Genomic DNA, 72,089 nt, shown 5'->3' with positions numbered 1-72,089 from the left:
AAAGATGTTTCCCTTTCTTCCTTCTATCCTTCCTTCCTTCTCTCTGTCTTTCCTTTAAAAAAAAAAAAAAAAAAGTCTACTGGAGTGTGACTGTTCAAGGCTGGGTTCAGCTGGGCTTGGCTCCAAGCAATGCCTTTGGTCCAAATCTGCTTCAAATCTTTCCCATCATTTTAGGTCAGAGGCGACTCAAAACATGAATTTTTAGGGAAGATTTTGTAAGCCCCCAGAGGGTTGAATGGAAAAGTACAAGCACTCTAAAACTCAAGGGTTCAAATTGGCCAAGGCCAATTTTACTCACATTTCATTGGTTAGCAAAGGCAGATCACATAGCCAAGTTCCACATCAATCGAACAGGGGAATGTACTCATTCCATATATGTTGGGTGGGGGAATGCTGTGAATATTTTCTAAGCAATAATATTATCCACCATATCAAATAGAGCTATTATATTAAATTTGGCCCAAGAGAAATGTTAAATTGGATGGAATTAGAAAGTCTCAGAAATGAATTAATTTCGGACTCAAGGTATGTCACACAATGCAACAATTATTCATTCTAAGATATATAATACAGAATTTAAATCCATTTGATGTTTGTTGACAGATTTTAACTCCCACTCTCCCTTTTGTCCCTCTGCCCCATATCTGGGGAAACTAGTAAGAAAGCCAAGCTCTCCATTTTTTTTTTTGGTTCTTTGGTACTGGTGAAAAGTTCAAATCATGCAACACCAAGCCCACGTGAAGGAAGCCTCACCCCATCTCCGCCTGCTAACTGGCATAAAAACTCAAAACCAGTCTCCTTTCTCTGCGCTCTCAAGCTGTTTTCAGACCATCATAAAAAGCCAGCATTTGTTTCCTTAGAAAGCATCATTGTGTGAACAATAAACATTTTCCTATATTCTTGGTACATGTATGACATTATCTGCTTTCACAATCAAATCAAATTTTAAATGAGACCACCCTGCCTCTTGTGTGGCCTGAACAGGATAGTTTTTAAAATATAATCCAAAGACCATCTGGGAAATTTGATAAAAAATGATTCTTGATCCCCTCACCAAAACCATTCATCCCTCAATGAACCTGAACTCTGTATTTTTAGCACACTCCATCAATAATTTTAATACAAAGTAAAGTTTGAGAAATACTGCTGATATACTGCCTTGGGTACATATTATCTGTTTTCATTACTATTTTATTTTAATTTTTTGGTATGGGCAGGCTCCGGGAATTGAACCTGGGTCTCCCGCATGGCAAGGGAGAACTCTGTCACTGAGCCACTGTGGCCCACCCTGTTGTCCTTACTATTTTAATTTTTTTTTCTTGTTTGTTTTATCAGATAAGAACTGGAAGGAGGACTTTATTTTGTTGTGAATATTTCTCAGTAAAGTAAGCATAATGATGGTTTAAGGATTAATTTATTCTAAAGTCATCAGGAATCTCTGGATGTAGTGGCATTTATAAAAACTGTATTTGAATAGCTACTCATGTAACCCTTTGTTTAGTGTCAGTTGTTTTCCAGTAGATTTTATGCTTTATGACATGAGGCACCATGTTTTCCTGGTCGACACAGCATTTCTGGTACCCACTGTAGTGCCTAGAATACAATATCTCACTTAATATATACTGACTTAAAGAAAAGAAAGAAGCTTGACTAAAGAGAAGGAGGGAAGATAGGAGAGAGGGAGAGAAGAAATGAAAAAGGAGAAAAGAAGAAAGGAGGGGGATTAGCAGAGAGGGAGGGAAAACAGGGAAGGAAAATAGGAAGGAAAGAGGGAAGGAAGGATTGATTAGATTCTGTGGGATGCCATTCATTTTTAAGAATATCCTAGACATTCGTTGAGACTTCCTCAAGAAAGGCTGATGCTTTTCAGTAATTGTCTTGACAACTATATCAAGTTGTTTTATTGTTGTTGTTATTGTACGTTACCCCTTGATCTTCATTTTCCATACCCTTTCACCCTTTCAGACTAGGGTATATTCAATGTCCTTGTGTTAATGAGTCATACAAATCCCCTTGAAATTTCAGTGTAAGAGGGAGCTGACTAAAGCAGCTATCAAAGCATGCTATCATATTGCCCTATTGTATTGCCCTATATCACAATTATTAGTTTCTCATGCTTTTCTTACATACTCATGTGTTTGTTTACTTTCCATCTTGCCCCATGAACGTAGCCTTTAGGAAATCAGGGTTCACATTGTCTAAGTTATTTCTCAGCACCAAAGGAAAAAAAAAAGCTTGAAACATGGTGAGCCCTCAGTCAATACTGGCATTGATTGCACAAATGAATGAATATGCGAACACAACAGAATAAAAGGTGTTTTGCCTTTTCTTATTTCAGAGTATATTCTTGAAACCTGTTGAGAAATATAAGCTTAAAATGGCTTTATAATGACTAAACTAATTGCGTAAGTTAAGTGCTTTTGAGTTCCAAAGAGGCTAAGAAGGTAAAGGACCTCAAAATATGAAGTTGATTGAAAAACCAATGTTGAGGAGAAGAGTGTGCAGTAAACAAACTCTTTTTGGCCCATAATAAATTACAATTCAATCAATTAGAAGGGGAGAAATCTATCAAGTGGAACTTGAGCAGTGAATAAATCATTGGGGCTCTGGTTCATGGGGCTGACAGACTCCAAAGGAACCAACATCAACATCAAAGCACACCCAGCGTTTAGCCCAAAGCATACCATTAGTTGTCAGTATTAAGAGCTGAAGGGAAGTAGGATCAGTCTCTACAGACTATACAGTCCTTATTAAAAGGAATGGCTAGGGGGTGGGCCATGGTGGCTCAGCAGGCAAGAATGCTTGCCTGCCATGCCAGAGGACCTGGGTTCGATTCCCGGTGCCTGCCCATGTGAAAAAAAAAAAAAGAAATGGCTAGGAATCTAAATATCTAATCCATATAAAGATCATCCTATGTATTTACCTGGAAGGAACACCTTTCTGTGCCCCAAGATATTATTCAGCCCCATCCAAAAATCCCCATTTCAATCTCCACTCCTTCATTGACCCCAGCACAAATAAATTCCCTGATTCTGAAATTGGAGGTTGGGCACTTAAAGAAGGGTTTGTATTATGAAGTAGGACTAAATAAAACCACTTTAATATCTATCCCAAAGCTAAATAAATAGTGAAACACCAACCTCTACCCATCAAGCATATACACAATGATTCATGAAATAACAGAAATAAATCTTATCTATCATATTGAAGTTTTTCACGCACTCACTTTTAGATGCTTAACATTTAAGTATACACAAGTTCTAAGGAGTCAAACAATTGATTTTAGCTTTCTTGGCAAAAGCTAGAAGAACAAAGGAATATAAACCTGCCAAAATATAATGACTCACTTGAAATTCAGAATAATTAACAACCTCTAAGGGAAGGATATATGATTTGTAGAATCAACAAAGGAAATGGGAAAAGAGAAGGAAGAAGAAATTTTTAAAAAAGTAAACAATTACATCAACAAAAATCCAGATGAATGAAGAACAGAACAGGTCTATAATAATGTACACAAAATAAACACACTGTAAAGCAGATTTCACAAAAAGCAGTATCATATATGTTAGGAGTTATTGTAGTCTTTTCAATCTACAATTGCCAAAATTTTAAGTGGGTTGAAATTTGAAAATATTTTTTGACAGTAAGGCAGTAAGCAAATTTAAGAATTTGCTTGTCCTATATCACTGATTATACTGCTACTTAATATGATAATTTTATATTGATGAGGATAGGGCTGAATTTTTTTCAAAAGAGTAAATATTAGGCCGTTCTAATTCACTCAAAAAGAATATTGGCAAACAATTCAATATCCTACCACTACCATGATTTTGAAAGGCTGTCAATAGATCTATATGCCATGTTGAAATTGTTCTATTCATCCAACATTCTTGACATCAAAATCATTTCCAGCACAAGAATATCCAATCTTAATGACAAGACTGAGTTATCTTCTTAGAAACATGAGCAATTTTTCCAAATATTAAATTTACTGATGAAATTAAAACCTAGATGATGCATACCTTTTCATTAAGATATAAATCCAAAACTGTCTATTCAAGAGTATCTCATACATATTATGACAAGTTTGCCTGGAATATGATGGTCACAATGAAGTACTAAGGATGTTACCAATTTTATAACTTAGAATTGTTAATAGTCACCAGATCCAACCATGACTTCTAGCCTACTGAAAATCCATACACAAGAAACAGAAGAAATTATTCACAAATCTGAAAAGGTAATTCTCAACAGTCTAACTAATATATAGGGTTGGAGTATTTAACTCGATTCATGGAAATTTCAACTCACAGCACAGATCAAGTACTTCATTTTAGGCATATGTTGATTTCCCCTTGGCGGCAGTATGCCAAATAGGCAAGCTTAAGGCTTGAGTTTATTTCCTTCAGCTGCCCTTCTCTCTCTACAACAACTATGACCTATATTTCTACTCCATTTAACTGCCTTTACTATTACCAACATTCTTAGTTTCATATTTACCTTTTCAATTTACTTATTTCCTTCCTTATAACAAAAATGAGACTTCAAAAATACTTATAATAGTACTGACATGTTTCAAATGTATTAGAACAGAAATGACCACATTTCTCAAAATACAGAAATTAATTTGCATATAATTGAATTTTGCATAAGGAAATTGACCTTTGGAAAATGATTACTTTATTTAACAGAAAATTTGCCAGTGAATAAAGATTTCCAATAAAAGCTCTGAATCTAGAAAACAGCATCCTATATTCATAACATCCTATATCAACCCAGCATAATATCAATCTATCTACAACAAAGAAGAGGATTCCTAAAAAGAATGAGAATTAAGACTGGGCCAGAAAAATGAATATTTCATCAACTGTATTAAATGTTGATACAAGTTTCTTAGATATAAAAATTGAACAATTCACATAAAATCTCTAATATGGTCCTTATAGTTACTAGATGAATTTGTGCTAAACTGTTTGGAAAAATAATTCACTGCTATTATTTGTTCAATCATTTTCAACCAAATTGACTGTCATGTGTATAAAGGCCAAACTTAAAGTATAAATTATCCTCACTTTCTTCCATTATTAGAGATACAATTATGAATTGGATTTATCCTACCTAATTGATGCACTTAAGTGTTCAATATCCATTATGAGCAAACCAGATAAGCTGCACCCTAACAACAAAGATGTTTTAATAAGGTTCATATAAATCTAAGGTATTCTAACTTACAAAAGCATTTACAATAAATTGACACTTAAAAGTTGTATTAACCTATTGATTTTTTTCCTCCCAGTAGATGGTGAGATATTTTAAGCAAAAGATCGATATGAGGTGATTTTTGTGTCCTCAAGGCTTAGACTAGTACTGGTATGTAATAGCATTCTATAATATTTTTGTTGAAGGAATGAAAACATGAATTAAAATGTATATCTCCTCAACAGACACTTTTAATAGTAAGAGAGTCATAACCAAACAAGTCAAAATGTGATGCTCTGGTGAAATAAGATTATTCCTGTCTTTTCCTTTATTTTTTCTCTATTTTTAAAAATTTTACTTGGCAATTAGTTTGCTTAGGTAATGCTTGAATTGATTGCAATTAAAATGGAAAAATAATAGTTTCAAATATTAGAGAAATTGATTTAAAGAATTCTAGTCAGGTGAACTTCTAAAGTAATAAATTGAAATACCTCAATGGTGCAAATATAATTAAAAACTGGTAGTACATTTTGCTTATAACACACCTTAAAGAGCTCTAAGCAATAAGATGTCAAGAATAAATAAGGCCTAACATCCTTTGAGATTAAAGACTAGAAAATCAATTTTCTACAAAAAAAACACCATTAAATCTCTGAAAATTTATATGAATACTTAAAACAAACTGAAAAAATCTATGCAATTTTAAGAAGAAAATTCATATATTTTGTAAATAAATAGCTCCCTAATGTTTGAATATGCATCATCTTTATTGTTTGAATTATCTCAGCATCTGCATGGAAAAGTACTGTGTTTTCAAATCCAGAAAGCTCATTGCTAGAAAAAGATTTTAGGAGGCACAATTTTGCAATGATATTTTGTTTGACTTATTAGCTGCTACAGAATGCAGCAAAATCAATGAAATTGATTTCAGGGTCAAAAATTTATAATGGGCATGAATTTCCAGGTCATTCCTAATCACAGCATTATGTCATATATGATCTGATTTAAAAGTATGCTCAACGTATCAGCTTAAAATAAATTGTTTATATTATGTTAAAGTTATTACTATGTTAGGCATTTAATTATTTTCTAATTATGGAGAGAAATCATGTTTTAATTGCAGAGAAAAATATATTTTTAAAAATAATATGCCCTTACAACTCAATAATAAGCACTCAACCACCAAATAAAATGGACAAAAGATTTGCATAGTTAGGTGACTATTACAGCATAAGATTCTGCAGAGTGCCATTCCCCCACAGAATCCTTGAACAACCAGCAAAACCTGGTAGAACCATCTTCCTCAGAACTCCAGAACACAGTCAAAGGCTTGCAGTAACTAATTTGAGAAATGCAGCTTTAATCAATGGTAGGAAATGATCATGGTACCTTTTCTGGCCCTTCCTGAACCCTTCCCCATAATGATGTGGAGCCTCAGTCCCATTATGGGTTCATGGCCTTGTTCTGGAGAGAGCAGATGAACCCCTCTGCACACACTGTGGTGACCTAATAAAAGAAAGAGGAAGCAAATAACTAAAATGAAGTGAAAGAGGAACATTATGGTTGATTTCAGAAAAATAATTCTAAGAGCAAAAGGAACTCTTGATGCAGAGCTCCCCTCCTCAGCATTCTTGGCAGGTCCAAGGACCCAGATATGAACCAGTTGCCATACTAGCTGGTATTGTATCCTCCAGACAGTGCTGCTAATAACACCCTCCCCTGCCAGTGCCTCACCCTGCCTGTTACATGCACCTGCACATCAAAGGAGAATACCTCAGCAATCTATCATACCCTAAGTCAACAAGCCCCCATCCAATCAAGGGACAACACACACCTAGTGGGCACCCTTCCTCCTGGCATCACTTTCACTTTAAGACTCCAGAACAAAAAAACAGAGCCATTTTCTTTTTCTTCCTACTGGCTCCCACCTGCTTCCTCCCTGCTTTACTCCTCCAATAAATTTGTTCATCTTTGACTTGCTGTCTCTTGTGGAATCAGTAAGGACTCTGTTCCTAAGAATTACCATAGATAACCCAAGAATAAAAAGGTTTAAAAGAGGATACTATGAACAACTGTATGCCAACAAATTAGGCAATCTAGATGAAGTGGATAAGTCCAAGAAATACACAAACAATCCTCACAGACTCAAGAAGAAATAGAAGATTTCAACAGACTAAAAACAAATGGAGATTGAATCAGTAACAAAAACTTGCCAACTAAGCAAAGCCCAGAATCAGACGGCTTCACTGACGAAATTTACCAAACAATCCAAAACTAATTAATAGCAATTCTGCTCCAAATACCAAAACCCTTACAAAAAAATTGAAAATGAGTGAACACTCCCAAACTCATTCTGTATAAGGCCACCAACAGGCTAACAGCACATTCAGACAAAATTAGAATGAGAAAGAAAGTTAAACATGATATCCCCTATGAAAACAGATGCAAAACTACTCAACAAAATTCTAATAAACCAAATCTGAAAGCACATTAAGAGAATTATACATTATGATTCTGTGGAAATCATCCCAGTTATACAGGGGTGGTTCAAAATGAGAAAATCAATTATTATAAAACACCACACTAATAGAAAAAAAAAAAAGCAAGATCATCTCAATTTACACAGAAAGGGCATTTGACACAATACAGCACTCTTCTTCATAAAAAACACACAGAAAACTAGGAATAGAAGGAAACTTCCTCAAATGATAAACATATGAAAGTGCACCGCTAACAATATACCTAATGGTGAAAGGCTAAATGTTCTCCCTATAAGATCAGGAGCAAGATAAGAATGCCCACTGTCACTACAATTGTTCAACATTGTATTGGAATTTCTAGCTAGAGAGTTAAGCAAAAAAAATGAAATAAAAGGCATACAAATTGGAGGGAAACAAATAAGTTTCCCTATTTGAAGATAGCATGATCCTATATATATGGAAAATCTTGAAAAATCCACAGCAAAGCTACTGCAGCTAATGAAAGAGTTCAGCAAGTTGCAAGGTACAAGTACAAAACTCAAAAATCAATACTGTTTCTAAACACTAGAAAAGAACATTCTGAAGAGGACATCAAGAAAAAAATCCATTCCCAATAACAACAAAAGGAAACAAATATCTAGGCATAAGTTTAACAGAGAATGTAAAGTACTTACATGGAAAACTATAAATCATTGTCGAAAGAAGTTAAAAGAGACTAAATAAAGGAAAGGACATTCTGTGTTCATGGATTGGAAGACTTAATCGTGTTGAGATATCAAGTTTACCCAAAGCAATTTACATAGTAAATGAATTCCCAATCAAAATTCTGCAACCTTCTTTACAGAAATGGAAAGCCAGTGATCCAATTTTTTTCAAAGGTTAAGGGTTCCTGCATAGCTAAAACCATCTTAGAAGAAGAAAATTGGAAGACACACTTATTTTAGTACAATTACAAAGCTAGAATAATCAACACAGCATAGTACTACACAAGGACAGACATAAATCAATGGATTCAAATTGAGAATTCAGAAAGAAATCTTCAGATGCACAGCCAATTGGTTTTTTGACAGGGGTACTAAGTCCCATCAATGAAGAAAAAAATAGTCTCCTTAACAAAAGGTGCTAGGAAAGCTGGATATCTATATGCAAAAGAATGAAAGTATACCCCTTTCTCACTTAATATACAAAAATGAACTCAAAATGGATCAAGTACCTAAATACAAGAAACAAAATTATCAAACTCCTAGAAGCAAATATAGGGAAGCATCTTTACTAAATTGTGTTAGGAAATGTTTAGTTAGTCTTTAAACAAAAAGCATGGAGTAACAAAAGAAAAAATAGGAAAATGGAACTAAAACCATTTTTGCATAAAAAGGTTATGGCATGAAAGAAAAGACAACCTAGAGAATGGGAGAAAAATTTGGAAAATACATAGGTAATAGGGTTTAATTAGCAGAGCATATAAAGAAATCTTACACTCAACAACAAAAACACAAACAACCCAATTAAAAGTGGGCAAAGACTATTTAAAATTAGGCCTAAGAGTCACCCCCAAGAGAACCTCTTTTGTTGCTAAGATGTGGCCTTTCTCTCTCAGCCAACACGACAAGCAAACTCACTGACCTCCCCTGTCTGCATGGGACACGACTCCCAGGAGTGTGGACCTTCCTGGCAATGTGGGACAGAAATTCTAGAATGAGCTGGAACTCAGCATCAACGGATTGAGAAAATCTTCTCAACCAAAGGGGAGAATTCAAGAGGTTATCCTGGAGGTTATTCTTACGCATTATATAGATATCACCTTTTTTAGTTAAGGTGTAATGGAGAAGCTAGAGGGAATTGCCTGAAAATGTACAGCTGTGTTCCAGTAGTCATGTTTCTTGAAGATGATTGTATAATGATATAGCTTTCACAATGTGGCTGAGTGATTGTGAAAACCTTGTGTCTGATGCTCCTTTTGTCTACCTTATCGATGGACAAGTAAAACATGTGGATTAAAAATAAGTAAATAATAGGGGGAACAAATGTTAAAATAAATTTAGTAGATTGAAATGCTGATAACTAGTGAGGGGGGGAAGGGGGGATGGTATGTATGAATTCTTTTCTTTTTTCTTTTTATTTATTTTTCTGGATTGATGAAGATGTTCTGAGAGGTGATGAATTTATAACTATGTGATGATATTGTGAGTTATTGTTTATGTACCAAGAATGGAATGATCAGATGGTAAGAATGTTCATGTCTGCATGTAGTTATGCTTTAAAAAATTTAAAAATTAAAAAAAAGTGGGCAAAGACATGTATAGACATTTCTCCAAAGAAAGTACACAAATAACCAAAAAAGCCATGGAAAGATATTCAACATTATTACCCATTAGGGAGATGTAAATCAAAACCACAATGAGATTTTATTATTTCACATCCACTATTATGGATATTATTAAACAAAACAGATGAAAAACAATTTTGGGGTAGTATGTGGTGAAACGTGAACACTTGTTCATTTTTGGTGGGAATGCAAAATGGTGCAATAGCTGTAAAAATGATTTGGGTTATCCTCAGAAAGTTAAATATTAAATTGCCATATAACCCTGCAATCCCAGCTCTAGGTATAGACACAAAAAAATTGAATACAGGGACTCAGATATTTGCACATCAATGTTCATAATGGTATTATTCACAATTGCCAAAAGATGGAATATCCTAAGTGTCCATCACCCAATGAACGGATAAAAAATTGTGGTCTATGCATATGTAGGAATATTGTTCAGCCATAAAAAGGAATGAAGTTCTTATACATACAACAACATAGATGAAACTTGAAGACAGCATGATAAATGAAATAAGCCAGGTACACAAGGATAAATGCTGTATTCTCTTACGGATGTGAAATAATTAAAAGCAGAAAATTCATATTATCAGAAATTAGAATACAGTTAATGGAGTCACAGAGTGGGAAGTTAATGCTTAAATGGTAGAGAGTTTCTGTGGAGAGTGATACATAAGTTTTGGTAATGGATAGTGGTGATGGTAGCACAACATTATTGGCACAGTTTGCAGTACTGAATTATTTACTAGGATGTGGTTAGGATGGGAAATGTTTACATTAAATATATGTTCTAGGATAAAAATTGTAAAAATAGCGTAGGACTGTACAATGCAAATAGTGGCCCCTAATGTAAACTATGGGCTATAATTAAATTAGTACAATTATAACAATATTGTTTCATCAATTGTAACAAAGGTACTACCAACACAAAATATTAATAATTGTGCATGTGAGAGGGTATATAGGAACTCTCTATTTTCTACATGGTTTTTATTTAAACCTATAGCTTCTCTAATAAAAATATTTGCATAGTATCTTCTTAGAAGAAGGTATGCAAATGACTAACAAGCACATAAAAAGACACTAAACATCATTAGTTATCAGAGAAATGCAAATTAAGTCAAGATGAAAGACTGCCATAAACCGATTAGATTGGCAAATATTAAAACAACTAATAAATCTGCATGTTCGTAAGGGTTTGTTCTAGTTTGCTAGCTTCCAGAAGGCAATATACCAGAAACAGAGCAGCTTTTAAGAAGGATTCCCCTAAGGCCGAGATAATGTTCCAATTAAAACAAGTCTATAGAAATGTCCAATGTAAGGCATCCAGGGAAAGATACTTTGGTTCAAGAAGGCTGATGAAGTTCAGGGTTTCTCTCTCACGTGAGAAGGCACATGGCGAACATGGTCAGGGCTTCTCTCTCAGCTGGAAGGGTACATGGCGAACACAGCATCATCTGCTAACTTCCTCTTCAGGCTTCCTGTTTCATGAAGCTCCCCAAGAGGCATTTTCCTTCTTTATCTCCGAAGGTCACTGGCTGGTAGACTCTGCTTCTCGTGGCTATGTCATTCTGCTCTGCTCTCTCTGAATCACTCTCATTCTCCAAAATGTTTCCTCTTTTATAGGACTTCAGAAACTAATCAAGTCCCACCCAAATGGTTGGAGACACACCTCCAGCTAATCCAGTTTGACGACCACTCTTGGCTAAATCACATCTCCAGGGAGATGATCTAATTACAGTTTCAAACATACAGTACTGAATAAGGATTAGAAGAAATGGCTGCCTTTACAAAATGGGGATTAGGATTAAAACATGGCTTTTCTAGGGTACATCCATCCTCTCAAACAAGCATAGGATGTAAAGCAACTGGAACTCTCGTAAATTGCTGCTAGATATATAAAATGTCACCACCTCTTTGAAAAGCAGTATGCTAGCTTTCTGGCAGAATTGAAGGAATACCTCTAATACAGCAATAATACGAGTCCTCAGTATTTTCCCTAAATAAATGAAAATATATTCACATAAATACTCATACAAATGTTGATAGTCATTTATTCTCATTAGCCGAAAACTGGCAACAACCCCAAATTCCATCAATCTGTGAATAGTTTTACGAAATTGTGCTGTATTCATACAATGGATTGGTATTTAGCATGTGATTTGAAATATGCTATGCTGAGAGAAAGTTGCTGGTTACAGAAGAAGATATAACATATGAGCCCATTAATATGAAACCACACAAAAGGCAAAAATCAATCTGTCATGATGGAAAGCAAGCAAGAGGTTCCCTGTGTCTTTGTTGGTTATTGCCAAAGAAGAGCATTTCTTGAGATAATGGAAATGTTCTACACCTTAATTGCAGTGGTGGTTCCACTAGCACATACATTTGTCAAAACTCATTGAAATGTACTTAAAACTATGCATTTTATTATATGTAAATTATAGTTCATAAAAGTTAATAAAAATTATGTCAAAATTTGGTAAATAGTAGGTGTCACTATAACAATATTCTTTGCAAAGAATATAGCTGAATATATACATTAAGTTTAAAATGGCAATTTAAAAACAAAATAATACTAAGAATATTTTTTAAAACTTGCAGGGAAAATAATATTAGCAACATTTTTTAGTGCTTCCTATAGTAAATACTGTACATGCATTATCACTTTTAACTTTGACCAGATTAGAAACCTGAAGAATAAGAAATTTATTCTCTGAGGGATGAGGATTGTATTAACTGCCTCATGCTCACAGATATATTCGGTGCTACATAAGGATATAAAATTGGGACCCTTCTGAATTCAACGCCCAATGATCTAATCACTGCTTTGGGAAATTCTTATTTACTCAGAAGTCAAAATATCATCCACATCTATATGAATGCTCCATAAATTCAGATCCTGACATCCTGGAAAGGAATTCCTGACCTTTATGGAAACCAAATACCAGGTTTAAACTTAAGGAGAAAAATACTACAGAAAATCTGTCTTCTGCAAAATGGGGAATCTGTACCAGCAGCAAAGGTTTGGTGATGGGTGGGGGGAAGGCAGGGGGGTATTTTTAACCCCCCAAAATTCTAGCTCATAAGATATGGCAGTAGAATAAACAAAAAAATGGATCCTTCATTTTTTTCTTTTTCTTTGGTATAGCTAAACAAAATGAAATTTTAAAAGAAGCATGTCTTTAAAAATCAAGGCAGGATTTTTTTCTATATATGTTATTTTTCATAAAAAAGAAAAATTCAATTGTGAAGATAAATGCACAGCTATATGATGATATTTTGAACCACTGACTGCACACTTTGGATGATAACGTAGTATAGGAATATGCAATATAAATCAATAAAAATGATTTAAACAATCAAAGCAGAATAAAGTGCCCCTTTAAAAGGCAAATATAGCTGATAATATACAAGATAAAACCTTAAAACTGACAGAAACCCAAATGTTACATCCCCAGGAGGAAATACTTCTGAGAGAGCGCCACTGTCCTCATTTATAATTCTTGCATTTTTCTCTATCCATTTTCATTTCTCACAGCTGGGAAAATTTCAGTCGCTCAATTTTATTTTCTTAGGCAAAATGCAACTCTTTCAATTGATATGAAACTTAAGGTAATGGTACAGAATTGAGGCTACCACTGAATAAGGTCAAAAGGTTATTTCTTTAGCTTTAAACCCTGTAGAATATTTGACAATGCTGTTTAAAGCTCTTCGAAAAATTTTAAAGCTCTTGAAAACATTTAAAGTTCTTTAAATAAATAGCCAAGAGTTTCTTTAGTTCATAGAACAGAAAATCAGCTCCTTTACTACATAGTCAACCAGATATACAAGTATTTAAGTGAAGCTACTAATTTTTTAAAGACCCATTTAAAATATGGTAGCTACTCTCATAATGTCACTCCAAGCTTTTAAGCAGAACACATGTACACCAATAATTATGTTATCACGCCTGTAAGTATTGTCAACACAGTACTTCCTTTTTAACATCTGCATGTTTCCTTTATAGAAGAGCTAGTTGCTTTGTTCTCAAGTTTCATTCACTGAAAAACCATACACTGAAAAAAATTAAAGACAAATGTTTGTATGTGGAATGCAAGATCTCAAGTCTCTTTAAGACTATTTGAATGGTTTCAAAAAACATGATTTTCTGAGACATCTGGTCTTGGTTCAAGTTCAAGCTTTGCCGAGGGCCTGGAAGTGTTTCCCTTGGAAAGGCTACAGGGTTTTCAATCTCACAAACCTGTTTTTCTAAAATGGGAATTGCATATCATTTTGAGAGAGTTAAATGAGATAGCGCATCAAAGTGTCTAGCATATAGAAGGCTCTCAATAACTGTTATATTTTTCTCTTTTCCCTTATTCATTCCAGACCAACCTCCCAAATTGCTAATAGCAGAGAATCAAGTTTGCTGTGTTTGAAATTCTCTGAAATGGAACTAATAGCTTTGGGAAGTTTTTAATGTTAGAAATTGATGAACTGTGGATTAAAGCAGTTATTTTATTCCAACATTTGCTTATTCAGTTCTAGATTTCTAATTTCTAATTCCAAGGGAATTGCCATTTGTTCCTAGCAAAGGAACTAATGAAGTCCAAGGAGAATTACTTTCAACCAAATTTCTTGATTATAGCAAGGAACATATTGGGCTAATAAGTCACAATTATCTTCATAAACAGATTACTTCCTGATGTTAAATCAGCTTTCAAATATTTGCTTTGGAGATTATAAAAACAGAAATAAAGTGTTTGTGAGACGGACTCTGAAATTTTTGAACCAGAAATTGGCAGATCTGGTTTCTGATTCTGCTTGTAATTCATATTCAGCCTCATTTAACTTCTCTCTCTCTCTCTCTCAGTTCTTTCATATTTAAATTGCAGCAAAGAGAATATTGGATTTTTGAGAGAAGCAACTGAGTTTAAGGATGGAAATAGATTATAAGTGCAAAACGGTTATATGTACAATATTTGCATTTCTTAGATTATATTTTCTATTAATTAGCTCTTCATAATCCTTATTCTGTAATTTTTAACTCTATCTTAATTAAAGGATATCACTTTAAAACTTCCCCCAAATTTTCTGATTTTGTTCTCTATCCTGATTTGTTTAGGTAAAGAGGAATTAACCAGGAGGGGTATGTCCTTTTCTTTTACATTAATACTACATCAAGCATTTAGACTGTAACTCTCAGTGTGGATTGTAATACCCAAGAACCATGATGGGAAACAACAGGTTGAAAATAAGTCTTACCAAATCCTTCATAAATTTTGCTATGCTTTCATTACCACACCCTTAAACTCTCCAATGTCTTCTAAAGGAAAGCATGGGATTAGGGACCAAGGATCACAGGTCCTTCAAAATCTTTGGTAAGAATTTCCTCTTAGAATTGATGGTTACATAAATGTGTTTTTACCAGAGAAGCAGTTAGATCTTTTAAGATATTCCTATGTAGCCTGCATAAAAACGCCTGTACTGAAATGAGAGACACTTGTCTATCCAAAGGTGTCAGCTGTTTTTGCCAAGACCATGGGTCCCACTTTTGCTAGAAACTCCCCAGGAACATGAAGAAATGCAACCCACTAATCTAAATGTGTAGTCTGATGAATGTGCCACTGGATTAACTCATATTTCTGGACAAAAGCTTTAATAGTTGTTTGGATATGGCCAATGCTAAGAAAGTATGGTTCTTCCTGACATACTCTGAAATGAGTGATCCGAAGCTTACCTATTCAGACATTTAGAGTAATAAGTGGTCTATTTCTACTCTGAGGTATAATAACTGCACAGAATTCTTTTATTGCTAATGATCTAAAGTTTCCTCATTTACCTTACATCTGCATTTAAGGACATATAAATTTATCACAACAGATTTTTTACTTAAAAAGTTTTGTACAAATATTGACTAAAAGGTAATACATTTTTGGATCAATAATATAGAAGCCATGAGAAACATGAAACCAAATCTCCATAAAAGAATTCCAAAATGGTGCTTTAGAATATAGTATCAGCTCAAATTCATCTCTCTGCCATGCTTCCCTACATCCTCTCTTGAATTTTGTGTCTTGATAATTGGCAATCTGAGCTACCCAAATGCTCAAGTTGGTGATCTGAGACTTGATTTTGAGTTGTACAGCTTCACCTTCATTCACATTTCTACACTTCAAATCCAGTTTCAGGTGATTTTACTGGATTAAAATCTTGTGGATGCATCCTCTCATAATCATCCCCATTTCCACCAGGTTCTCAATTTTATTTCTCTTAAGATAATTGCAGAAGACTCCTAGCTGTTTCTTCCTCAAACTAATCCACTCTTTGTTTCCAGAGTGATCTTTCTAAATATACAAATTGGATTATGATATTCTTTTCCTTAAAATGCACTAGTAGATATTCATAAAATTTAGAATAGATACCAAACTCCCTGTATTTAACCCCTTACACTTCTCTTATCTACTAGTCTTGACACATATGTCATTAATTTACTATGAAAGATCCCCCTCTACTTTCTATGTCTGTTTAATGCCTGATCATCTTTCAAGATGCAACCAACTGTCATTTCTTAGAGAAAGTCTGTCAAGATAAAAAATATACTTTGTGGTAATAAATGACTCCAAAACATCAGTGTCTTACAGAAAAAAAGAAAGGATTTATTTCCCATCATACTACATGCTCATTGAAAGCTGCTTCCATGTCTTCTTCACCCTGGAAACCAGGCTGATGGAGGAGCCTCTGACTCTCTAACTGGACCACTAACTGTCTCCTGACAGGAAAAATAGAGCATAGTAATGTACATACTGGCTCTTAAATCCTCACCTTGAAGTGGCAGTGGATAATAGCTTATGTATTCTATCGGTCAAAGCATGTCACATGTCATTGTCAAAGCAAGCCTGGCATCAGTATGGTGGGAAAGTATAATCCTTCTCCATGGAAAAGTGGATGTTTCTGAATAAAGTTTTTCACCACACCTAACCTTCCATAACCCCATGTTGAGTTGGGCATAGATCTGTGATCAATACATTTATTGTAGCATGAGTTGGTGCACATGTGCACACACACAGTAGGCTTCATTTAGTATTTGAAATTAATAGTGTTTCTGGTTGGTTATGTGTCAAGTATTGAACTAGGCACTTCATATTAAAAAATAGCTCAATCCCCCCACAAACTTATATATTATGAGTCAGATATTGTTACCACCATAATGTGATAGGTGAAAAGAACCTTAATTTGCCCAAGATCAGAGAGCTATTAAACAGCAAGGGTGGAATTCAACCCTGGTCTGACTATTGAAACTACTTCCTCTTCTTCCTTATTTTTTTCCAAATCCATAGGACCTCATACTCCCTCAGATTCATTGTAAAGTATTGATAAACACTTGTTGAGTAAATGGGTGAAAGCATGGATTTGTTTTCCAGATAGTTGAGTTTTTACACATTCTAGCAAAATATATTTTTCAACAACTCTGACAGGAAACTTTCAAAGATAGAAAGTTATATAGAAATATAACATGTTTAAGTACTTTGGACAGTGTTGTTGTATAAATTTCCCAGGGATGCTGCAACGAAGTATCACAAACTGGGTGGCCTAAAACAGCCAAAATGTATTCTGTCACAGTTCTGAAGGTTTAAAATTAAAGTGTCAGCAGGGCCATCTCTTCCTCTGAAGTCTCTAGGGTATGATCATTCCTTGTCTCTTCCAGATCCTTGTGGCCACAGGCGTTCCTTGGTTTATGGCAGTTTAACTGTAATTTCTGCCTTTGTCTTCATATGGTCTTTTTTACCTTATATCTCTCTGTCTGAATCTCCCACTTCTTTCTTTATGAAATACCAGTCATTGGACTTAGGGTCCCATCTTAATCCAGTATGGCCTCATCTTAACATATTACATTGTGACTATGCTATTCCTAAATAAGTTCACATAAGAGGTTGCAGGTGGACTGAATTTTAGTGGCACACTATTCAACCCACTATAAGTGCCAAAGTTGTAAGTAATGCTCAAAAGCCCTTGTTTATGAACATTATGAAATACCACTTGAGACCTTAATTAACTTTGAGCATTATTCTTTATAATATATAATAGGGTAATGTTTATAGTTATTTACGTTTACTAAATGGCATATCCTTTTATATTTTGTTCTTAGATTAATTTGAACTTGGTGTATGTGTGTGTGTGTGTGTGTGTATACTTGTGTATGCTTCTTCATTGTGTGCCATGATCAGGCCAAGGGAACAATCTTGTATTCATTGCAACATTTCATCCATGATAATTTTTTATTTATGATCTATGGTGGACCTCAAAACCTATTATATGTAACATTAATATAAAACAGGATCTTAAAGCAAATTTGCAAGCTATATCTAGGAAAGAACATTAAATATAATTAATGGCACATGGAACAAAATTTAAACAAATAATAATAATAATAATTGTACTTGTTGGAAGCTATTATGTACCCCCATAAAAGGCCATGCTCTCTTAATCCATCCCTGTGTGAACAGACCTATTGTTGGGTGGGAACTTTTGGTTCAGTTGTTTCCATGGAGATGTGACCCAGCCCATTCAAGGTGGACCTAAATCACCTTGCTGGGGTCCTCTATGAGTACATAAGAGACAGATGAAACTCAGAGAGCTGACCGAAGCTAGGAGAGACAGAAATGCCTGGGAGAAACAAGGAAGGATCCAGAGAAGCTAAGAGCCAAAGAAAATGCCCTCAGAGATATTTTTGGAGAAAAGGACCATAAGAAATCACCATGTGCCTTCCCATGTGACAGAGGAACCCTGGATGCCAGGAAACTTTCCTGAGAGAAGGTACCTTTCTCTTGATGCCTTCATTTGGACATTTTCATGGCCTTAGAATTGTAAATTTATAACCTAATATACACCCATTGAAAAAGCAAAAAGCCAACCCAATTCTGGTATATTGCATTCATGCAGCTTTAGCAATCTGAAACAGGAATAATAATAACAACAATAAGAATTCTATCAATTTTATGAGAATTTTATTGCTAATACTAAAAGTTTTTACTAATCCAGATAGCAAAAACCCTTGCAACACTAATTTTGCATGATCAGTAAAATTACTTTTATGCTATACATACCCCAAGGAAGGCATGATCCACAAATCTTACTTTACTTTAAGTTTTATGAAGGAGAATGACCAATGGAATAATCTTTAGGAGATAATAAAAAAGTGTTATTGGCTCAAATATTGGAAACCACTTAAATAGGGAATTAGTTAAATGAAATCAACCATATGTTGGATGATGTACTAATATTAATCATTTTATGAAAGAAAATTTAGTATTTTGACAATATAAGGTACTGGTAAAAGGACTTAAAACAGTTTTCTATATGATACCAATTTTGTCTAAACAAAAAGTGTGGCTAGAAAAATATATGGCATAATGTTGTCACTAACTATCTCTGATTCATAGAAATGCAGCAGTTTTAATTTTTTTCATGGTCCTTATTATCTTTACTTCAATCATGTAAATTAGCCATATATTTACTTAAATGTTACACAAAATTTCAATAAATATTACACAACAAGATTTTACTGATTTCAAAAGAAAAAAATCATCATTTACATTTCAATAAATATTTGACAAGGGAATTTTAAAAGATGACATCTCTAAATTACTTAAGCATAAGATATGGTTGATAATTATACCTAATGTACAATTTTCTACTGTGTATTAAATGAGATATAATAGCTATCTGTTTTCCTTAATTCTGAGTCATTTTAAAACTATGGCACAGTGCAGTATCATAAAATCCATTAGTTAGATAACCTAGGTTGTGTTTTTGAATGGTTATCGTTGAAGACGTGGACATTATCCTATGCATTACCCAGTATCCATGGCAAAGACTTTACCATAATAAGTAGATGTTATTAACTCAGCAATTTATCTTGAACAAGATGTTGTGAGTATTTCAAACCGGGAAGGAGCATTAGTGAAAAGGAGTAAACCTTTTGGTAGTAGAACTACCAAAAACTAAAAAGTGCTTTTTTTTAAATGCTAGTCGATCTCGTATAGTCTATTATGGACATTAAAATCAAATCCCCTTTTCTGTCAGAAGAAGCAAGCCAGATTGACATTTTATTCAAACAAAATTAAACTTTGCGCAGCAGTATCTATCCCCATTAAGTATCCTTATGTGCTGCTGACACAACAAAAACTAGTTATGGATAAAGGAAAAGAAATTCTAACTGGTTTTATCATTCATGTGTATTTGCAATATAGTATATGCTATACTAGGACGACTAAGATATTTGGTTACTCTTTCCTGCACATCTATACAATGGCTAACATATGTTAGGAGCCCAGTATTTTTTCATTGTAAATGGAATAGCTAGAAAATTTTGAGGAAGATGTCATAAGGTTGGAAAAATACTTTATATCTGCCCTATCTTCAAGTCTGAATTCATAAGTTCAACTTTTGAACTACCTTATTCGGACTTTGAATAAGAAATATTGTCATATAAAACATCCATTAGTGAACTTTCAACCTTATTTGAGGAATCAAGAGGCAATTGTAATTTTATTTCTCTCTGCAGCTCTTAAAAGTAAAGCTTTGTAAAAATTGTAGCCTGTTATCAGATAAGCATATGTTATCTACTAAAAATAAAGAATATGGAGACTTTCACCAAGATTTGCAGAAATTCATTGTCATAAATACTTGAAATTATGAAGAATATTTAGTCTTAAACAACTAGGAAAACAAAACATAAAACCAGATATACTTTCATGCATAATATCAGTAATCCAGGAATAATATTAATATTTATATTTATGCAGATGAGTTAAAGGGCAATAATTAGGTAAGGCATTAATACGGTAAACTTCAGTTATTATTTTCTGCCGTAACTTTTCATAAGGTTTTTAATAGAAATTCAGTTCTTGAGCTCTATCTAGGAAATCAGGAAGCTTCAAATTTTATCTTAATCTTCATTAGGAAAGAGAGATAAAAACAAATAAGCTAGCATTGGGATATTTCTTCTGGAGATAGTGTTTCAGAATCAACATAATTATATACCATATTCTATACAACCTAAATCCATACCTAATCACATTGCTTGATAGTCATAACAGTGCTTGATGGCCTGTAACATCAAGAAAAGTTTAAGATACATATTTAAATAAGAAGCTAGGAGGCATAGAAGACATTTTGGAAATTATTCTGTCAAAGTGGAATTCTAACAGCCTGGAATATAAAGGGTTAACCATCTACTAATTTGCATTGCAGGTTGTCCTTAATGTTTGATTTGTAAAAACACATAAGTAAAATTACGGTTGCATCTTTATTGTTAGGACAATGTTGAATGTTCTGTAATGAATCTTTTCTGATATAATACAATATTTAAAATTTTGATTCTGAATACTTTGATTTATAGATACAATATAAGAATTAACATTGAAAGTTAAGGAAAATTATAATTTATTTCTCAAAAAATATATCTGCCTCCTCAAAATTTTCTTGATGTTTCAAATAGAAGAGTGTGGAGTAGAAAGAGGGCATGGAATTTGCGAATTTAACAAAATCTCCACATATAACAAATTATAACTTTTATTACCAGAAATTTTGAAAAGTTTAGTAACCAGAATTATTTATACTTCAGGAATTGTAAGTAGCAAGGTTTTATGCCTATAAGTGAATTATGATAAATCTGCATTGCTTAGGGCATCCTATATACCCTATCAGAAATGTATTTCAAGCTGTGCTATTTGTTGGGACAAAAGTCCATTTTTGTCATTGGTGATGAGAACATAGAAATTAGAAGAGAAAATATCTAATTATATATTTCTCCACATGTTAGATCTGAAATTAAAAGGTCATAACACATTTTCATTATGTTGTAAGCTATTGACTTAGAACTGAAGCGGTAACTATTGGTATCATATAGGATTGAGTTGCAAAAACCATGTTAAGTGATTTTCTAAGAAAGAAATGTATAATGCTTCGCATATCTGATAACACAGATTTTAACACACATCATTATTTTATGTACTACTAAGAAAGATAAATATACTGCCAGTTTACTGTATTTGGTATTGATAAATGCAGTATTACAGTGACTCGTGGTTTACAAATACTCCACAAAAGCTGGAAGAGCTTCCCAGGATATTGCCAAGAGTCCAGAAGATGTTGTCACTGCCAGGAAGACTGAAGCTACCCAATGGGGAAACTGGTGAATATAGTGCCACACCATTTCTGCCATGATTGGGTAAAAAGTCAACATGACTTCAAAAGCTGCTGAATCATGAGGGCCACATGTGCAGAATCATTCATTTTTCTGTCACAAGGTGAACTGGCAAATTGGATTCCTTGCCCATTTCCTCCTTTCCTAGTTTGCTGTTTTTAGTATAATTATGTATTTTAGTAACATAAATATAGCCCAAAATTCCCCCTTTTAACCAAATTCAAATAAATAATTCAGTGCTGTTAATTCCATTCACAGTGCTGTGCTATCTTCAGCACCATCCATTACCAAAACTATTCCACAAACCCAAATAAAACTGTACTATTTAAGCATGAACTCCACATTCTCTACCACCACCACCACACCTAGTGTTCTATTCTAGTTTCTGAGTCTATATTTCCTTATTTTAATTATTTTATATCACTAGGATAGTATCGTATTTGTCCTTCTGTGTCTGGCTTACCTCACTTAACATGTCTTCCAGGTTCATCCACCTTGTCATATGTATCAGGACATCATTCCATTTTATTACTGAAAAGTATTCCATTGTATGTATATAGCACATTTTAATTATCCATTCATTGGTTACTTTCATCTTTTGCAATTAGGAATAATGCCATGATGGACATCAGTGTGCAGAAATCTGTTCAAATTCCTCTTTTCAATTCTTTTAGGTATACTCTGGAATAGTGAGATTCCTGGTTTGTATGGTAATTCTATACTTATCTTTCTAGGGAACTACCAAACTGTCTTCCTCAGAAACTGTATCATTTTATATTCCCATCAGCAAGAGTGAGTGCTCTTATTTCTTCATATCCTCTCCAACATTTGAAATTTTCCAGTTTTTTTTTAATAATAGCCATTCAAGTCTATGTGAAATTACATCTCATCATTTTTACTTGCATTTCCCTAATAGTTAATGATGTTGAGCTTCTTTCCCTCTTATTTTTTTGCTCATTTGTATGTCTTTTTGGAAGAAATGTGTTTTCAAGTCTCTGGCCCATTTTTCTTAAAGTGAGTTGTTGTTCTTTGTTATTGTTCAGTTTTATGTATGTGTTATATATTCTGAATATCAAACTTTTACCAGATGTGTGCCCCAATATTTTCTCCCATTAAGTAGGCTGTCTTTTTTATTTTCATGGTAAAGTACTCTGATGTGCAAACATTTTTAATTTTGATAAGGTCCCATTTATCTATTTTTTTTTCTTTTGTTGCTTGTGCTTTGGGTACAAAGTCTAAGAAACAATTTTTATCAGACAGTTCTGAAGATTCTCCCCTATGTTTTCTTCTAGGAGTTTTATAGTTTTGGTTCTTATATTTAGTTCTTTGATATATTTTGCATTGATTTTTATATGGTGTGAGGTAGGGATCCACCTCTTTTGTATATGCACATCCACTTTATTCATGATCGTTTGTTGCAAAAAACATGCTTTCAAATGAATGGATTTGACACCCTTCTTAAACATCAGTTAGCCATAAATGTGAGGGTTGATTTCTGAACTCTCAGATCTATACCATCAGTCTATAAGTCTGTCCTTGTGAAAAACATGTTGTTTTCTACAATTATGTTTTTGTAATAAATTTTAAGATCAGGAAATGTAAATCCTCTGATTTTATTCTTCTTTCTCAAGATGGCTTTGGCTATTTAAGGTCCTTAATCTTCCATATAAATTTGATGGTTGGCTTTTCCATTTCTACAAAGAAAGCTGTTGGAATTTGGATTGGGTTTCTGTTCAATCTGTAAATCATTTTGGACAGAACTGACATCTTAATAATGTTTAGTCTTTCAAGAACATGTAATGCCCTTCCATTTATTTAAGTCTTTCTTGATTTCTTATAGCAATGTTTGTAGTTTTCTATGCAAAAGTCTTGTACTTCCTTGGTTAGATTTATACTAGATTATTTTACTTGTTATTATAAAAGGATTTTTTTTTCTTGATTTCTCCTTCACATTGTTCATTATCAGAGTTAGAAATCCTATAGACTTTTTGCCCATTGATATTGAAACCTGTCATTATGCTGAATAGTTTGTTAGTTGCAGTAAATTTGCTGTGGATATTTAAAAGACTTCAGGATTTTCTATGTATAGGCTCATTTTATGTGCAAATTGGGAATGTTTCATTTCTAACTTTCCAATTTTGATGTATTCTATTTATCCTTCTTAAATGTTCTAGCTATAACTTCCAGTACAATGTTGAATAACAGTGGTGACAGTAGGCTTTCTTGTCTTGATCTTAGTCTCAAGGGAAAAGCTATCAGTTTTTCACCATTAACTATGATATCTGTGGGTTTTTCTTATACTCCCTTTAGCATTATGGAAAGTTTCCTCCTATTCCTAGTTTTCTAACTGTTGTTATTCAGAAGTGGTCCACAATTTTGTCAAATACCATGAGGACAAAATTTAACATCCTGAACCTATAACAATCATATTTGATACTAACTTATTGTCAATGGCATATATATATAAACTATTTTTTCCTCCATATCCCCACTTTTTTAGCACTTGTTGCAAACTTGTACACTATATGTCTGAAAATATTGAATTATTATAATTTTTATGCATTTGCATTATAGCACTTGTAAGAGGCAAGAATTGGAGTTACATAACAAAAATACAATCCAATAATACAGGTATTTATAATTATCCATGTGATAGCTTTACTGGAGGGCTATTTATGCTACTCTGATCTACTGTCTAGTGTCCTTTTCTTTCAGTCTGGAGAATTACCTTTATCATTGCTTATAGGGCAGGACTAGTGGTAATGACATCCTTAATTTTTGTTTATCTTGAAGTATCTTAATCTCTTCCTCATTTTTGAAAGGAAGTCTTTCTGAATATAAAATTCTTGATTGGCAATTGTTTTCATTTAGCATTTTAAATATTTTGTACCACTGCCTTTTTGTTTCCATGGTTTTCTGAAGAGAAATCAGCATTTAATTTTATTGGGATCCCCTTGTACATAACTCAACACTTTTCTCTTGCAGCTTTCAGAACTCCCTCAATGTCTTTGATAATGGACAAGTTGATTATTATATATCTGAGCATGACTGTCTCTGTGTTTGTCCTGTTTTGGTTTCACTGGGCTTCTCAAATGTGCATGTTCATGTCTTTCTTTAAATTTGGGAAATGTTTTGCCATTATTTCTCTGAATACTCCTTCTTCCCTTTTCTTTCTTTTTTCTCCTTTTAGAAATACAATAATGCATATATTTGCATATTTGACAGTGTCCCACATGTCTCTTTGGCTCTATTTGTTTGGTTTTTTCTCTCTCTGTCTTTCAACCGGAATCATTTCATTTGACTTATTTTTCAGATCACTGATTCCTTCTTCTACCACTTCTAATCTGCTCTTGAAGCTTTCTAGGGAATTTTTTTGGGACAGGGATCATGTTCTTCACCTTCAATATTTGCTGCAGAGATTCCCATATCCTTCACTCGTTGCTTCTTTTTCATTTCCTTTAGTTATTTCTTTATGTTTTCTTTTACGTCCTTGAGCATATAGAAAATTATTTTTTCAGTTTATTTCTAGTAAGTCCAAAGCCCAATCTTCTTTGTCAATATTTTCTGCATTTCTATCTCATTCCATTTGATTGGCCTTCAATTACTGCTTTTATTGTTTTATAATCTTTTATTGCATATTGTGCATTTTAATATTGCAAAGTATTAACTCTTGGGATTTGATCCCTGACTTATCTGTTCCTTAAATTCGTATCCAGCTAATGACATGACAGAGATTTTCCTGAAAACTATAACCTAATCAAAACAAATAAACCAGGACTAAAAGCACCTTCCATTGTCTTTGCAAATGGGCCTACTTTTGTTGGTGGGACTCTTCAAAGTTTAGTCCTCCTATCAAGAGGATTATCCCAAAGCAAACGGGACTTTTGAAGTGACAATTTGGAAAAATAAAGAAGAAAACTAATTTGCCCAAATGGGCAAATGAACATTTTAGCCAACACGTGTTAATTATACAAAAGTATAAAATCGAAAACTTTTTAAAAAAAAAACAAAAACAAAAAGCATTGAACTTTAAGAACAAATCTCTTTTCTCTCCCTTACTACATATACCAGAAAGATTTTACCAAAACTTTTCAAGAAACAATTATTTATATGTATTCCTTTTTAACTTAGAGGCAATTTATTAAAATCGTTAAATTGAAAAGGTACTGGGTTAACCAAAACATGAATTAATTTTAATACACTTTTACCAGTGTCATCTTTTAATACTTTTTAAAATAGTATTCTTATGCACCTTAGAATCATTAATACCAAAGCCTTGGTACTACAAATTTAGATGAGTCAATTTATAGAAAATGCATAATACTTAACCTAATTGGCAAGCCCAATCCTCATTATACAGCAAATTAATCTAATCATATTTATTCTACTACAAAAATAAAGTCCAATTCAACTATAAATATTAAAATATGACACTTGTTTGGCACTTAACTGATTTAGGAATTGCAATTCTTAGGTAACTACATACTTAGTGAAGGCATGGAATCTTGCCATGAGTTTATTTCATGGATGAATTAATGCACCATGGTCTTCCACATTTCCTTCTGATGCTCTTTCAGTTTTCCTTTAATGGGAAAACTCAAGAGTGATTAAATTATTTGACAGTAGTAAAATGATGGAAAAGAACATGTCATTAAATGAAAGTTATCATTACTTACATGGCATTATTCTGTAATATATCTGATTTCAGAATATCTTAATATTGTTTAAATTCCACAGTCTTAATGCTTTGGTTACCCTTAAAAGAAATACATTGAATCATCTCCCTCTAAAATCTTTGGTCCTAACCACTGGACCTGTGAAAGTGATCACATCTGCAAATAAGACTGAGGATGGACTTAGTTAAAATCTAATATGACTGGTGCCCCTATAAAAAGAAGAGAAGAAACACAGACAAAGATCCGGGGGAGAACACCACATGAAGAGGGAGACAAGAAAAAAGGTCATGTGGAGACAGAGACAGAGAGGCATCCACAAGTCTATAGACATCAAGGATTGAAGGCAAATTCCAGAAGCTGAGGAGGTGAGAAATCTTTCTCCCCTACAGGTTTCACGTGCAGCATGGTCTTGATTTTAGACCTCCAGCCTCTAGAACAGAATTTAATTTCTGTTGTTGCAAGCCATCCAGTTTGTGCTATTTTGTTACAACAACACTAGGAAGCAAAGAGAAAAAATAATACATCTTGGATTCAGAATGGGTGGGAGTAACATTTTGATGACAGTTTTGTAAGAATGCCTATGGGCCATTAATTTTATAATGTAATATTATGGGATTTATATATGTGGAATTTAATTCCTGTTAAACTGTCTATGTCTGGACACCTAAGTTTGGTGTCTTCTGAAAAGAACAAAACTAAGGCAGTTGTGCACACTAATAGAGATTCAATATGTACATTATAATGATAATCATTCTACACCTTAAATATTCTTCTTCAGTGTTCTCTGGAAATAAAGCATACACTGTGGCGAGTAATTTTCGTATCAGTTTGTATTTCTATATTAATTAATTTTATATAATAATAATAATCAATGAATTTCAAATGGGTTAATTTTTCTTATAATATTGGGTATTTTAGTGAATGTTTCATCATTGACCAAGACTTTCCAGGGCAGAAATCTGAAATCCCTTTCTCTTTATCTGGTTCATACCTTCCCTAACTCAGTTAACAGCCATGCACATTAATTTGTTTCGTTTTCAGTCTAATTTGTGCAAACATGTACCTACAAACATTCCCATTGTGGCTAATAAGAATATTGGCAAAATCCAAAGAATTTTGCTCTCACACATGGATGCTATTTTACATTCACAGGAAAAAAATGCTACAGGGTGCCATAAGAAGATGTTTATCTTTCCACATCTTCATAATGTCATGGTGAAATTATTTCCATGAATAATGAGATGGTGAAATTCTCAGCTGTCTTGCTTTCTTTTAGCTTTAGCTTTATTATAAGTGACTTTTTAATGTTTTTCTTTCACTCTGTTAAGTTTCAGGTAACTTCTCTAGCAAGTTATTTTTTCATAACATTCTGTGTACACTGAGCAAACTTAGTTTGGTATATAGTTATTTCAATATATGACTCCTTTTCATTCTTTTTCTTATTCAATTAGCAGAAGCAAAATTAAATCACATCTCTTTTCAAATAATTTTCTATGCAACATTGGAATAATTTCATTTGTTTCAATTTGCAAAAATGAGCTTTGGCTTTAAACACATGTACTAAAAATAATTTTCTACTGCTGTTTATCTGTTTAATATTAAACCACATTGTAATGAGAGTCAGGAAACCTAGGTTTAGTGTCAAACCTCAACCTATGTAGCTCCTTAGGTAAATTTGGGCAAGAGGCCTCCAATATCCATAAATAAAATATATTAATTGAATTATCTTCTGATGTTTCTAGCTTCTTAATAAATATTTTTTCTAAAATATCAATTTATCTATCCTTCCTGATTACTTTATGAATTAATTCTATATTTGGAATTTATTGTACAGTCTTCCATTGCATTAAGCATAATTATCAACATCCTTGATTTATTAATGCAGAAAATATAGCACAAGACTTGAAACTTGAAAAGCAGTAATATAACTTTTCTTTTTTGAAATTCCACATATCCAGAATTTCCTAATTAAGAGTTCATAACACTGAATTCTGAAATTTGACTTCATTGCAAAATCAGAATATCTGAAATCAGCAATGTTAACCTTATATAACCCAAAGTTCCCTCTGCAGTTAAGGACTTCTTACTGAGAACAATCCACCACTTCAGGAGAAAGTCCAAAGGATTCCAGACTCACAAATTCCAGTGTGCATCATGTGAATTTTGTTTCTTCCTCACTTTCTCCCCAAAAGCCACAGCTGACTTGGGTGCCTTTGCTGATTTAGTTTGCATGAATAAACCACAAAGGTAGTGGTAAGCAACAGCAGGAGCATAAAAGCGTACAGAGAACAGGACATATTTGAACAATATAAAAATTCTTAGTGAGAAGTTTGGAGAGCAATCTGTATTTAGTTCTATTTTACTTCTCTGGTTTTGGGACTTTCTTATTCCCTTTAGATGTGAGGTCAATTTTAATGGTATTGCATGTACTGGAACTGTTAGCAGCTCATAAAACTTATTTCATCATTGTCTTCGATGAAAAGTTAGATTTTATTTTCCAGCTTCTTTGCAGTTAGGGGAGTCTTGGGCCTAAGTTCTAGCCATTTGAATGGGAGAACAGATGATATCCATTATTTCCAAACTTGGCCCAGAAAGTACTCCCGTAAGTGATGTTCTATGCTTTTCTCTTTGTTGTATTTTCCCTGCTGCTAAAATCAGTACTATACAATGGGTTGGCTCAAGAACAGAAATTTATTGCCTCATGGTTTTGAGACTAGGAGAAATCCAAAATCCAGGCATCAGCTTTCTCTTTGAAGTCTGTGGCATTCGGGACTAGCTACTGTTTATCCTCGGGTCATTGGTCTTTCTTTATATCACCAGGCAATGCATACAGAGCATCTTCTCTTTTCTCTTCCAGGTTCTGGTGATGTCCCGATTGGGTCCCGGTCATTTTCCCCTGTGGTCCTCTATAAGGCACCCAGTAATAAGATTAAGACCCATCCTATTCAGCTGGCCACATCTTAATTAAAAAATAAAATCATCAAAAGTTCCTACTTAAAATGGGTTCACATCCACAGGAATAGAATAAGATTAAGAATATATTTTTTCTCGGGTATATCACTCCAAGCTACATCTTCCTTCCTTCCTCCCTCCCTCCCTTCCTCCCTCCTTTCCTCTCTTGCTTCCTTGCTTTATTCTTTCCTTCCTTCCTTTCTCTCTTTGAAGCAAATGGGCAAAATGACCTTGTTGGAGAACCACAAGATGGAAGGATTCTAGGCCCATGAAACATCACTTGGCTTGCTATAAGCAACACTGATTTTACGACTGAGTTTAGTATAGTAAGAAATAAGTTTCTATGTTTGAGAGTTTTTTGAGACATTATTTCTTGGCTTTTTCTTGTTGGAGTAACAAGCATTAACTTTACTAATATACTGCCTGACCAATGAGAAACATTTTTTGCCCAACCACACTGACTTGCCACAAAAAGCAATAAAATAAAATATTGCTCCTTTAACGTTAATCATAGCTTACATGGCCAATATAGATTAAATGCAGTGGTTTCCACTTCAGATAACTGCCTCTCTAATGATTCTCATATCTTTCCTGGGGTTCAGATTGACCTTCTCCTCTCACCCATAAGTGAGGAACACTGCCTATAAAGGTGGATGGCTCTGAGGGCAGTGTGTTATGCCCTGAAAAATGTCCAGCAATGCTCACAAATGACAATTAATGTCTCATACCATCCAAGATATCATTAGCATTTATCAGATCCTTTCAAAATGCTAATCCAAAGGAATAAAAAAATATTGGGGGATTCCAGTCACTGATCAGACAGTGATAACGGAATGAAAAAGAGGAATGCCTTCTTTCTTAGCAGAGAGATTGGGAGAGAAGTGGGGATCTCAGCCTCTCAATCCTTTCTCAAGGAATGTGCACCAATTACAACTCTACATCTGGGCTGTATAACCTACAGCAATAAATCCAGCTTTTTTTATGTTTTCTATTCCTATTGTATGAAGGTGCCCCAAATATATCTTACTGGATTCCATATTTCATCTTAGTATCTGGCTTCACTTAATGTAGGTCTTCACGCTGTTGATTATTTAATGATTACCTTAATATTCACCCTTGTGAAGCCTTTGACATTTATGGTCTATCATGGCAAGATTTCAAGAAAAGATTTAACAACTGGACAATCAATCAATAATATAATTAAGACTCACTGCCTTAGTCTCAAAGCTGCTTAATTTAATCATATTTCTATCCATAGTATAGGCATTCCAACTGGAGCTGAGAACAAAGTTGGCAAAAATTCCATCCTCTCCCTCAGACAATAATTATAATTACATATCTGCATCCTGCCCCATGAACCTCTAAATCAATTTAGCATAGACAAAGCCTGGATAAGCTAAAAATAGTTTCACGTTAGTTAAAAGTCTGTATCTTTAGACTTGGGTGAGGCTCTGTGAAAATTTTATGCATATATTAGTATTAGTAATTAAAATATTCCTAAACTGATAGATTTACTTTAGTTTCTCTCAAAAGCATATAGTTTTGATCCCTATATGCTTAAGGCTGTTGCATTTAATATTTTTTGAGTTTTCTTGAAAATCTATATGATAATGCTTATCTACTTTGGATTGCCTTTGTTGTAAGGAATTAAATAAGAATTTTCATTGACTATTATATGCTTTAGTAATTAGAAAGGAATAGAAATTTTCATCCTAATTGAGAAATGTTCTAACCCTATGTAAATGAGGGTAAATAAGTACTTAGGGAAACTATAAGGATGTAATTAAATGGACACTACTTTTAGTAACAATTAAATGCATATTGTAATCTTGACACATTGTGAAAATGAGGTGGTAGATCAACTTGTCAAAGTGAATACTAATGGAAATAAAACATGGTTAAGAGAGTCCTTTTAAAATTGGAAAACCAGAATAGTTAAGCAATTTCTTAAATTAAATGCCTCTGCAAATACATTATGTGAATCATTAAACTCTGAGGTTTGGATGTTCACCAACCACGAGGAAAATCTGCAATGTGACCATGAAGTATGGTAGATCAAATCATGCCCCCCCATAAAGACCGGTTGTGAGTCTAAAGAGTCCTATCCTCTAGTTCTATGGGTAGGAACTCATTTGTAAATGGGATCTTCTAAGATCCTACTAAGATGCGGCCAAAATAATTTATGGTGTGCCATATTCCAATAAAATTGGAGTCCTTATGAGCAAAGGAAACTTGGACATAGATTTTGAAGCCACAGAAGTTGTCAGAAAAAGACAGATTGCACATGACAGAGGTAGCGGTTGATTGCTAGCAATCAGAATTTGAAGGAGATATGGCCTGCCAATACCTTGATTTTGGATTTCTAACCAGAAAATTCCCTTTCTAAGCCAACAAATCTGTGATATTTGTCATAGCAGCCCTGGAAAACTTTGACAATTATTGGTACTATGAAATGAGATGAGCCAACAATAAATACCTAAATATGGTGAAACACTTTTAGAATTGGGTAATGCCTTGAGGTTGGAAAAATTTTTGAAGCATTTGATAAAAAAATATCCTAAATTGCTCTGAAAAGATTGCTGGCAGAAACATGGATATTAAAGGCTTGTCTGGTGAAGGCTCAGAAAAAAAAGTGAAGCAAACTGTATAGAAAGTCTATCTCATATTATAGAGTACATATATCACCATTAACAGAATGGTGATAGAAATATGGACATTAAAAGTGCTTTCAGTGTTACCTTAGAAGGAAATGATGGACATGTTATTGGAAACTGGAAGGAAAGTGAAGTCTATTATAAAGCGGCAGAGAACTTGGCAAAATTGTGTTCTGATGTAAGTTGGAAGGCAGAATTTGTAGTGATAAACTTGTATATGTAGCTGAAAAGATTTCAAAACAAGGTGTGAAATGTGTGGCCCAGTTTCTTCTTACTGCTTATGGTAAAATACAAGAGGAAAGAAATAAATTGAAGACTGAACTAAAGTAACCAGCACTGGATAATTTAAGAAATTCTTACCCTCTTCAGATAACTTGCTCTGAGAATAGGGCCAAAAGTAGATCTAACAGGACCCTCTGTGAGTTCCCAGGACATGAGTCCCCAGAGAGTAAGGCTCATGATAAGATTGGGGTGGAAGAGGCCTTTGCTGAAGAAATTAAGTGTATGATTTATGGATCCAATTAGGCATTTCAGAGGACATCAGGATTAGAGATGCCATTACCCAAGAAAGATCTGTTAAAAATCCTTTTATCTGATGGCTTGGACCTCTTTGAATTGCACAGAAAATCAACAAAGTTTTTGAGATTTTTGTAGGAGCAGAAACTCTATAAATCTTGACTGAAAAGGACAGAGATGGGATGAAAGGAGGGAAGGATAATCCTAAGGGTGGGAGCATGGATGCAAACTCTGGGCTGAAAAGGTCTCCTTGAGCTAAGAGAGAGGAACTGCCACCCTGGCAATTGGAGTGGGTGGTGACTCTGCTCCAGTATTTGGGGAGAATTTGACCACTACTCTAGTGCTTGGAAAGCATGGAACTTCCACTCCATTAGTCCAAGAGGACAAACCATCAAGCCACAGATGACTATCAGACCTTGAAATCTAATTGAGTTTGCACCACTGGGTTTCAGATTTGCTTGGGACACTTGACCCCAATATTCCTTCCAACTTTTCCCTTCTAAATGGAATGCATATCTTATGTCTGTCCCACCACTGCATTTTGGGAGCAGATTAGTTGTTTAACAAGCTTCACAGTTTCACAGAGAGGAACTTTTCCCCAGGATAGACCACACCCATAACTAATTTTGATAATTTTTTTTTTTTTGAAATGGCTTAAGGCTTTAGGGATGTTGGGAAGGGGTGAATATATTTTGCATGTGAAAATAATATGTCTTGTTTGGGCCCAGGTGGTGGACTGTAGCACATTAACTCAAACACCTAGTTCTATTAATGCAAACTAATGTGTAAATGTGATCTTCAGAGATCTTATTAGATTTATGTCAAACAGAAACAGTTGTGGGACTCAATCCAATGTGATGGTAGTCCCTATAAGCACAGGAAATTTGGACAGGGAATTAATAGACACAGGAAAAAACAGAAAGAGACAGACCAACATGTGACAGAGTCAATGACTGATTACCAGCAAGCCACCACCAGAACCCTACAGAATTTTGAGAAGGCATAGCAACCAATATCTCGATTTTGGATGGCTAACCTCAAAACAGTGAGCTAATATATTCCTTTGGTCTAAGCCAACCAGTCTGTGATGTTTGTTATAGCAGTACTGGTAAACTAAGATACAAGGTTTAAATTGAAATGTTACCCTTCAAAATGTCATAGAAGCAATGGGTATATATTGGTTATTCTTTCAAATATGAAAGATAATTTCAAAGTATGATTTCCTTGGAGCACGCATACAAAACAATGGGATTTGGTCATGCAGCCCCTAATATTATCAAAGAGACCTAGGTCTCTACCTTACAGTGATAACTTTGCTATTTAGCAGAAAGTCTTCATAAATATGACAAAAAATGAAAGGAATAGAAACCACCTGAAATAAAAGAGATAATATAAGGAGCGGAGTTTGTGGCCCTTAGAGCAGAGATTGGTTTTCACAATTACAGAGTCAAGACCTTGCCATTTCTCTAAATTATCATGGCTCTCATGAACATACTGTGTTCTGACATTCACCATGCATCTGAGGTCTTCAGAGGAGCAAAGGCTGAATAAACCAAGTTACAATGCCTGCCATATTTCCCTCAATTCTAGAGTTCCTCAGACACCTATGAGAATGTTTTCTCGCCTCATTGACAGTAATTCTGTGCGGATTGCTGAACATTTCCCTAGGCAATTTGGGTAATATGTGCCTGGGGATAACTTGGAAGGACATTACTAGCTTCTTTAAAAGCTAATTATACTTATAATTATCACAGAGTGACAATTTCTAAGGTTTGAATGGACTTTGAATGGTTAATGAGTCCACATCCCTTATGGTTCATGAATCTCTTCAGGGACAGGGAACTTAGTATTTCTCAAGAGAGAACAACATTTCTACAGACAGCTGTGAATATAAGAAAGTCATTCCTTATTTTGAGCTCAAAGTTATTTCTCTTCATTCTCAATGCACAGATTTTCTGGTGCAACGTTTCTTACAACATGGTACTCAAAGTAAACTCACTGAACTGGTTCTGAATTAAAGAAGCATAATATTAAGTGAATTTGCTTTTTTTTAACCTGAATTTACCTTTTAAAAATTATTTACCATCCTTTATATAGATGTAAATGGAAGGTGATTAAAACAGATGGCAATCACTTAACATCATCTTTGTAAATGCCGCGATGACTATTAATGAGCAACTTAAAGAATTTTTAAGTATAATTTTTTAGACAAAAGATTTTGAACTTCTGTGCCAGTTGTTCACGCTTACTCTTTATAAGATATAAATTAACTTTATAATTCTGGATGTCATCTGACATATGCAGAGCGGAAATTAACTCCCTTTCTAAACTTTTATATTGTACTCCAAGTTAAAAATAGCTCAGTAGAAACTGCAAATCACTGCCTCATACATACCCACCGTTATGTAAAACCTGTGTATTTTTCTGCAATATGTGCTGCTATTAAAAAAGATTCTCTATATTTGCATTTCATAAAGAAATGCAATATTTTATGACTCCAATTCCATTAGATTTTATCATGTTAAATTAAATCATTACTCCAATTTGTGTCAATATTTTAGAGTTACAATATTCTCACAACTAATATTTACTGTTCTCCCATTTCATCATCCATACATACACTATGCATATCTTCTGTGTGTTTATCTATATTTATGATTTAGGAAACTAAAAAAGAGAGCCACAGGAAGAACCCTCTATCACACCACAAAATAAAATTAAGTTAAATTGTTTTGGATTTATTAATCAACATATTTAAGATATAATTATTCAAATGGAGAGCAATATAATTTCCTGTCCTTGTATTCAATCCATATTTCCCTGTCTGATACATGAAAATGACCTGAAAGAAGAACTTTAAAATACTCAGATACACTGTTGAAAGCAACATTTTGCTTTTGTGTTTAAGTGAAACAAAGAAGCAAATGAGATACTGTGAATACCTTATTATAAGTAAATGTATGTCAGCTTCCAGTCATCACTACTTTCTCATCAATGCTCAAACAACTTGTTCTAATAAGTAAAACTTAGCCTGTGATGACATCAAGATTAATTATCTATATTTTATTAAAGACTCCTGTGCTCATTCTTTTTAAAAAACAGAATATATTTTGCTCATCTTTAATTTTGGACATTGTTTCAATTATCCATCACTGTGCAACAAACACCCCCAAAACTTAGTTGCTTTAAACAACAACTCATAATTTGGTAATTGTTGCTGAGCAGGACCACTCTCCCTGAGGCAGATAAATACCCATCTCAGGAAGCACAAACTTGTCTCCCATCTCTCACTTAAAGTGGATTGCATGGAACTGCCATCCACAGACCCTCACTGGAGCAGTTTGGCCTTCCCGAGAAACTGGCCCCAATAAGATCTCATCCCCTTCTCTTTTGGATCCTTGGCACTGTGTTAAGTAATAAAATGGTCATTTGCTGAAAGTTTCTGTTGTACCTGAGCCTGTATTTCCATGATGCTCCATGTAGCAACTTGCGCCACAGTGATATCACTCAAATGTCTATCAGTTCATTGATGTTATTGGCTGGAAGCCCTTGGTTCTCCTCCACATGACCTCTCTAGTAGTATAACCCATGTCTCTTACATGGCAGTACGGTTATTTCAATTGGGCAGACCCTATCTTGCTATGACTTATCAAGTTTCCGTAGAGTTAATGTGGGAGAGGATGATGGGAGTGTGTGGTTATCAGGATGTCTAGTTCATTTGGTGTCTTTAATGGGAAAGTCTACCCAATTACATTTCCTGCTCCTCACATTTCTTCAAAATAACTGACAGCCACTTTATAATTCCATTTGTAGACTATCACAGTGCCCTGCTAAATAATTAAAATAGACAAAAGTATTGACTATTATAAATCTCATATTTTCTTACCAATCTTGGGTTTCAATATTGATTTAAAATGTATTACTGGGATGGAAATCTAAATTTAAGACCAGAGCCAAGGCTGCTGAAGAGAAGGATCTGATTCAGAAGAAAACCAGGCAATGGCTGTATCCTGCAGACCACTGAGTAGACTCAGGGGGCAGAATATATTAGCTCCAAATAAAGACCAGGCAGGTAATATCTGTGGAAACAGAAGAAGAACCCAATGGTATATAATTGAATCAGGCAGATCAATTGCAATAGATGGCTGCATCTATGAGAGGCATGCTCTAGGAACTGGAAATAGCTATACTAAGATAGGAGCTGGTTTAATCAAAGAGAAGAAACAAAGAAGCAAGAGGGAGATATGTTTTCCCCAAGGGCAGGCTGAACTTTAGAATTTTCTCTAACAAGGAAATTCCTACAGTGATTATTTTAATCTATTTCACTCTCCCTATAGGATGCTCTACAGTTACTACCCAAAGAAATTCCACTTTCCCTTACTACATTTTCTTTTTCATTTTCAATCTATTATTAGTTTTCTTGAGACAGAAGATAGAAACAGTTAGTGATTGAGAAATTCTTCAGAGTTGTGTAGAAAAACCTCCAAATCATGAATGTATATTAATATTGTTGTTCACTAGATTTTAACTTACATACATAATTTGTATAAAAATGACATTTACTGTGATATTTAACAAAGCTCTCTAAACAAATTACAAAAAAGCTGTAAAAAGCAGGCATGCACCCACATATAAAGAGATATATAGGGCTTAGGGTTTATACTCATTTTCAAGATCACCAAGAGTTCACTATTAATTAAAACATCACAGATTTATGGCAAAGTTTATGTTATTTATTTAAAATAAGACAGAAGAAATACTTAGGGACCCCACCTTCTATTGTCATAGCAGTGGAGTGAAGGGAGGCAGAGAGCAGAAGTGAGGGAAGTTTGATGCTCAGAAATATGAACTATCATTCTTATGGGATATGCCTAGAGAACAGTTTTTAGAGAATCTGAATGCCAAATGAGGCTAAAATACCAGTGGTTTATTAACTGTTCTAGACCAGGAACAAGAAAGCAAAATAGGAGTCAGAGGACTAAGTTAAATGAAGCCACTATGGCAGAATCTGGGTAGAAACAAAGAGGAATTGGAAGCTGAGAGCAGGCAATTGCACATGGAATGGACTGAGATGGAATTATACTCAATACAGATAATGGCTGCATATAAACCCAAACAAGTCTTTCTATGAATTCATGTCCATGGGATGTAACCGAATTTCATCGAAGTATATAAATAACTTCCATCTCATTCCAGTCAATTGCATAAAGGATTGCACATAAAACCTTATGACTTCGTCAGGCATTGCAGAGGCAGAAAGCATTGATTTGGCGTTTGAAATGCTCCAATTATCAGAAGAGCCGTCTTCCACTCTTCATCCTTTTTTAATAAGCTATAAGATCTCCAAAAGGTGTTTTATACCTATTTTTTCTACCTACACCTGTGGGACAGTAACACTGACCATAACTGATCACTACACTGAGTCCACTCTAAAGGCAAATCTGGAGATTTTTCTATCCTTCTTCATGAAAATGGAGAAACCTCAAAAGATATGATAAGGACAGATGGCTCTGGCTCATTCTGCACTATGAATTGGTAATTCCTAAATGAACTGGACCTTTAGTTCTGAATGAACAAAAATGTTTTAGGATCTTCATAGATTACTGCCAATCTGAAAGGCTCAAAGGAAGATGTGGGAAGGAGAAAATGATTGATATATCCAACCTTAGCCACAGCATTTAAAGCTCTTCCCTTTCATTTTTCTGGAGAACGTTTCATAGCTGCCTGGGTACACCTCTATCCGTTGGACTATTGGGACAAAGAGTGCTGAGTATTCTTTAGGACACTGTTCTTTAGTGTCCTGAAAAGATGCTTCATACAAAGGTGAATGAGATTACTGAAATTTTTTTCAAATGTGGGTGACTAAAAAAGTTCCAAAATTAGCAGAATCTTTGGAGAGTTATGCTCTAATATTACAGAAGTGAATAATTCATCTTTGATAATGCATCTTTAATAAACTCTAAAGAACTCTAGCCTAAGGGTATGATTTAATCCAGGAAAATTAAAACCTTCTTGGAAAAGAAATTTATTCTTTCATAGTTCTAGATGCCAGAAGTCCAAAATCAAGGTGTCATCAAGGCTATGCTCCCTCCAAAGCCTCTAGGAGAAAATTATTCCTTGCTACTTCCAGTTTCTGGTGGCTTCAGGTGTTCCTTGGCTTGTGATGGCACCACTGGCTGTCTGCCCTCTCTGTCTATGTCTGTGTTTCTTCTCCACTTGTTTAAGGACATCAGTGCTCTGATTTGAATCTGTTATGCACCCCAGAAAAGACTATGGTTTTTAAATCTATTCTTATGGGTACAGACCTATGTTGGGTAGGACCTTTTGATTAGGTTGTTTCAATTGAGATGTAATCTGCCCATTTCAAGAGGGTCTTAATCCTTTACTGGAGTCCTTTACAAGAGAAAACAGAGAAACACTCAGAGAGAGCTGAGAGAGAAAGAAACACCGAGAAAAGCTGAGAGAGAGAGAGCCACTGGAATCAGAAGGGGAAAGCAATGGAATCCAAGAGCAAAGGACCAGCAGAAATTGACTCTGCCTTGTTATCTGACAGAGGAACCCCGGGTGCCAGCAGCCTTTCTTCAGACAGGTATTGTCCTGTTGATGCATTAATCTGGATATTTTCATGGCCTTAGAAGTGTACATTTGTAAACTAATAAATCCCTATTGTAAAAGCCAACACGTTTCTGGTATAGTGCATTCTGGCCACTTTAGCAAACTGAAATAATCAGCTACATTGGATTAAAGTCCACCCTAATCAGTATGAACTCAAATTAATTTAACTGTATCTGTGAAGACTTTATTTTCAATTAAGGTCACATTCACAGGTTTGGGTGGTTATGACTTTATCTTTTTGGTCAGACGATTCAACCCACTACACATACCATCCCAGACATTCATGACCACTTATCCAATCTCTGGATATGACTAACCTTTTTGTTTCTCTAGGAATATATGCTTGTTCTCCACTCTTTCTGGACCCCTATTATTTATCTGGCTCCTTGCATAAAGTATCAGATCATTTTCTGAGATCTCAGCTGAAAGTTTCCTGACAGACCTTAATTAATTAAAGTTTCTTCCCCAGTCACTAGATATCACCTCTCTTTATTTATTTCCTTCACAATCTGCAATTATTCTTTGTTTTCTTGCTCATTGTGCCTCCCTCAGGTCAAGGGCATATTCGCCTCTGTATACTCAGCATTTTTCAAATGCTAGGCAACCACACACCTATTAAAAGAGCTAAAATTTAAAAATAGTGATAAATACTGACAAGAATTCAGAAACAGGGTCATTCAAACACTTTGCGGGAAATGCAAAATGAAACAGCCACTGAAAAATTGAATGGCAGTTTCTTTAAATTCTAAACAAACACTTACTATACTACACAACAATTGTAGTCTTGGGCACTTACCTCAGAGAACTGAAAATGTATGTGTAAATAAAAATCTGTGCACTGTTATCCATAGCAACAGTACTTCAATAGCTAAAAACTGGAAACTAAGAATATATTCCTCAATATGTGAATAGTTAAGTAAACTATGCTATATTCAATTATGGAATACACTGAACAATACAAAGGAGGCAACTATGAAAATGCAACAATTTGAAGGCATCTCAGGGTCATTGTACTAAGTGAAAAACAGCCAATATCAAAAGATCACATACCATATGATTTCATTTATATAACTTTTTTTAGAAATAGAAAACAGATAAACAGCTGCCAGCAGTTAAAGAATGTGTGGGGTAGGGATAATTGTGACTATAAATCACAGGGAAGATCATTGTAGTAATAGAATAACTCTGCATCATGATTATGTGGTGGCTACAAGAACCTAAACCTGTGATAAAATGACACATCAAATTCCTGGTTTTAGTGTTGAACTATAATTGTACATGATCTAAACGCTGGAAAAAACAGAGCAAGGGTATATAGGACCTCTCTGTTTCACATTTGAAACTATCTGTGAATCTTTAATGAATCCATACTAGAAACTTTAAAAAGTATTATGTGTTAAATAAAGAATAGGAATAGCTAAAATTTATATAATACTATGTGCAAATGTTTTACATATATTATCTCATATAATTCAGCCAATAACTAGATAGTATGAATACTATTAATCTCCCTACTTGATACCTACATGGCTTGCCCAAGGTTGCAAAGCTAGGATGGAAAGAAGCCACAATTACCATAGAGACAGTCTGCTTTAGAGGATATACTCTTACTTATCACAACATGGAACTTCTCAAAAATGATTTTTGAATGAATGGATGAATGAATGAACACAATACAACAGCAGATATATTCACTCAACGGAGAAAACATCACACACTCTTTTAACAAACATAGGTTGACCTTCCACAATCCTCTTCATTCAGCTTGCTCAGAGCTGACTAGAGGGGGAAAAATCAAGTTAGGGAATATATTCTACATGTATTCTCTCATTACATCCCCAGAGTTCCCTGAGTAAACTTTTCTAAAGATGGATATTTTGCACACTTTTGAAACGGTTATTTTATTTGAGTAGTTTTGTGGATACAATCATGATAATGGGAGAAAAGGGTCACATACCACTTAATAAATATCAGCACAAATACCAAAAGAATTTGGTAAAGGAAAGGGAAGATTTACATTCTTTATACCATCTAATCACCTGAGATCTATCTTCCAAAACAGCACATTCCTTAGCCTAACCCCCTGTATTAGTTAGGGTTCACTAGAGAAACAAAATCAACAGGGAACATTCGCAAATATAAAATTTATAAAAGTGTCTCACGTGACCACGGAAACGCAGAGTCCAAAATCCACAGGGCAGGCTGTGAAGCCGACGATTCCGATGGAGGGTCTGGATGAATTCCACAAGAGAGGCTCACCAGCCGAGACAGGAAGAGCCTGTCTCTTCTGAACCCTTAAAAGGCTTCCAGTGATCAGATTAAGCATTGCTCATTGCAGAAGACACTCCCCTTGGCTGATTACAAATGGAATCAGCTGTGGATATAGCTGACATGATCATGATTTAATTTTATGAAATGTCCTCATCACAACAGAGAGGCCAGCACTTGCCCAACCAGACAAACAGGTACCACCACTTGGCCAAGTTGACACATGAACCTAACCATGACACCCCCTTTCTCTTATTTTCTATAAGAACTCCTCATATTAACCAGATTAGTTTATTCACATTGTTTCCAAAATGCTTGGTCCATTACTTCCTCAATTACCTAATCTATTTCCACCTGAATTCTTCAGTAATAAACCATGTTTACAGGTAAAAACTCTCAGTTACTTCATAGAGGAACTTCACAGGCAACTGTGGTAAGGGCTGTGCATTATCTCAACAGGCATGACTTCTGCAAGCAACACATCCTGCTTTATCCCCATTCTTCATGCCCAGTCAATTATCTATAAAATGATTGCATAGAATATTTTACTCACCTTCCTCTCCACCTCTCTAAATAATATCCATTATTCAAAGGCTAGTTAAGTCCTGCCATGTTGTAAACAGAATAAGTTCCTAAAAATATTGGCTAAAAAAATAGGAGGAATACATGATCAATTTCTTCCATGGCTCAAAGTCTAGTGGAATGGACATAAACAAAAAGGGACTTCAAATATAATGTCATAAAGATTGTAGATGATTATTTCTGTCTTTTTGTGTATTTCCATTATTTATATGAACATTCAAGAGGATTATATTCATTCAATATTAAATGAATAAAGGAAAGCTTGTTAGTCCCCCCAAATTCAACATACAATAAAATTTTGTATGTTAAAGGTAAGAAAGGTAGGAGGGTTGCATAATATCTAATCTACATAGTCAATTCCAATGGAAAATTATTGAAGTAGATATAAGGGCAACCAGATAGAAATATGTAGCATTAACATTGCTTTCTTAATTAAATCATCGACGCAAGTGAATTTATTATACTCTATAAATTACATTATTTTTCAGTCTCTTCCAATTGAAATACATTCCACCTGGGAATTAAAGAAAAATTTACAGTAAAATAATAATATCATACACAAAAAATATAGCTCACATATTTAACCTTAAAACGAATGATGTTTAGGAACAGGTTATATCTCCTTTTGCAAAACAAAACCATCCAGAGTTTGTTACCTTCAAATCAAAACTAATATTAGAATTAGAAATAAAATGATCTTATTTATTCAGTAATGGATACAGAAGTAAAACTGCGTGATTTTTCTGATGACTACTTTTTAGCGTTCATCTAGGTATAACACTTCAGTGTCCCTTTCAAACTTTAAATAATATTCAGTTTGTGGATAGAAAACAAACCTTTTCCAACTCCACCTATTACTCTGGTGAAAATGCGTCTGTGTCAAAGATTACACAATATGTATCATAGATTCAAAAATTTCAATTCATAACTATCCTTAGCAAATAATGAGAACCATCTGGATGGATTGTTGCAGAGACTGAAAATAATTGATCCTGAATTGAGCTTTTATGAAACATGAAATTAAACAAGATATTAAACATTCTAAAGTTCATCAGAAAGACATATCAAAAGTGTTGCTAGCTGTTCATTTTCCTTCATATTTATATAAAAAGGCTAAACTGGCAGAATGGAACTGAAATAGGAACTAAAAGATCTAGATATCGATGTATTTATCAAAGGTCCAAAGCTGGTTTACTTGGTCACAATAAATATTTTATGTGGTTCATAACGATTTCCCTGCCAGATGCCATCTGTAAACAATTACTAATAAGATTATAATTATACATGTGCATAGATCATCCTTCAAGAAAGCAAACTATTGCATAAAGGAATTAGCAATATTTTACCTTTGAATAGAAAAATTTACTTTATTTCTGATCATTTTCTTATTATCTCCCACTTGGAAAAAAGGAGTCCTTTTCACAGCCAGTTAAATGGTGCCTGATTTTCACAGCAAAATTCATGTTAAGTTGGGTTTATTCTTCCCATTTTGAGGATAAAATGCTAAATCCCTCTAAGGTTATATCATTTGCTCAAGGTTAAGTAAGTGGTAGATTGAGCAAAGACTAAATTTGTATTTTTTTAATTTTTAGCTCACAATATTTTTCATCGTACCATACTGTCTCTTGTTCAGAAAACACTCTCAAAGACAATTACAAAGGATAAATATTGCTCGAATACAAGGTTTTATTTTTTAATATTCCATATCGTTTCCTTATTTCCACATGTAAAAAGACATTGACTCAAGACAGTTTTCCCACATGTGTATGGTATTTGGCTGCATCGCTAACCAGGAACTGTTCATATCTCATAACCAGTTATTAGTGCAACTTCATCACATCGTGGAGAAGCAGTTCTGGCTGCTCAGGCTAATCTGTGTATCTTCCATATTCACTTAGTTCACATACTACCAGCAGCCAAAATTTCAACATTTTAAAAGCATATAACAGCTGTGAGTGGAATGATTTGTGTGAAAATAAGCAACAAAGATGAACTCTAAGTTTAGTGTATTATGAAATATTTCTTTTTAATCTCTTGCTCAGTCTTCTCATCAAATAAATAGAGTGCATTTAAAGTGCCTTAAAACAATAAAAATATTAGCTTTTCTAAACACCTGGTCACAAAAATACCTCCACTTTGGCTGTCTTCCTGAAGGCACTAAAGCTGTAGAACCCCTCGTCAGGCCCGTTATGACAACAGGAAAAATTTGGAAATGTAAGGTGATCTGCGAATAGTTAGGGACACTGGCTTGGAAGCCAGAGAATACGAGCTGTAATGTTCAATAACTTTAAGACCGCGGCCAAGTTACTGCACATCTCTGAGGTTATTTTGCTTTAACATGTAAGAATTAAGTTGTCCGTAAAGAAAGTTAGAATGGAGAAAGGGGTTGTGTTCACAACCTCTAGTCTAGGTGAAAGAATTGAATGAATAATTCACAGAAAGTTCAAATAACAATGTCTGAGGCCTAGTCAGCTTTCAATAAATGTTAGCTTTATCATCATCAGTAAGAAAATTTTCTATGTTATTTTTAAAAAGTCTATTACAGTAAACAAGAGGTGGATGCTAGAATGATCCATGTGGTAATGGATTAGAGTTGGAGACATCAGTAAGAACATGTGTTTGGCTTTTTATATTACAGATGGTTGAAACTAGAAACATTTATAGGGGTGTGTGTATACATGTGTTAGCATACGCACATATTTTTCCTTTACTTTGTCAGCTGAGAGAACCTAAAAGCGCCAACACTCCAGGAACAACAAATATACCTAGTAATCAAATCTTGCTTTCTAATACTATTCTCCAATAAGAGGAGCCAGAGCTCCTAGAGAAATTGCTGACTCAAAAATTGCGGCATAAAATATACAAGATGGCTCCTGTAAGACTGAAAGGAAAAACGTGTTTAAAACAAAACAAAAAACCCACCCTATATTGCTGGGGAGTATGTCAAAGGAGCAGAGAAGCCAACTGGAAAAGTTCCCAATGGCCAAAGCTAGAACAATTTAGTAACAAAACGAGTGAAATTTTATTGGATTATAAACCCCAAGTATGAAACTAATACCAGAGTCGATACTGATATAAATAAATGCTCATATAAATTAAATGATGGGGAAAAATAGACAAATTTCTCATGCAAAGAATTCCAAATAATTTATGGCGATACTCCTCCCTCATAGAAGGGAAGCATATACCCCTTTCCTTAAGTACAGGATGCTCAAAGTTACTTCCTTCCAAAGAATAAAACATGGAGAGGGGAAAAAAAGAATAACTTTACAGTGGAAAAACCCTGATAAACCCTGTCTCAGCTAGGTGATCAAAACTGACACGAAAAATCATGAATCATGTTGATAAAATGTTCATTTCATAAAAGGTGATGAAAATGGCACCTTTCATCTATAAGGTTCTTATATAACCTCAATCAAATCATGATAAAAACATAAGGTGAATTCTACTAGAGGGCCATCCTGCAAATTACATGAATACCACTCTTCAAAACTGTCAAAATTATTGAAAGTGAGGAAATCTGAGAAACTTGTCACAACCCAGAGGATTTTAAGACATGTCAACTACAGGAAATGTAGTTTACTAAATAGTACACTGGAAAAGAAAAAAGTAGGCTAGGGAAAAACTAAAAAGAAATCCAAATAAATTGTAGACTCATTCAGTTAAGTCACACCTTAACTAAAAATTAAATCTTTAAGAAGTCCTATCTACAATGGTGTCACACCAACAGGAACATGAATTAAAATTAAGAAAATGCCTATATTGGGTAAATAATGCAATCTATCTCAATGGACGTTACAAAGAGTCAGGTACATGTGAACTGCATGAACTATCTTCTAAATTTTTCTGTAAATCTAAAATTTCTAAAAACTAAAATCTATTAAAAATGCATTACAATAATTTGGAAGATTCTCTGTAAAAAACTCGGTTGGTCATTCCAGATCATGGTAGGTTGCCCTAGAAAGTTCTTTAACATTAGACAGATTGAGTTCAATTCCAACTAAGCCACTTAGCTGATGCTTAAATCAACACAAGTTTCCTATATCTTAAATATGATGCCCTTTTATATGTACAATGAAGATAACAACCACCTCAGGAAGTTGTAGTGCGGATTAAATGAAACAAAATACGTGGGGAACCCAAAGCAGAGCCAGCCATAAAATATTTAAATAACCTGCCCAAAGATGCACAGCTAGCATATAGAGATCCAGGGCTTGGATTTGGCACAGTCAGCTGTCATTGCCCATGATCTTGCAATTAGGCCACACTGGTTGTGATTCAGAAATCAGAATTCAGCCATCAGAGTAGGAAAAAGTAGTTTTTAATCCTTCCTCTAAAGTATAATATACTTACCTCGGGAGGTGATGGCATAAAGGGTATTGGAAGTAATACACAGAGACAAAGGAAAGTGAGTGAAAAGGGACAGAGATTACTGGAATGAAAGCAAAGGATGAGCAATTATATCTACCTTGTCTCCAACTAGTTGTTGAATGTATTCCTGGATTTCTGAATATTGGGTTGCTAAGTTCAGCTAAATTTAACACCCCTTGATAAGGCTTACATCACTGCATATTTCAGGGTGAATATGGCACATTTTCCTGCCATGTAAATTTTATTCAACACCACATAATTTTAAAACATTTTTATATAACCAAGTAAACAGCTTCTGTGCTTTGTTGTGTGGAATCCAAATCCAAATGAATTTCTAAAAGAAAATGCTTAATAGGAACATTGTGATAGCAACAGATCTCTACAAATTTCATCCTAATTCTCATGGTCATGCATTCACTCAGTTCTGCCATAAAGGTTACGAGAGTGTTTGTCCAGCGTTACAGGAGGGACTGAAGGAGATGCAGGCTGAATATGGCATGACTGCTTTCCTCCAGGTGCTCAAACACAGATAGGCCAAGCAGACACACAAATGGGTAACTAGAGTGCAGCACATTTGTGCTATGGTAGAGGTTGATATGGGACTTCTGAAAATATAAAGATAAGACCCATTGGTTTAGTTCCTAACCCCGCCCCCCCCAGCCAGTTGATTAAATCTGCAAACATCATTGAATTATTGAAACCCCAAGCTCAGTGGTCTATGGCGATTGCTTTACATTAGCAACTACCAATGAGTTAAGCAAAATGTAGATGTGCCTGATGGAGAACAAAGACCAATTCAGATTTGTAATTTGGTTTAAGCTTTTGATTTTGAAATCAAAGGATGTTGTCCTAGTCGAAAAAGGAAAAAAAAATAAACTATGGACACAGTAGGCCATATAATAAAATAGTCAGGATATTTTAAAAGATGATTTCCCTAAAGTATTAGAAATTATTATTAATGTGTCTGTATATGTATTACATTGATAGATACTGGCTCATAACCTATAAACACCTGAACCATGGTCACATATATTACATTTGAAATATATAACTCTTCAGCAAGATTACGCCTGACAATGTTGCCTAATCTATACCACTTCGTGTATAATTGGCTCCAGCTGTGAGTTATGGAGTTGATCCCCCTGGATTTTATGTTTGATGGTTTGGGTTTTTTTTTTTTTTCTGGCTCTGAGCTGTATCAACTGTTTCTGAGAAGCAGAGATTGAAAAGCACTAGGGAAAAATGTGCTAAAACACATGTGTAAAATATATATTTTTAGACTTTGGCTCGTGTAGGTGTGACTGTAGGATCCCCTGCAACTACAATTCCAAAGAATTCCCTGTACTTAGTAAGCAAGGGGGAATACTTAGCATTCATTGTACATGGAATGGCAAAATTCGCCAAATAGTTGACACAGTCTTCAATGTAAGATTTTAAAATTTCATCAAGTTATGAAATAAGGTCACTGCAATGAGCAAAGAGAAGGCTAGACGGAAATTTTAAAGGAAGTCAAAAAAAGTAGTTAAGAAAAGAAGGAAAGGAAGGAGAGGAGGAAAATAGAAGGGAAGAAAAGACAGAAGAAAAGGAAGTCCTGAAACTGACAGTCAACTACATACAACCTTTCCATTAACTATGCTTGCTTTTATCTTAATAAATGTTATTTTTAGAGCAGTTTTAGTTTAATTTACAGAAATTAAAGTTCCCATATCCTCCCCCCCACCCCACACACACCTTCTCCCTGTTGTTAACGGGGTACACATGTGACAACTGAGAACCTATCATGATATATTTAGTTAACCAAATAGATTACATTAGGATTCACCATTTGTGTGTACAGTTCTATATGTTTTAACAAATGCCTAACATCATGTACCTGCCAATATGATATCATACAGCATAGTTTCCCTGAATTAAAAATGCCCTGTTTTCCACCTATTAAATCCCCACTCCCTTGCCTGAACTTATAGCAATGACTGATCTTTCTATTCTCTCCACTGTTTTCCTTTGTCCACAAAGTCATTAAATTGCAATCATATAGTGTGTAGTCATTTTGGACTGGCATCTCTAGCTTAACAATATATATTTAAGATTCCTCCATGTTGTTACATAGCCTAATAGCTCAGTTCTTTCTTATCACTGAATAACATTCCGTTGAAAGGATGTACCACAGTTTGTTTATCCATTCTACAATGAAAAGGCATCTTGGTTGCTTCTCATTTTGGGCTATTATGAATAAAGTTGCCTAAACATTCAGGTGCATGTCTTTGCCTAGTCATAAGCTTTCAGCACCACTGTGTAAATACCTAAGTGTGCAATTCCTGGATTGCATGGTAAGCCTGTGTGTAGCTTTGTAAGAAATTTCTCAAACTGTATTCCAAAGTGGCTGCACTCTTTGCATTCCCACCAGAAATGAATGGCAGGTCTGTTGCTCCACTTTCTCACCAGCATTTGGCATTTGCACCAGGTATTTCCATCTGAGATCATTTAGTTTTCACGTTTGTTTTTGTCAGTTCTCTGAACCTGTTTCCTCATCATTTAAACCTCAAAAGGTGGTTTTAAAGATTACCAATAACAGCAACAGCAAAAAAAAAAGTGGGACACGGTGGCTCAGGAGACAGAGTTCTCGCCTGCCATGCCCGAGATCCAGGTTCAATTGGCGGTGCCTGCCCATGCCAAAGGAAAAAAAAAAAAGATTACCAATAACATACACCTAAACCAATGCCTGGTATTAGTAGAGCCTCAATAAATTGTAGCAAATTGTAGCTAGTATCAAGAATCAGCTGCATCATTTCCAAAAGATCCTTCCCAGAACATTTTCTCCCTTTCACAAAAGAAAAAAAAGGTATTATTCTCCTTCAGAAAGGGAGATTGAGGTCATCAGAAATCATCTGGCTTCTGAGTGAGCTATTTCCAGGAAGTAAAAAACACGTTCTTTTAGAGGAAATGAGTACTTTAAAACCATTAGGATACTCATATATGTACAGCAAGAAATAATACATCCCAAAGAGCCAAATATGATTGAGAATAGCAGGAGACAGTCAAGCCCCAGGGCACCAGGCTGTATCATAGCAAGACCAATATAGATTTTCCCTGGGGGCTCAGCTCTGTACTGGTATTTCCATATTGCCTTTTCCATATTCAAAGTAAGACATCCATGATTCATACACAGCAAACTCAGCAAGTATGAACAAGCAATGTGTTCCTACTCCTTAAAACTACCCGGATTCATCTCACAGAATTCCCTCTAACTCCTAAATCTTACACTAAACATGATAACTCCTGCACTTAATATATCTCATGGATTCATTTCCCTTTACTAGCAAGTATTTTTTGAGTTATCAAAAACTATCTTATATGTGCCCTAAATTGTTCAAAGACTTAGACCTTGTGCTCTTTGAGAAATGCAGCAAAATCTAGTGATAACAATATCTGTAATCTTTCTTAGGTCTTATGTAGCCCAGATTTTTAACATCATATTTCTTGTACTTAAATGTATATGTGATTTCTCCTTCTAGATATGTGGTCAGATTTTTATTTTTTAAGGTCAAATTATAGCCTTGAACCCAAGCACTCTTTTTCCCTTTCTCAGTTCTGAAATACTCTCTATTGGCATTATTTTAGGTAGTATTTCTTCATATTGTACAAAAAAAATCCCCCCAGGAGTACCCAGATTATGTGGTTTGCAAGCCTCAGAATTACAGAAAGAGAAAGCCCTCTTCTTTGCAGTGTTTATATAATTTCTCAATAAAAGATATTTATTGACCTTGTTCAATTATGAGTTCACATGTGGATTAATCATTGCTGTTAGGTTACAAAGATCTTCTGATGCCCTCTCCTGACAGTGAAGAAGGAAGGACTAAGTATTTGATAATTCCATGTAGTACAGGAGAAGGAGAGGGGCAGCCATCCAAAATAAAGATACTAGGTAAACAAACATACATATTAGTACATGGCCACTCTACTTAAACTTAATTTTAGTATTCTCATGTGTAACATGCTGATAATAGACCCAATTGCACTGGCCCTTTGGAAGACTGAAAGGAAGAACACTTATAAATCTCCCGGTTCATAGTTCATAACCAATAAATATTAATTCCAACTGAAATTGCAGAACACAATAATTAGATCCAAGAACATATAATCAGGCTTAATAATCTTTGTTACGTATAAGCTTTGTTATGTTGTGTACACATGTATTTATACAGTATGCATAGTATCATGATAGTAGCAAAGATAAGTAAATAAACAGATTTCCACTTGTTTTTAGTTCAAGAGCTAAAGGAAAGTTGTCTAAATGCCTGGAAGTTATAACTCTAGTGAATCTTTCTTTTTTTAACTTGATTAACTTATTATGACTGAACTTCACTCATTATTCCCTAATATTACCCCTAATAAAAGTGAAATTGTCGTGCAACTTAACCTCATGAAGTTACCTGATGATTTCCCAATTTTTACATTACATAGGCTAATCACAAACATTGCACTCATTTCAAAAATTCTCTAATGCTAATTTTACTCTTCGTGTTATGGTGAGAATTAATATGCAGCACTTTCACTTAGAGACATACAACTCAACAAACTCAGTCTTGACAAAAGAGTTAGTTGATGTCTCACCTATTCTGACAACTATCAGGAGGAATGTTTGAAATTTTCAGATTAAAATTTCACAAAATAATTAGCAAGATGAGACTGATCTATAAGAAAAAATGGAAATCTCAATATTTTCTTGTGTCCTATTATTTATAAAACATATCTTCTTTCTCCTTCAGCCTTTTAAAATTCTGCTCATCCATTAAAGCTCAAACCCAATACTTCCTCATCTCTTAAGACTTCCTAAATTATGTCACTTCAACTGAATCTTGGAGGTTATCTTCTACTGTCACAGGAAATAAATACTATCAAATTGCATTGTTCATATTTCTTCTAGAGAATTTTTAAAACATTGTACCTCACATTATAGATAATACAGCCTAGGACATGTTCATTGATATCATTGGACTTCAAACAAAGAGAAGAAAACCAGTTCATAGAAGTTCGGAACACTTCATATTCCTTGAGAATGCATTCAAGGGAATTCTTTCAGAGGACAATGGATTGTTAGTTTATCTCAAAGAAATAAATTCTGATCCAGGAATATATAGATCAGAATATATAGTAGTCACAAAGATGTAGGTCAAGGAAGATATGGTTCATATTTTTCAGAACTACAGTTTTATGAAATTCATGGAAAATAATTCAGATGGAGAAAAATCTCTCACCACTCAGACTCTCTGGAGCAGAAAATGAGGTCTTGTTTTTGAAGAGATGAGGTCTTCTAAACTTGTACAGAATATATAGTAGTCAGGAATATGTAGGTCCAGAAAGATGTGGTACATATTTTTCATAACTATAGTATTTATGAAATTCATGGAAAGTAATTCAGCTGGATGAAAATCTCTCACCACTCAGACTCTCTGGAGGAGAAAATGAGATCTTGTTTTTGAAGAGATGAAAGCTTCTAAACTTGTACATAAAATGTATGGTTTCTTCTTAGGAGCATAAAGGGTGTTGACAAAGATGTTTATGGGATACTAGTAAGATAGTATAGAAAATAGAAGAAATAAAAGAAATGGCATATGCAGAGGTTGGGCATTCAAACAATCCATTTACTAAAAATGCCTGATAGGGAATGACGACAAATGCTAAAGTGCAGTTTCTAGCCTTTATTGTTGACTTCGTTGTTTGAATATTAAATTTCTGAATCTTAGTACACGTTAACAATTACCACCGATATTATACTGTAACATCCAAAAGAGCTTAATTTTTATCCCCCATAGCAACTAATACCGTTATATGAAGTTAAAAAAGTATTAGTTAAATAAAGTACATATTTTAGATACGAGTTGATGAGACTTCTCCATCTCCTATGCCAAATATTTTTAAATTTTGTTTTAGTTTACTCAAATTGCCAAATTGCAATATGCCAGAAATGGATTTACTTTTATAGTGGAGATTTATTAAGTTACAAATTTACAGTTCTGAAGCCACTATGATATCCAAATGAAGGCACCAAAGACAATGCTTTCTCTCCAAAGACTGGCCACCATTGATCTGTGACTCCTCTGTAACATAGCAATGCACTGGCCAGCATCTGCTGGTCCTTCTCTCCAGGGTTTCTCTGTCTCTCTTATCTCCTGTGTGGATCCTTCTCTCTCAGCTTCTTATAAAGGATTCTAGTAAGATTAGTGAGACCCACCTGGGGCACACCTAAACTGAAATAACTTAATCAAAGGGTCCCATCCACAATTCGTCTACATCCACAGGGATGGATTCCCTCTAAGACTATGATCTTTCTGGGGTCCATAAAATGTTCAAACCATCACAATATAATGTAGTACTTTGAAATAAACTTGTTTAACACTGAATATGTCATTAGAATACATAGTATTATCAATCAAACATATAATCTTAAACTAAGATTAGGGTTGCAACACCTTCATCATCCTAAGGCTTAAGGGTGAAGGTCTAATAATGTAAAATAAGGGCAGCATTGTGAGCATTGAGAAGACTGACCAGAATTGTCACTATTCACCTGGAAGTTGTAATGAATTGTCAATGTTGCCTTAGTGCCACATTAGGCCCAAACTGTCGCCTCTGATTCGGGGAAGGCGATATTCATTGTGAACATAAACTGCCTAGACTACAAAAAAGACAGAAGCATATGTAATCTTACAATGCACTCTAGTCAGCCATCATGAACTGACAGATTTACTTACTCTGTAAATAATCTTCTTTTGTTAGAACCAAAAGAACCAAGATGAAAAGCACGCAGTTACCAGACTAATATTGAAGAGCATTTTCTATGGCCACAGAGGGCTAAATCTCAGATTCTCAGTGGAGATACGAAAATTAATCACATAAGGAAATTAAATTGGAATTAATTTTTCATTCTATAGGCCCCCAATTTTATAGTTCTTACTTTTATAGTGTCCTTCCTTTATTATATAACCTGAGAGCTATAGACAATTTTTAAATTGTGTGTTGCATCTGAACAAGAATGCAGATATTACCTTCACAAAGAAATTGAAAATAGAATAGGTTGCAAGAATGTCACCAACAAGAAAATTGAAATAATGGTCTGCTAAATCTGGCATGTTTCTAACATAAATCTCTATCCTTACCAATGTGCAAAAATTGATAAAAGTGAAATCCTGACTGTAACTAAAAAAGTATAGGCTGCATCTATATAGAGTTACCAGGCTTACTCCTTTGAAAGAAATAACATCCATTCAAATATTCCTTCAATTTTAGACCAACTATAAGTTTCTTTGACTTTTTCTCTAAATTGAAATGTTTTTGACTGAAGTAATTGAACTAGCCAATTCCTTTGGTTTCTTGCAGTTACATCTATGAAGGTAATAGCCAAAGACATAGATTCTCTTCTTATATGCTCTTTTTCTATAATATATACTGGAAAATTGGAGTTGCAAAATCAAAATTTATAGGATCTAGGTAAGTAAATTAAAAATAAGGGAAATATTCTTTTCTAACCAATTGGATAGTTCATAAGTCAAAGATGAAGGACATTAGTCACTCATCTTTACCCAGTTGTTAACATGCAAGGATGTAGAAATTCTGTGTAAATTCAGGAACAGTATTCCAGGATCTTCCAGTTTTTCAAGAAAATAAAAAATTCATAAGTTTTGCTACCTTTAAATTCTGAGTACAAATTCAAATATATAAAAAAGTGGAAGCCAACATTGACTCCCTCTAGTGCTATGTGTGTGAGTAAAAATAAATATTATGTAGGGGTATTTATTATATTATAAATATAAGCATGTATACATTATATTCACATAAATATATATAATATATATGTGCACGTAATTTATTACTGGGCTAAATCTATCCTGGAATCTGTTGTCTTGCTGTCTCAGTATAAGGTGATGTCTCTTTTTACACAATTTTAGAAATGCAGTACGTATTAGTTAAATGGAAGAAATATGCTATAGAAATGTGTTGATAAATGTTTTCAGTCAATAATACTAAATGTTATAAAATGTCATTCATTTATACATTTACTAATGTAATACTTTCAGAAAAGAGCTTGTATTATTAAAATGGGGGAACAGTTAGAGAGAGAGAACAGTTACATTGGCCAAGGTGAATTTTTTAAATTTTCTCTCACATTTCTTGTGTTCACAAAGACTTTCATCATATGTTAAGTACCTATTGTATACTTGGCACCATAAGGAATCTGAGGGACACAATTGTCGAAACAAAGGAGTAGTGCACACATACCTGTAAATTATTTGATATCACATGCTATATGGAAACTGTTAATGGTCCTATATATTTTTAAATGTATACAGGTGTTAATTGAATGAATGATCTATGTGAGATGGAATGTGAGACCTAGAGCTTTGAAGAGAAAGTAAATTGTAGATTTGAAAGATTAAAAAAGGAATTATAATCAATAGAAAAGCCATTTAGCATATTATATCCCTAAAATATGATCCTCTTGTCCGTAGACAATCTGTTTCTGATAATTTCAATAATTTCATGCTATTCACTATTTTCATTTCCTAGATGGTTCTTTATCATTTGACATGTGTTTTCGTGTTCTTGGTTATCTCTGATTATGTAGTCAGGTTGCATTTTGAAAAAATATTGGCAGAAATATTTTGATGCCTATATCCAGAAGATAACGTCATCATTGGCATCAAATCATATTTCATTTCTCCAGGAGCTAGAAAACAACGTTGAAAATTTTGACAATTGTATAGAAACATCCATAGAATATTTTTTAAGAATAGAAATCTTAGAACTGAAAGATTCTGAGATTAACAGCAGAAGAGATCAAACTGATGAAACTTTCACGCAAAGGTAGATGGTACAAAAGAAAATACTGAGAGTGACACACAGAAACAAAGAGAAGAAAAAAATGTATGAGAGTTAGAATCAGAGTAAGCATCATAGTGGGTCAAACATATATTTAGCTGGAATTACAGATCAAGAAAAGAGGCATATGGGGCAGAAGTATTTGAAGCAATAAAAGTTCAGAGTTTCCTACAACTTAGAAAAGACATCAGTCCATAATTCAAGCTGTTCCATGAATGTCTAGTAGAAAAGATGGAAAAAATACTCTTCAAAAGAAAAAAGTTTAAAACTTATAAAATATGAGTAATCTGTAAAAACAATCAAATAAACAACAAAGACAGATTATCTTCAAAGGGGAAACAAGTAAATTGGAGGCAGTTTTCTCCAAGGAAACAAAGAAATCTGGCAGATGATGGAATTACAGCAAGAAAGCATGAAATGAAAATAATTGGCATCTTAAAATTCTGCACCCAAGAATACATTCAAGAATGAAATTTGGCATAATCTACCATTTATAAACACATACAAACTCCCCAACCCAGAAGTTCTATATCTAGGATCTACCCAAGATTAGAAATACGTACAGGTGCACAGCAAGAAGTAAATGTAAGACTGCTCATTGTAGCACTATTAATGCTAACCACAACTGAAAATAACCCAGATGTCTATCAACAGTAGAATGGAGAAACGTGTCTATGTTTTATAAATAAAATGCTATAAATCATTAAAAATTAATGGACTATAGTGACATATGAATGAAATAAATTGCAAGTATGCACAGAATATATTAAAAGAATGTAAATGAATTTTACAAACATAATATTGAAGTATTAATGATCAATTTATAAAATGTTCAGGAGTAAGCAACATTAAATCAAAGGTTGGAAGCTGCATACATAAGTGATAAAATCAAAAGAAAAGCAAGAAATTTATCATCCAATTGAACTTAATTTTTAACTTTAGGTGAGAAGTAGGGTGTTGTGACTGGAAAGCTATGATGGGGGAGGCTAGCAAAATTCTGTATCTTGACCAGAGTGTTGGTTCATTAATTTTGATTTTTTAATAATTTCCTAAGCTTTATATTTGTGATTTATCTTTTCTTCAGCTATAGAAGGTATTAAAAAAAGTATATTTATACCTTCTAATTCCATGTAATTGATCACATTTTATTACTACCAATGAGTATGTTGTGAATAAGGTATTTTAAGAAACAAAGAGACAATACAAATAATATAACTTCATCAACTAACAGACGAACAAATTGCTGCCCAGAATAGTTGGGACTTGTTAAGTGTGACGTTGTAGTCACTAATAAGTATAATTGGTGAAGGCCTCTTGGACTTCCAATTGCATGTCCCTGTTACATTTGTACTGTAACCCCTAAGGGCCCATGAAGGAATCCATTTTCAAAAAGCAGGTTAACTTGAACATAGCCTTTTTCCTCTAAGCCCCAACCTTGCCACCAGGGAAGGAAGGTCACACCTGTCAGCTGCACAGGAAATGGTTCCAGTATTCTTGTTCTTCATTAGTTCATGTGTGTGTTGTGTCACAACAAATGACAGGATGAACAACGTTTCCATAAAAGGATTATGGTGAAAGGAAATGTCATTACCAAGCCATCACCTACTTAAGATAGCTTCCACGGTAAGTACTTCTTCTCGACCCCTTCCCCCTTTATATATACACATAGAGAGAGAGAGAGAGAGAGAGAGAGAGAGAGAGAGAGAGAGATTGAACTACACATATGGAATATATATAGTCTATACATATGAAATCTAGAAATACAGCATATACTTTTTATTGTACAGATTTAAATACAAATATATATACGATTACAAAGATATGAAAATGTAATCTATTTCCATATTAGACATAGAGAGATTTTAAAACACCAAATAACACCAATGGACAATGTTAATAATAGGGTGATATCTGGGTATCCTGTATTTTATGCGTGACTATTCTATAAACTCACGAGTTCTCTAATTAAAAAAGAAAAAAATAACGAAGGGACAGGTTTATGGAAACTGTATTTCCTGCAAGATTTTCTGTAAACTCACAATTTCTCTACTAAAGAAGAAAGGTTGCCTCAGGATGCTGAGTTGACAAAGAGGTGAACTGTATAGGATGGTCTGTTGACAAGTCATTATCATTGCAACCTGAGATTTTTCTGCAATACAAAAGAGACACCAGAAGCTGCATTTCCAAAATTCTGTTCCCTATGGCTTTGAGGTTAGAGTTTTCTAGTATGAGGCACTCCCTTGAAATTCAGAGGCTGAGAAAAGTAATTGCTGACAGATATGTTGTCTGGTGTGTGATTCACAGTAGTTTCCCCATGAGCTCTATGAACTACACACTTTGCTGCTGATGACAGAGGTAACTGATGGGAGCTTTCTAGGGATTCTTTACCATTGTAGCACATTTCCAGCAAGCTCATAAGAGCCATGAAATTTATCACTTCAAGCTGAGAAAAATCTGTGATGGCTGCCCTGACTTTTGTTTGCCCTATTCTTCCAATTATTGCATAAGCTCCTAATTCTCTAAATTAATTTATTCAATGCCTGTAATACACAGAATGGCTTACACCACTTTGGTGAGAAATTATTGCAAAGAAAAATCCTTTTAAGGATGACTACCAGACAGTTTAAAATCAAGGCTTCCAATAATGAGGAACAAGAACAAAATAGATATCAATGGCAACCAGCAGTCTCTAACTCAACTAGCATAACCTACTTCCTTATGGCGGGGGCCTCATATCTTCTTCATTCTGGTTCTTTCCTTTAATCTGTTCTTCACAGCAGTATACTGGGTGGGTTTCAAGATAAAGAAAATGAACATGGGATATCTATACCTCAGAAATGTCTTGAATACCGTGTTCTTGAATCCAAAATGCATTTTTTAAAAAAATTTGGGTTCCCCTATTATTTAAAGATGGTTTTCTAGACCTCATCAAAGTTATACATGCACAACTATTATCTTAGACCTCCCTGTGTCTCAGTTTCTTCAACTATTAAATAAAAATAGCAACAATTTTGCCAGTTAATCTGCATGAATGTTTTAAAGATGAAATCAAGTGATGGATGCAAAAATATCTTGTGACAGATAAAGCTTACCCAAAAGTAAAAGACTGAAATTAGTATTCCTTTCATAGCTGCACCAAAGTATTCTATTGATTGATTTCACTAAAGTTCTTGTCTCAGAAGGAGAGTAGATCTATACATAGCCCTGACAGTACCATGAAATGGGCCTCTTTTTCGAATTTTTTTCTGACATCTTTAAGCAAGCAAGGGCATAGAGGGTAGCTGAGTCATATTTCCCTAGGACGACTCTAGCAAGTGTGCTTTTGCCACTAGCAATGCTACTTGAAATTCTTAACATTCACGGTCAGTGCTTATGGGCTGACAGCTGGGATTTAAAATACTTGTAGCTAAATCATAAGAGCAGCTGAAAAAGCCCAGGCCATCTGCTGCAGGTGTGTGCTCAAATACCCTCAAATTCATCAAATACATGTTGACATCCATTAACAAAACATTTGCCAGAGCAAGTTCTGTTAGGTAGACTCATTTGGGTTTAGCTCTAAAAAGATATCACAGGCCTTTGGGTCTTATTCATAGGAAATGGCTACTGTTGTCAGCCCAGCATTTTCTGACAGAGCGTTGTTCACACTGGCCACATCCATCAAACCCCGTGGAAGCTGGTGACCTGGCACATCTTAGCTTTACACCTCATCTGTCTAGACTGGACATTTATTGAATAGATACAGGCACTGCAGTCAGAATTTTATCTGTTTCGTTACAATCCATTGCATTGACTTCATAAGCCACAAAAATAGAGTGCACAGTAAGACCTGAGCTCAAATTTTCAAGAACTGAAGTTCACATTTGCTATTTATTTTTACTTTACTAAGTATGTGCATCTACCTCGTGCCATCATGCTATTCTAACTGATGACCATATACCTGGCATACTTTGATGTCCGTGAATCATCCAAATCCCTACCGTGTTTTAAACCAGCCTAAATTTTCCTGAGTTTTCCATGTATACCCTGATACCTCCCAGCTAGAAATTTCAATTATTTGTTTTATTGGAGAATAATTGGATTAACCTAATTTGCAACAAATTGTGACTACTCCCCCACAAGTCCCTATATATCAGTAGAAGATTCTTCTTAATTAAGGAGTGACCTGCTGAGCCAGCCATGACCTGACATGGATTATGTTCAAAGTGTAGATTTCTCACTCTTGCTGCTCGCTCTTCCTCCTCTTTCACAAGATATAGACAACAATAATGCAGTCTCTTTAAATTCCCCTCTCTCCAAGGATCCTGATCCGTGCCCTCTAAATCTTCCTGATGTTGTTCAGACAACTGCTCTAGGTAACAAAAATAATCAAAATTGTCTTCCAGCAGGGAGTGAGCCTGGTCCTACTCCCATAAAGATGGGAAGTGATGCAGGGAAATGCAGGCCCCACGGAAATGTATGTGTATACAGAGAACGTGAGAAGTTAGGGCAGAAGGAAAACATTTTCTGAACATTTCAAATTTAATCGGAAACTATTTCCCTATAACATGTATTTACAAGTAAGTCTATATTTGCAGGGTTTGTTGGTAGGATCAAATCATATGCTTCATATACATCATACATTAAAAAGCCGTTTTATCAGTTGTTTAAGAGATCTAACCAAACCATTAATGTTATTTAAATGGGCCTATACATTCTGAGTTCTAACAAACCAATTACTAATACTAAGAATTATTACGAACAGTTCATACAATATAAATAATCTTTATTTTAATAAGTAACAATCCTTTGAGTAATTTTGAAAAGCTTTTAATCCAGAATAATCAGAAAAATATATATAATTACATAAAATTAAATTCATTTTAGATTTGAATTTTCATTTTAATACCATAATCACATCTAGAAAAGAGCATAAATATCTAGGATTAAATAGTAGTTATTTTAGACAATGTCATATCATTGCACAACACAAAATAACCAAACTCATGGTATTCATATTGTACTTCAGGCCGACCAAGCCCCTCTAAATGTCTCCAAAACACCCGCTATGAGATGGAATTGAAGCTGGAACGACCCTGCTGGCTGACTGTTACAGCCCATCTGGGAGCTCTTCTGTGATTAGAGAGGATGTAAAAGAATGGTTGAAATTCCAGGCTTTTACACCAGATGAATTCAGGTCTATGTGCTGGCTTTTCCTTTCAATAGGGGTGAGGTCTACGGCAGTTTCCTCACAGGAAAAACAGAAGCGATGACATCTCTCTCACTGTGGTCTCAGGGTTGTTTAAACAACATGCGTACACATTTGGAATTGCTCACTCTCAATCTGTTTTATGCATTTGACTGCGGTAAAATTTAGCTGGAGCTTAACCATTCTAAGATAAATGTCTTAAAACTTCTAAATTTGGATCCTTTTTATTTTCATTTTAGATACATTGAGAAAAACAGCATATATTGATGAAATAGAAAACCAAGCAAGACATTCTTTCAACCACGTGCATGAATATGATCAGAACAGGTCAGTCTACAGACCATGTAAATAGCTGTTTTATCATATTTATTGTGAAACCATGATGTTTATCCCTACATGCCTTGACCAATAATGCTAGGTAACTTAGGAGTTGAACATTCAGAGTATGATCATTTCAGTGATCTGTGGAACTGCTCTTGTTTCTTCCCCTCTCTACCTCCACCTGTGGTTTGGGCTCCAAAAGAGATAACAAACAAATTATAATAATAGCACAAATTCTAATTCGTCTCTATCAGTCTTCCTTCCTGTTATTTCTCCTGAACATCCATAAAAAAAATCCCCTGAGATTTCTCAAGGCAACTTGAGAAACAGAAGTTTCCTCCATTTATCTTCTTCCTCCAAAAATAAATTTCTTTGCATCACAGATCCTCATTCCACCCCTTTATCAGAAGATCCCAGGCCTTTGAAGGTACTATGATTCTCACATGGAATGTCTCCTTTTAATTACTTCCCTTTATTGAAACCTCATTCTTCAAGACAACTGGTTACCTATGTTCTGCATTAAGCCTTCTTTGATGGCTGTACACTAATCTCATCTCTTTCTTCTATAAATTGCTCTCACACTTAGACCCAATGCTACAAATTTTGCCCTTAATTGTTTCCCCTTATTTTATGTGTATTCATTTTGCCTCCCAACTGGCTTGCAGAGCCTTAAGCGTACAGTTATGAACATATGCTAAATGTAGGATAAATGCTTGTCAATTGATTTCTCAGCCAAGGCTTCAAGCCAACCATTAATTCAAGGAGCAGAATTGGCACTGGAGAAAGGCTATTATACTATATACCAATATTTTGTACTAATATATATGCTATAGATGATAAACCAGTGTGATATGCTGTGAGGTCTATTTCAAACTCTTAGCACCCAGACAAAAGCATGAGGAAAAGCTTGGTATTTGCCATTGCAATCTACTGATATCATATATCCATTCTAGCTTTCACCCTGTTCAATTGGATTTAACCTAAAGGCGTATTGGGGAAGAGGGCAGTATCTCTTCATCATCTAAAAAAAGCAATACCTTCATCAGCTCATGATGCCAACATGACAATAGAAACAGTGCCAATAGCTGACTTTTTCACCCTTACTCTTACTTCCTGGAAATTGCTGAAATGATTGTATGACCTACTGTTTTGGTTTGCTAAAGCTGCTGGAATGCAAAATACCAGAAATAGGTTGACTTTTTCAAAAGAGATTTATTCATTTACAAATTTAAAGTTCTAAGGCCATGAAAATGTCCCAATTAAGATATCCAAATGATGATACCTGGAGTCTGAAGAAAGATCAACAGTATCTGGGACACCTCTCTCAGCTGGGAAGGCTTATTGTCAGTATCCACTGGTTCTTGTTCCTGTGTTTTTAGTTCTGATTCCAATAGCTTTCTCTCTGTGTCCTGTGGGTCATCTTAACTACTCCAGATGTTTCTTCTCTCAGCTTTTTCAGGTGTTTCTTCTCTTTGAGTGTCTGTGGGTCCTCTCTTAGATTCTCCCAGGCAGTCTCTGGATTAAATCTCTTAGCTTCCCTTGGCTCTTTCGAGGTTCTGGCTCTTCCAGTTTCTGTGGCTCCTTGCTTAGCATCTCCCGGGGTATTTCTGCCTCCAAGTGTCTGTGCTTTCTCCAGAATGTCTCCTTATTAAAGGACTTCAATAAGCAGATTAAGACCCACCTTGAGTAGAGGTTTCACATCTTTATGGTCCCATTGAACAATAGGCCTGCCCCTATATGATTCTATTAAAAATATATAAGCTTTTCTCAGGTACATAGCAGATCAAACCAGTGCATCTGCTTAGACTTTTCTTATTGGCAAGGGATCATATGAAGTTCTAGCTTTACAGCTTTAAAGCAAAAATTGAAACTTCTCCCACACTCCAGCAAAGTTTTTGAGAGTGTCCAGATTTAGGAAGAAAAGTTCCACTTACCACCCCAGCATCAAGATATCCCCTTCTCTTTTTTGGCTACAACTCAGAGTTGGATGCCAAATCTGTTGTGAAACAATTACCAAGGAGTGGAGGGATTCTGAGAATCCTCATGTTCTGCTGAAATCTCAAGCTGCAATCATTTTTCCTTGTGATGCATATGATATTCTTGTACTAACTGGGTTCTAGTAAAAATAAATGAATCTCATCATGTTTAACTTATGGTCATTCACAATGGTTTCTTTCATTTTGAAGAAATACATAAGGAGGAAAATTATTACACATAATCTAGAGGGGAACAAATAAGTGAAAGAGTAAAATTAGGGCATAACTGTAAGGAAGAATAGAAAAGAAACCCTTGCTATTGAAAAAGTGTCTCCTCTAGGGACCACTAATAAAAATAGTACTTGTACAATGTTTGGTAATATATATATGTATGAAGAAGTCGAGAGTGGAAGGTGATATTTCTTTACTTTTGGCCCTACTTTGGTTTTACAGAGTGAACTGTGTGACTCTCCTTGGTCATTTTATTAGATTGCAAATGGCTTGAACCAAAGATTCTTAATTTTTTATTATGTTTATCAAGCTCTTACCATGTGCCAAGACTGTTCTAATTAAATTATGTCTACTGTATTATTTTATGCATTTTAGATGCTTGATAACATTTTATACTTAAAATATTTAAGTGATATAGGATTATCCTTTTGAGTATTACTTCTTATTTTTCAGGGCAGTAAATAGAGAAGTGAAAAGATAATAAGATGGCATCTGTGGGGATAATAAAATTGGCCCCATGAATTATTTGATACAATTTGATATCAATGTTATCAATAAAATGATAACATTTTATCATTCTCATAAAATAGAGTAAAAAATTTCTCATAAAAGTAGAGTAAAAAATTTGCTCATGTACTTGCTATTTCACATTTTTTGGATTCTAGATAAGAAAATGAAAAATGTTATGACTGTAACAAATACCTTCTCTTATTTCTAGAAAATATTTCTGTTTTTGAGTGCCATTTATGCATTGTCACTGTACTACTTATGACACATTGCTATTTACATGGATATAGTATTATTCTTGGTTATCCATAAATCTTTTGCTTTTATAATCAGAACTGAATCTCATCTGAAGAAGAGAATAAAGAATTTCTTGTTTAAACCAAAGATGACTTTATTAAAAGGACTTGTCAGATGCAGAGGATGTTCAGAGATACTGCTTAATGCAGAGGTTATAATAAAATGTAAAGAATTTTGAGAGATTTTCTAAAAATCAGTGTGCAAGTTTCACCAGTGAGGCAACTCATTCTGTATCTTCTGGGACATCTCAGCAAGAAAGTGGCAACTTCAACTAAGATAAGTTCCCTTGTAAGATATGTTTATGATCCAGAATTCTAATAACATTTTTATGGACAAGGAGCAAATTTGGGATTGAGCATTCATCACCTTCCTATTCCTGAACAACAAACATAACATATCATCCCTTATAATCTTCTGTATTTTTATTTTATTACTCAAATTTCAACCTGAAACTCAGTTTAAGTAGCTGATGAAATTCTTTTTAAAAATGTATGTCTTGGTCCTTCTTATTATAAGGGTAGTTTTCCACAAAATGAATGTGTGACTATACATGCATATATATGAATATATATAATTTAATGAGTATTAAGTGCTTTTTGTATGCCTATTCTCATTTGTTTGGATCAAAGAGTATTATGACACTTCAAGTCATTTGTAGGACAGTGTGAATTAATTTAATAATTATAGTTTTCTCCTACACAGCTGGCTGACTTTATAAATTTTCATACAAACTAAGAAACGTTTTACAGTGAAAAAGGGAGCTACTAATAATCTTTCCAGAACTACTAGCACAAACCAGGATGGCTTAAGGTGAAACAGAACATACAATTAACTTATCCATAGTTCTAGATAAAAAAAAAAAAAACTGAGTTAAGAACAGTTATTATTGGTCAAATAAAATCCAAGTGACATTAAAAGTCAAGTGTTTGCGATATCCACTCAGTCCTTTCTCAATACTAGAGGTTTGCCCCTGACATTTAAGGCTGCATAAAATTATAGCAGTCACAACTGTTCTCCAGTTTTAAATGTTATTTCTAAATTCTGAGATGCTCGCTCTTTGTGTATAACCTGGTAACTCCCTGCAACACTGGGTATCTCTGTGACACCTGAGACTCATGGTTAGAGCTCTGCAGCTCTGAAAGTCAGCTTTACTCTACACAGCAACTGGTAAAGAAGCTGAATAAAAGATCAGACTTCAATTAGAGGTATGAATGAAACACATGTTTAGGGCTAAGGTAAATCAGAATACAGGGTAAAAGATGATATTGTATATATTTTAAAACTTCAACCTCTGTGGAAGATCAAGGGAAGAAATGTTTATTTTGCTCAAAGTGAAAATCTTCTGTAGCACACCATCTAATATAATCTGGCTGGTCAATTTATCTAAACAACCTAACTACATGGAACCTAGAATAGAGAATGAAAACTTATTATTCTGTACAGGTTAATGTAATACCCAGATACATCTGAGAGTTTTTTATTTTTGGACACAAAATAACATTTTGCAAAGTCTCTTTGGAGGACTTGGGGAAAATGCAGATCTATTATATCTCCTCACTTGGGGAAATCCTGATATATTCTCAGGTATTAAGGACTCCCAATTTAATAAGCTAAGCCCTTGATCTTGAGTCTTGTCCTTATGAAAGTTATTTCTGCAATGGCAAAGCTAAGCCTGCATGTAATTATGCTTAAGTGTCACCAGAAAGAGCTTCAGTTGTTACTCAGATGGGCCTCTCTCTTTAAAGCCAACTCTTCAAATAAACTCACTACCTGCCTACACCCATGCCCCAACATAGGACATGACGCCCAGGGGTGTAAGTCTCACTGGCAATGTAGGACATGACTCCCAGGGATGTGCTGGGTCCTGGCATTATGGAATTGAGAAAGCCTTCTTGACCAAAAGGGGAAAAAGAAACAGAACGAAATAAAGTTTCAGTGACCCAGAGATTTCAAATAGAGTCAAGAGGTCACTCTGGAGGTTACTCTCATGAAAGCTTTAGCCAGATATTTAAAACTACCACCGCATGCCGTGCCCCAACAAACAGTATTCCTGAAAATCCTAGGGAGTGTCCTGGGCTCCATCTAAGTCTCTATAAAAGTTTTTCATAGTAAATTCATTTTCTCAAAAACTTAAGTTTCGGATTGGGCCTAGGTCAGATAAGTCCTAAATCCCAGAGGTACAGTCTCTCCAAGAACAAGAACCAGGTTCATTTAATAGGGTCATTGCCCAGATATCCCTGAAGATTGAGAGAAAGATCAAAAGAGAGGAAGGAAGTGTAACTGAGAAATTAAGATTTAAAGAGTGACTGTGACTACTGACATTATATAAACATTTGTCTTTAGAGTCTAGGGTTTAGAATAGCTAGCAGGAAATACCTCAAATTGTTGAACTGTAATCCAGTAGCCCTGAACTTTCATAATGATTGTATAACTATATAGCAAAAAATAAAGAAGTCGGTTGCCAAAGTTTCCACGGATCTACTTCTAGATGTTCTTTTTCGCTCCAGATATATATGTATCTGTCAATACTAAATAGTCTTAGTTAACTCACCTTTATTGTAAGTCTTAAAATTGGGTAGATTGGAATACCAGTGGTCAATAAGAGGGAGGGATAAGGGGTATGTGATGTTCGAGATTTTTCTTTTAATTTCTTTTTCTGGAGTAATGAAAACCTTCTAAAAATGATCATGGTGATGAATTCACAACTATGTGATGATACTGTGAACCACTGATTGTACGCCAAGTATGGAAAGCATGTATGTGAAGATTTCTCAATAAATATACATTAAAAATGTTTTAGCAGTAGTGGCTCAGTGGCAAAATTCTTGCCTGTCATGCCGGAGACCCAGGTTCGATTCCCAGCATCTACTCATGCTGAAAAAAATAGAGCAAATGTTTTAAAAAAAGACTGCATAACATTCGTTGGACTAAAAGATATTAAGAAAAAATGTGTGGAGACTTTCAAACGAAACATGGTAAAGAACTAAAAGATAGGGTAAGGTTATAATAGTATGTCATGGCATTAAAGTCAAGGAAAAACATATTGTGGTATCTGCATTAAACAGTACCAACAACTACTCATGGAGTTTCATAGGGAATATTTGCCAAGAAAAATGGAGTGTTTATCTTTATTTGAATGTCTGTTTGCAAACCTAATACAGTCTTTCCAGTTAGGCTGAGCCGAATCGTAAGTTATAGTTCTTTCCTAAATTTCTTCCTAAGTAGGTTTATACAAATGGCACTCGTAACCCTCTCTACTAAGGTATGCATAAGCAGGGAGATGCAGACAGCAAGAGAGAGGTACCCTGTCCACTCTCCACCTTCCCCAGTGGTGTGGAGGAGGGCAGAACCACCTAGTACACAGCCAGAGCTGTACCTGCAGTTCTAATTACACTGTGAGAGTAGAACAAGCAGAGAGAATAGAACTAAGCCAACCCTGAGTGCACGTACAGTTCATCAGCCTGAAAGAAAAAAAGCTGGAGAAGCAAGCATTGACTAATATCGGTTCTGTGTATATACATCTTAACATACATCTCCATTGTTGGATGCCAACTGACAAACTGACAATCCCCATTCTACTTTCTTCTTTCAGATAGTCAGTAATATATTCTAATCATTCGTAATGAAAGTAGAAACAAAATAAGTTACGCAAAACGTTATTACCCCATATGTTGGTGTTTCAGTGTTCTGAAACTATTGAGCTAGTTGTGTATATACAAATAAATTGCAATATAATATAATTATGTATTGTATTGTGTTATATTGTTTTGTGCAGTACAATTGTAGTATAACTCCTAAATATACTCCATTCACATCATATGCATTCCCTGTAACTAGGTAGTTCTAAACTTTTCCTGTTCTATTTCAAATTAGTGTGACATTGACACTGTCCATGAAATTGCATTACTTAGACTGAATGAAGAAGCACTGTTCTATTTTATAAACTAGAAAATATAGGACCATAATCATAAAGTCATTTTCCAAGGTCAAGGGGCCAGTAATTGTGACATTGGAAGTCAAAACACATCATTTGATTATAATATCGTGTCTTTCCTATTATTCCAATATGCTATTCCAGACATAACTTGTAAGAATATAGAGCTCAAAATAATTTAGGTAAAAAAAGTTATTTAAAAAACCAGGACTAAGCCATTCTGTTTTCAAGTAAAAACTAAGCTATTTTAAGCATATTAAACTTGCTCCCTCCGACTTTGGGTCTGTGTGTCTGTCTATTTCTATTTCTCTTCATTCTGCCTGCCTCTGTGTGTGTATGTGTTCATAGACGCAGGATAAGAAGCCTGTGTAGTTTTGCATAATAAGTAAGCGATCCTTTTTTTAACACTCTGATATATTTCCATTTCTATATATATTTTGTCTTTAAAAAATCAACGTAGCCATGCTTTAATTTACCAAATATATTTTAATTTTTCTTCTTAAATGAAATTTGGCTAACACATAATTCTTGAGTATTTTGTGATTTACTATTTGAAATCTTACTGTTTCTTTCTGATATTCTTAATGATGTTAAAGACTGAATCATTCGAAAATCTAATCTCTACTACTGGTTAGATTTTACATTATCAAGATAATAAGTAAATGCTGTAATACAAAGGAGTCGAAGCTGAAGGAACAGAAATTAACTTAGAAACCTATTTCAAGGCTTTCATTTTTCCAATGAAGAAACTGATGATTTTCTCTACTAAAAAATGCTTTTTCCATTAAAAAAAAAATTACTGTCAAACAATTGTGGTGCCTGATATTCTAAGAACATTACACTGAAATATCATACTATCAAGTTCCCTTTGTCCTAGATAAAAGAACAAGCAGGTAATTTTCTTGGATTCAAAAGGAAGATAGATTTTATACATATGAGATCACCGTGCTTTGCTATCATTTAAGATTCTATGTTATCCTTCTCTTTATACTAATCTAAATCTGCCCAATTTAGACAATACTGAGTTTTTAAATAATTTTTTAATGAAAATCTCTGTAGTTCACAGATCTAAAAACCATAATGAGTGCTTCTTTTTAAAGAGAGAAATAAAAACCGTCTAATAGGTTAGTCAGATTAAAAAGTTAGTTTGCTTCCTCATTACCTGAAAAGTTGCCTGCAGTCACTTTGTTAAGGGAGAATCAACAAATTCATGGTCCTTCGTGGTGGAAGTTGATTGTCCTCACCTCTTGCAGGAGGAGTCTTTGAACTAGGAAAGACCACTTGCTCCTGTTACTGTTTCCCTTGTGGCTCCCAATCTTTTTTTTCACCTTATTACTTTAACTGCCATAGTAAAATAATATTTTCACAGCTGATTTAGAAAACAGAGAGGGGAATTACTCATTCTATACCTAAGCACTTCTCTTCCGTTTTCTCATCTAGCCTTGTTTCATCTATGTCTTTTGCATATTTGAAATAAAAAGACATATATTAGTTAAGGTCTCTATTCTGGCACCTGATAATTGCAAGAAGGAACTGGTATGGATGTTTCCGTAGCATTTTTGAACACATCAATTTTCTTAATTATGGACTCACCTTTAGTGAAGATACAATCTATTGGTAGGTCCAAGAGACATAACAAACTGTCTTCATTCTGTAAGAAGGAGATTCTACTAGTCTTTCTGTCCCTCTTTGCCTCTTCATCAGTGTAAAAATTGAACTTCCTTTACAAGCCTTTAAAAGAGTCTTCACTAAACTTTATGTCTGAGACCTAGAATCTAGAACGTGAAGAATATTTTACTGAATACAAATATATTTGAACATGTAAGTGTAGGCTTATTGAAATCTGCAACATTTAGTACACATCATTCTGGCATACCAAGCCAGAAAAATAATGTGGACCCCCTTAAATAGGAAATTACAGTGAAAATTTCAAACAAGCCCATTGTTCTCTTTTCCTCATGCATGCTTTTGCTAATTTACTGACATTAACAGAACCAGCCAAACAGAAACATCACAGTTATGAAAAGTTAGCAGTAAATACAAAAGAACAGTACATTTAGGTAGTAGCAACATCCAGACTGGTACTTATCACTTTTGCTAGAAAAAAATAGGGGTCTATATTTATTTCTTACATAAGAGTATTTCTCACTCTCACAAATAAGTCTATGAGTGGACTATAATTAGCATATAATGATTTAATTTTTATTTTTGGCCCATAATTACCTATATTTTCACATTTTCCAATTGCAGGGGAGATTTCTTGTTCTCCTTTTTCAGTTTGCATACTCCTCATTCATTTTATTTAGCACTCATTCAACAAATACTAATTGAGTGTCTTCTCATGCCAGGCAGTGTTCTAGGCAGTTGGTGTACAAATATCAATAAAGATCCTGCATTTCTAAAGCTTGCTTTCAAGTGAGGAAAGACAGATAATAGACAATAATCCAAACAAATATAGATGTTAGAAGCAGCTGAGTGTCAAAAAACAAACAGAAAAGAGTAAAGGGGCTCAGGAATAATGGGAGAGGATGGTTTGCAGCATTAAAGAAAGGGGTTGGTTGAGCTTCTGGGCAGGAAGGGCAGTCAGAATGATGACTCTAAATCAGTAGTGTCTGACCTATCATGAGACAGTAAACTGAGTGAGTAAAGGCAAGAGGGCAAGAGCAGTAGGAGAAAAGTTCAGACAGGCTCTAAATGCCTGGGCACATAGGACTTTGTAGACCATTGTAAGGAGCTTACCTTTATTCTCAGAAAATGAGAACCCATGTAGAGTTCCAATGCAAATATTAATTTCAGATAACTGAATATTTTTGTAGTATAAGCAGGCCCCATGCAATATTTGAGACATATTTACATTAAAGGTATATGTTGCTCACGCAAAATTCACATTTAACTGGGTATTTTGTATTTTACCTGGTAATCCTAAAACCATGGAAGATTTTGTGCAGAGGGACTTGATTCATCATTTAAAAGTATCGTTCTGGTTGCTGCGTAGAGAGTAAGTTGTTTGGGAAAGGGTGAAGGCAGAAGCAGGGAGATTTGCTAGGTGACTATTGTAGAGATCCATGTAAAAGATCATGGGGCCGGAGACCAAAGAAAAGTGGTTTGAAATGGTTGGGTTAGAAAAAAAAGTTTCATGAGAGAAGCATAGGTAACATGCTACAAAGTAATGCAGAAAGAAGAATGGGCACAGCCACAGGTGATTAGTAAAGGCTATGGACATGGCCATAATTGTCAGGTAATGTCCTTCCAGGTACAATAAAGGCATGGGTCACTGTGAATGCAATGTAGGGTGAGTGAAAAGGAATGGAGAAAGCTAAGGTGTGCAAGATAGATTAACCCAATGTTATGGAAAATCTTAACTGTCAGATGAAGACAGTTGGTTTTATTGCATTGGCAACAGTGAATTACTGTAGGCTTTTGAGCTGACAGCAGTACCAGAATCAAGATTAAGAAAAATCAATGTGGCAGTATGTATAAGAAGAATTGTATGTAAGGAGACAAACTAGGAAACTATTACAATTTTCCAATGGAATAATGGCATTGAAATGATGAAGAGAATTTATTTGTGAGCTGTGTAACAGTTAGGATTATAATTAAATGAGTAAACAGTCATTTGCATATCTGAGAGAAGAGTCCTGTAGGCAGAGACAACAGAAAATGCAAAGTAAAATGACAGAAGGAAGGTGAAACCACGGCAGAGATAAAATCACTTTACAATATTTTCAAAAGGACTCAAGTGAATAAATAGAATGAAGGAAAGTAGGACGGAAGGAAGGATAGATGGAAGGTCAGAGGAAATGCAGAATCAGATGAAATTTCTACTAATTTGAACAGATAATTTTTAGATAATGACTTGCTTTAATATATACTTAGGAAATAAAGCCATTCTCCTTTTAAATTTACTTGTTCAGAATAATTCAAAA

At 34.5% G+C, this 72,089-nt stretch overlaps 2 long non-coding RNA genes across 2 annotated transcripts; both read left to right on the top strand.

The window, feature by feature from the left end:
• Positions 1 to 18,551: 18,551 nt before the first annotated feature.
• LOC143663591 (uncharacterized) lies at positions 18,552 to 57,228 on the top strand. The gene is made up of 3 exons (XR_013166059.1): positions 18,552 to 18,804; positions 54,213 to 54,323; positions 57,140 to 57,228. It is a non-coding gene; the product is annotated as an uncharacterized LOC143663591 (long non-coding RNA).
• A 10-nt stretch (positions 57,229 to 57,238) lies between these two features.
• Positions 57,239 to 64,669, top strand: LOC143663590 (uncharacterized). The gene is made up of 3 exons (XR_013166058.1): positions 57,239 to 57,335; positions 61,137 to 61,224; positions 64,266 to 64,669. It is a non-coding gene; the product is annotated as an uncharacterized LOC143663590 (long non-coding RNA).
• The last annotated feature ends 7,420 nt before the right edge of the window (positions 64,670 to 72,089 follow it).

This window comes from Tamandua tetradactyla, chromosome 19, assembly GCF_023851605.1.
Source record: "Tamandua tetradactyla isolate mTamTet1 chromosome 19, mTamTet1.pri, whole genome shotgun sequence".
Lineage (NCBI taxonomy): Eukaryota > Metazoa > Chordata > Mammalia > Pilosa > Myrmecophagidae > Tamandua > Tamandua tetradactyla.
The sequence above is the reverse complement of the archived record's forward strand: the minus strand, read 5'-3'. Positions and strand labels throughout refer to the sequence as shown.